The 72,089-nt window shown below is 42.2% G+C and overlaps 7 non-coding genes across 7 annotated transcripts; 4 read left to right on the top strand and 3 right to left on the bottom strand.

Annotated features, from left to right (window-relative positions):
- Window positions 1-34,782: 34,782 nt before the first annotated feature.
- Window positions 34,783-34,857, bottom strand: Trnas-cga (transfer RNA serine (anticodon CGA)). The gene has a single exon. It is a non-coding gene; the product is annotated as a tRNA-Ser (tRNA).
- Window positions 34,858-35,683: 826 nt separating this feature from the next.
- Trnas-cga (transfer RNA serine (anticodon CGA)) lies at window positions 35,684-35,758 on the bottom strand. Its single transcript has one exon. It is a non-coding gene; the product is annotated as a tRNA-Ser (tRNA).
- Window positions 35,759-36,883: 1,125 nt separating this feature from the next.
- Trnas-cga (transfer RNA serine (anticodon CGA)) lies at window positions 36,884-36,958 on the bottom strand. Its single transcript has one exon. It is a non-coding gene; the product is annotated as a tRNA-Ser (tRNA).
- A 6,862-nt stretch (window positions 36,959-43,820) lies between these two features.
- Window positions 43,821-43,895, top strand: Trnas-cga (transfer RNA serine (anticodon CGA)). The gene has a single exon. It is a non-coding gene; the product is annotated as a tRNA-Ser (tRNA).
- A 225-nt stretch (window positions 43,896-44,120) lies between these two features.
- Window positions 44,121-44,195, top strand: Trnas-uga (transfer RNA serine (anticodon UGA)). Its single transcript has one exon. It is a non-coding gene; the product is annotated as a tRNA-Ser (tRNA).
- Window positions 44,196-44,420: 225 nt separating this feature from the next.
- On the top strand, window positions 44,421-44,495 carry Trnas-cga (transfer RNA serine (anticodon CGA)). Its single transcript has one exon. It is a non-coding gene; the product is annotated as a tRNA-Ser (tRNA).
- Window positions 44,496-44,720: 225 nt separating this feature from the next.
- On the top strand, window positions 44,721-44,795 carry Trnas-cga (transfer RNA serine (anticodon CGA)). Its single transcript has one exon. It is a non-coding gene; the product is annotated as a tRNA-Ser (tRNA).
- The last annotated feature ends 27,294 nt before the right edge of the window (window positions 44,796-72,089 follow it).

The following is a 72,089-nucleotide window of genomic DNA, read 5'->3' as shown; positions in this document are numbered from 1 at the left end:
TCCAACTGTAGATAAGTGCAAGCCCCAGAAACATTGCTGACGCAGTAGTGAGTATGAACGCAGATCTTTGCTTTGTTTCTCGATGGACACAGAACCTAGGTCTGAAACTAAACCCAAAGAAATCCCAGGTCATACTTATATCTCATCCTAAGTTAATTAGCCGGTACTTTCGCGAAACAGTCCCTCAAATATTCCACAATGGTACCCAACTACCAATACCAAAAATCAGTAAAAGACCTTGGAATAATCTTGGATGAACACCTGAACTGGGAAGAATAAACAGTCGCAGCTCGCCGGAAATCGTTCTCCTCCCTACATGCAATTCAAAAATTTAGAAAAATATTTCCAACCCATGTTAACCAAAAATTAGTCCTAACACTAGTCTTGCCTAATCTTTACTACTGTGATGTAGTTCACCACGGCACAAATAGTGAAAATTGTAGATGCCTCGAACTAGTGATGAATGCTTGCGTTAGATACGTGTGCAATATTCGGTTGTATGATCATATCAGTCCTTCATACTCCCAGCTAGATTGGATACGCGCACATAAAGCATGTGATCTCCACACGATATGCTTACTTCATCGATTTCTTAGCCACTGGTGTCCCCAATACTTATCTTCTCACATTAAACACCTATCATCATTCCACAATCACAATACCAGATCGGATACGTCTAGCATCTTGGCTGTACCTTTACATAAAACAAAATCTTTCTCCGTGTCATTCTCCATCTCACCCATACGACTATGGAACGTGCTCCCCTGTGATCTGCGTCTTATCCAGAACTACTCAACATTCAAGAGGGAACTCAAAACTTACATATTAGGGACCTTATAGCCACCACTGTTGTGTCCCTCTCATCTCTTTCTTTCTCCTCCCCATCACGGCTTCGAATGTTACCATTCTATTTCTCTTCCTCTAACCTATCTACCACTTATATATCTGTTTTACCCCATTCTATCGTCTTGTGTCTCTGCTCGATGAGAACAACTCACAAGCTGCAAGAATATAACGAGAAAATTCCCAACTAACAATAGGACTGACATTCACAAAAGAAAAATATGTTTAATTTCATGTACATAGTCATTACTATTATTATTATTATTATTCTCATTATTATTCTTGATTGTTATAATTATTTTATTGTTATAGTTATCATTGTACTACTGTTATAATCTCTATTTTTTTCTTTAACATCAATACTGCATTTATATGTCCTTATTGTTCTGTAGAAACTGTAACTCGTTCAATCTGAGTATGCCTGGTTAGGTGTAAGAGAGGGCCTGAAGGCCCTAATCTTGCTAGGTAAAATAAATGCATAAATAAATAAATAATAAATAAATAAATCTCGCACTTGTCAGCTCTTGCAGTCTTCGGGACAGTGTGGAATGATATTTTTTCAAAAGTTAGATGGCATGTCGCCTGACTCATACATTGTACATACCAACATGAATAGTCGTTTTGTTGCCACTTCTACCAATGATTTTAGAGATCCTGGTGAAATGTTATCTATCGCTTCTGCCTTATTTGATCTTAAGTCCTCCAAAGCTTTTTTAAATTCGGGTTCTAGTACTGGATCACCTATCTCCTCTAAATCGACTACTGTTTCTTCTTCTATCACATGCGACAAATCTTCCACCTCATAGAGGCCTTCAGTGTACTCTTTCCACCTATCCGCTCTCTTTTCTGCCTTTAACAGTGGAACTCCCGTTGCACACTTCATGTTACCACCCTTGCTTTTAATGTCACTGAAGGCTGTTTTGATTTTCCAGTATGCTCAGTCAGTACTTCCGATAATCATTTCTTTTTCGAATTCTTCAGATTTTTCATAGAGCCCTTTCCTCTTAGCTTCACTGCAACTCCATTGTATTTCAGTCCTCATTAACCTGTATTTCTGTATTCTTGAATTTCTCTGAACATTTTGGTAGTGTCTTCTTTCGTCGATCAACTGGAGTTTTTCTTATGTTACCGTTGTTTATTTGCAGTCACCTTTTTTGTACCTACGTTTTTTCTTTCCAAATTCTGTGGTTGCCCTTTTTAGAAATTTCCATTCCTCTTCAACTTTACTGAGCTATTCCCTGTTATTGTATCTATATGCTTGAGAACTTCAAGCGCTGCGTGGGATTAGCCAAGTGGTCCCAGGCGCTGCAGTCAAGCACTGTGCAGCTGGTCTCGGCTGAGGTTCCAGTCCTCCCTCAGGCATGGGTGTGTGTGTTTGTCCTTAGGATAATTTAGGTTAATTAGTGTGTAAGCTTAGAGACTGATGACCTTAGCAGTTAAGTCCAATAAGATTTCACACACATTTGATTTATTTATTTATTTGAGAACTTCAAACGCTTCTTTTCATCCCTTAGTACTTCTGTATCCCACTTCTTTGCATATTGATTCTTCCTGATTTATCTCTCGAATTTCATCTTACTCTCCATCACTATTACATTTTGGTCTGACTGTACATCTGGTCCTGGGTACGCCCTACAATCCTATATCTGATTTCGGAATCTCTGTCTGACCATGATGTAATCTAACTGAAGCCTCCCTGTATCACGTGGTCTTTCCAAGTATACCTCCTCCTCTGGTGGTTCTTGATCAGAGTATTCCCTACTACTGGCTGAAATTTATTACATAACTCAATTAGTCTTTCTCCCCTCTTATTCCTTATCCCAAGTCGATATTCTCCTGTAACTTTTCTTCTGTTTCTTCCCATACAACTGCATTCCAGCCCCCCATGTTTATTAGATTTTGAACCTCTAAGGTGGTGAAACAGTGCCAGATTGATTCACTGATTCATCATCACCCAGCCCAAACTGCTAAAGGTAGAAACTTGAAGTATCTATGTGTCAGCTTTTGAAGAATGTGTGGATGTTATACTGAAGGAATCGATTAAGAAGCTATTATCTGAAATTCCACTCCAAACGGAGTGAAATAGAAGATGAAATGCTTTCTGAAATTATGTCACTGTTAGCGGAATTTTGAAGCCAGAACTACGAAAACTGGTATATGGAGTATCAGTCAGATAATAAAAAATATATTTCAGAATTTTTGAAAATTCAACCACTAAGGGGATAAAATAGTGGGGTAAGTAGTTTTGAAAACAAATAATTGCTAAAGAACTACTAAAGAATTTTTAAAGGCTATATCTACGATAATCGGTATCTGACTTCGTGGTTAGAAATAGGGAAGTACGCGTCTCAGCGATTCTCGAAATTCAGTAGCTAAAGAAGTGCAGTAAAGGACGAAAATTTTTAAGAAAACATTTGGTTATTGTTTTAAAAAATATTGAAGTTAACTTTATGAAAATTAATATTTCACTTCTCGGTTAGATATAAGGAAATATTTGTTGGGGTATGAAATCTACTATGGATATGTCTGCACAAGAAAGCAAAAGTCAAGAGTAACAAAAACTTTGGAATTCAGCTACCAGAATCGCTGTTTGATCAGAAGTACATTCGGAAGAGACCATGCATATATGGTCTAAATTAGCACGGAAAGCCTAGGAGGTCTTGCAGTTTGTGAATAACATCAACGCTCGATTAAATAAAAACAATAGAATTTACGCAAGAGAAGCAGAGGACTCTAAGCTAGTTACTTCATATTATTTGCTTTTTATGTTATACACGAATTATGGTCTCTCTTTATTTTATGGCTTTATCAGGAGGAATGACTTCCATTCTCACAACTATCCAATACGGCAGTGTTAAAAGCACGTCCGCATTCACCACATAGGCTGTGGTCACTATGTGAACTCTTCCGTTCGTCAATCTGCTTGGACTGAACTAGGTTTTCATCATATCAGACTCACGAAATGTACTGTTAGTTTTCAACACCATTGTGAGGATGACTTTTATCTTGTAAAGGTAATGCGGAAGGAGGAGAGCGGCAGTTGCTTGCAGTTCCAAGGAACATAATTTGATTTCATAGTTTCAGTAACTCAAATAGAACGAGTGCACTAATTTCCCCAGAAACGATTCAGCGTATGAGACTATTTCGTAGCTCCAATTACAATGTATTCGATCACGGCACTAAACTTAAGAAGAAGGTTATAACGAATGGAAAGCAGAGGATATAGAAACGAGATATCACAGATGTTGTCAGTACTAAATTGAGCGACCTCTCCCTTCTCAGAACATCGCAGCTTACAGAATGAACTTAGGACAAACGATATCTAGTTTCAAGGCGAGGACACATTTTATTCACTACAATTTCCCTAAGCACTATTAAGTACAGGTCATAAGGAATAGTCAAATTGTGCGTGAAATTCATCATGACATATTCTGAATGGCAGCAACTTCATTTTAGCAGTATCACTATCCTCCCATCAAACAATGGAAAGAACGCTCCAAACTTTATTCATTTAAGAGATACTATTCTGCTAATGTAATAAACTACAATAAGCTCCATTTGTACTACCATTAGTATTTTGTAAACATGAGATGTACTACTGCTGTAATAAATAAAATTTTTCCATATAATGTGAATCTCGCTATTTACGGACACAGTACTTAAAAACTATATTAGAAGCTCGTAACATCAGGCAATAAAATCGTTCAATAAAGCATGCACATTGAAACGTAACTGCCAAACTGACTATTGGCTTCTGTCTCAGGTTCTTCAGCCGACGCTTCTTTGATGAAATTTCTGAAGATTCTCCAACACATGTGACTGCCATTGTCAAAGCTTCACAGTGGTGGCAGTGACAGGTGAATCTTAGACAATGCCAGCCACTCGTTCTGTTGAAACATCAGAAAAATTCAAAAAAAAAAAAAAAAAAAAAACATCGGTCGAAGAATCCGAGACAGAAGACAACAAGCAATTTGTCAAGTAATGGTGATGGCTATTTTAACAGTGTTATAGAAACCTAACTACAAACAACAAATACTGTGTAGTTTTTTACCTACTAACAACGAAATACTTCCTTTGCCAACGCTCTCCTCATTGGTTCTGTAGCGCCAACTTTTTTCTCATTGTCACCGCCTACTCAAGAGTCCGCTTTAGGAAGGGCACCAGTCCAACAAGTTTTGCCAAGAGAGATCATCACTATACATCTAGGCTACAGGCAACACGTCCTGAGCATACGTAGTGTATGTGCTTCTAGCTCAGTGATCTCCGTTAACTTTTACTTCCTCATGCTACTGAACATTGCTGTTCCTTCTACCGTTAGGCAGATGTTCCACTCCAACGATAGGTGCGCTGAATGTGCATTCGGTTTTCGTACAGTTTGACTGTGCAGTTTATGGCGGGTCATGGCCCATCGAACATAGGCCGGTGTGAGGTGGAGATGACACTGTTAAGTTAAGTAGTGGCTTAGACTTTGTACACATGTACTGTTCGTGTTTTCCCTTCTAATCGCTTATAAATGTATAGCTATTATGTTCTTTTAATCATTGACAAAGGTCTTCTTAGGCACTTATGGGTTTTATTGTTCTGAAGAAGGTGTAGTTATCTACGCCGAAACCTAGGTTAACAATAGGTGCTCTTCACGCAATCTAGGCGGGTTTCTAGTTTTTTAATATGATGCAAGTAATATGGCCCTTTAGTGTGTCCTATGGTTGAATATAAAAGGTAAAGAGTGTCGTGTAACATATGTATCCCAACAGTAGAACAAAGCAGAGCAAAATTATTCAAGAGTTGAGCGGATGTTAACAGTAATTTATGATATTATGTACTTCTGCTACTGTTTATATAGCCAAAAGTTAAAGGTAGTCATCGGCCACAATGTTCTCCAATGTTTATTATGGTTGAAGGACCCATGCCGCAGATTAACAAGATGGGCTATTCGTTGGAGTGAATTTGATTGTGAGATAATACACAAATCATGAAAAAGACATGTTTATGCTGACACTTAAGTAGAAATATTTCACTGGACATGAGCTTTACCGCATACCAGAAATCTCACACTCTGCTGATGACTGTCAGCTATTCAAGTGGCAATCTCAGTTTGTGAGGCATGACTCTTCATTTTAGCTATGAACTTCGCCATTATTTTTCAATTTGGATGGGTTATTAACAACAAATTTCATATGTGAATATATATATATATATATATCCTGATTACACGCTTTCGTGCAGTGAATACTTTCTCTATTAACAACTAATTGTCGCAAAAAATGATGCCATATCAATACATGAAAGAAGCCTAGAGATACTAGAAGGTATCACATATACAATATAATGGTAAGACAGAGAGTTAGGAACAAGGTTTTAAATTGTAAGACATTTCCAGGACCAGATGTGGACTCTGACCACAATCTGTTGGTTTGGAACTGTAGATTAAAACTGAAGAAACTGAAGGTTGGAATTAAAGGAGATGGGATATGGATAAATTGACTAAACCAAAGGTTTTACAGAGTTTCAGGCAGAGCATAAGGGAACCATCAACAGGAATGGGTTAAGAAATACAGTAGAAGAAGAATGGATAGCATTTAGGGATGAAGTAGCAAAGTCAGCAGAGGATCAAGAGGCTAAAACGACGGGGGCTAGTGGAAATCCTTGGGTAACTGAAGAAATATTGAATTTAACTGATGAAAGGAGAAAATTTAAAATGCAGGAAACGAAGCAGGCAAAAAGGAACACAAACGTCTCAAAAATGAAACGATAGGAAGTGCAAAATGCCTAAGCAGGGAGGCTAGAGGACAAATGTAAGGATGTAGAGGTTTGTCTCTCAAGGAGTAGGATAGATAATGCATACAAGAAAATTAAAGAGACCATTGGATAAAAGAGTAACTCTTGTATGAATATCAAATGCTCAGAAAGGAACACAGTTCTAAGCAAAGTAGGAAAAGCAGGAAGGTGGGAGCAGTATATAAAGGGCGATGTACTTGAGGATAGTATTATGGAAATGGAAGAGGATGTAGATGAAGACGAAATGGAAGATATGATACTGCATGAAGGGTTTGACAGAGCACTGAAAGACCTGAGTCGAAACAAGGCCCGGGAGTAGACAACATTCCATTAGAATTACTGACAGCCTTGGGAGTGCCAGTCCTGAAAAAACTCAACTATGTGGTGAGCAAGATGTATGAGAAAGGCGAAATACCCTCAGTCTTCAAGACGAATATAATAATTCCAATCCCAAAGAAAGCAGTGGTTGACAGATGTGAAAATTACCGAACAATCAGTTTAATAAGTCACAGCTGCAAAATGTTAACACAAATTCTTTACAGACGAATGGAAAAACTGGTAGAAGCCGACCTCAGAGGAGATCAGTTTGGATTCCGTACAACTGTTGGAAGACGTGAGGCAATATTGACTCTACGACTTATCTTAGAAGAAAGATTAAGGAAAGGCAAACCTACATTTCTAGCATTTGTAGACTTAGAAAAAGCTTTTGGCAATGTTGACAGGAATACTCTCTTTCAAATTCTGAAGGTGGCAGGGGTGCAATACAAGGAGCAATAGGCTACTTACAATTTGTACACAAAGCAGGTGGCAGTTACAGGAGCTGAGAGACATGAAAGAGAAGCTTATCCCTGATGTTATTCAATCTGTATATTGAGCAAGCAGTAAAGGAAACAAAAGAAAAATTCGGAGTAGGTATTAAAATCGATGGAGAAGAAATAAAATCTTTGAGGTTCGCTGACGACTTTGCAAATCTGTCAGGCACAGCAAAGGACATGGAAGAGCAGTTGAACGAAATGGACAATGTCTTGAAAGGAGGAAATAAGATGAACATCAACAAAAGCAAAACGTGATAATGGAAACTAGTCGAATTAAGTTGGGTGATGCATAGTAAATTAGGTTAGGAAATGAGACACTTAAAGTAGTAAAGGAGTTTTGCTATTTGGGGAGCAAAATAACTGATGATGGTCGAAGTAGAGAGGATATAAAATGTAGACTGGCAATGGCAAGGAAAGCGTTCCTCAAGAAGAGAAATTTGTTAACATCGAGTATAGATTTAAGTGTCAGGAACTAATTTCTAAAAGTATTTGTATGGAGTGTAGCCATGTATGGAAGTGAAACATGGACGATAAATAGTTTGGACAAGAAGAGAATAGTAGCTTGGGAAATGGGGTGGTACAGAAGAATGCTGAAGGTTAAATGGGTAGATCACATAATTAATGAGAATGTATTGAATAGAATTGGGGAGAAGAGCAATGTGTGGCACAACTTGACTATAAGGATAGAGCGGTTGGTAGCAAGTGTTCTGAGGCATCAAGGGATCGCCAATATAGTATTGGATTGCAGCATGGAGGGTAAAAATCGGAGAGGGAGACCAAGAGATGAATACACTAAACAGACTCAGAATGATGTAGGTTGTGGTAGGTACTGCGAGATGAAGAAGCTTGCACAGGATAGAGTAGCATGGGGAGCTGCATCAAACCAGTCTCAGAACTGAAGACCACAATAGCAACATCAAATCAGTGAATGAAAATAGGAACAGTAGGCTAATTTACTGATTTGTTCTTCACCAAAATTTGCAATAACCCTTAAAGGCATATGTTGCTGGACCTAACCGTTTCAGCAGATCTTCGATGTGTTTCTTCCAGTTCAATTTCTCATCACTGCACACACCCAGATATTTTCAGTATTCTGCCTTAGCAACAGACTTCTGTCCATAGCCTATATTTATAAATGGTGTTATGCCATTTACTGTGCAGAAGTGTATAAACTGTGTTTTCTCAAAAGTTTGTGAGAATTCATTTCTAGAGAACCACTTAATAATTTTCTGAAAGCTAATATTTGCATATCCTTAGCTTATTCTTGCTTCTTGGGTGTAATTACAATTCTTGTGTCACTGGAAAAAGGAAGTAGCTTTTGCATCCTCATGAATATAGAGTGGGAAGTCGTTAATATGTATTAAGAACAGTATGGGACCCAAGTCTGAACCTTGTTGGACATAATTCTTGATACCTCTGCTTGTTTTTGCAGACTATCTGCACTGTTAGTTTCAACCTTCTGCATTCTTCCAGTTAAGTATGAATTACACCATTTGTGCTCTGTCCCACTCATACCACAATACTTCAACCTATATAAAGCAATTTCATGATTCACACAATGAGAATCCTTTGAGAGAACACAAAAAATACCCATGGGTGATGTTTGGTTATACAGTGCATTTAATATTTGATCAGTGAAAGCATATATAGCTTGAAATTTTTTTGTATTTCATTTTTGTGAAATATGTGATGTTACTCTCGAATATGCATAATCAGAATACAATTCCAACCATTAAGATAATTGTATAGGATTGTACAAGGGAAAGAAATTGTCAAGTCTGAAGCCTAGGAGTATGTTGAAGTGACTGCATCATTAAGTCTGCATCTTTTTTCGGTGCAGGTTCAACAACTTATAATGAGCCATCTGGCTTGCATTCAGTGTAGGATGACCTCTGAACTTCGTACTACTTGCCTCAGTCATGTGAAGAGACACAAGAGGTACTCAGTAAAAAATTCCTAACAACTGTAGTTGGTGGCAAACATAATATCAGTAACATGATGACCGTCTTCATCACTGCTCTTCATAGTAGAGGCTCTTCTGGGAATCCAAAAAAATATATTTAGTCACTTATGGTGAAGTATGAATACCAGTAGTAAATTGCTCCAGTACCATGGGCAGAGGTAGAAGACTGTATAATGGAAGGTACAAAAGAGTAACAAAGGTGACCAAGTGGAATGTGACCATTTCTATCAATGTGAACTTTGAGTAATTTGTCTGATCTGAAAAAGTTCAATATACTAATGAAAGTACACACTGTATGAAGCAACAATGCTTTTTATCAGAGTGAATAGGTAAAACTGTATGTCGACTCTGAAAAACACACAATCAAGAAGTGTAGCATCAAGCTGCCAATTATACATACAATAACCTGACATGACAGAGAAAATCAAGGTTCATAATATTATACTGTGACTCTCAGTGGTCTTGCAAATGCACTATATTGCTATAATTACATATGAGACATAACAGGACAATCAAGAATTGAATGGCTCCAGGTGGTCTTGCACATAGAATACACGCAAATTTTAATAAGTAAAACAATTGAATAGAAAAACGTCAATCAGAGGCGCCAAGGGGCCTTTCTACATACATAAACGCTTATATTAGTACCTTTAAAATGATACCAACATCATACTTATGGCTCAAAGTGGCCAAGTTTTACGAAGAGGTAATTGCTGACTTTAATAACTAAAAACTGACAAAATGTTCATTGAGGCTCACAGTGGCCTGGGTTTACATGATATAATCGCTGATCTTAATAGAAAATGTAACAGAAAACATGTTTAAGGCTCAAGGTGGCCTAGTTTTTCATAGAATAACATCAGAACGTAAAAAGTATCATAAAATATCATTTGCCCGTAACTTATAAAAGGCCAGTTCTGTATGGCCTATATGAAGACCTGCTAGATTAATAGAATCATAGAATGAAAGTATCGTATCATGCGAGTAAAGACAGAATATTTATAAGTTGTTAAGCACCTTCAGGGCATCTTAAAACTATCTATTAAATGACTTAGACCTCTAACAATGTGCATATCTACAGGGATACATATGGGAATGCTTCATAAGGGCAGTGCACTCTAAAGTAAAGAAAATGATTAACAGTCAATCGTCGTTCATCTTGACTCACTGTCTGCTACGACCAAAGCAAAGGATAAATGTGATTATATCATATGCAAGCATAAAGACAAGAGTACTCAGTGCCACATAAATTAGTTATTAGATGAATGGTACATATTAGAAGAAAAACAAGATACAAAAAATGCAAATATGTTTGTGAACTGCAGAAGTACTTTATCCTGTAAATGTGATTATTAACCTGAAAAAAATGCAGTCATGCTTGCTAACATAAGAAGTCAGTATCATTTGCATTCACATAAGGAACGGTGAAAAAAACATGTTTTTAGATGTGAACCTTCTGAGACAGTCTCCCACAAACATCTCCAATTATTTGGCACAAGTTAAGACGGATTTTCCTAGAAAGGACACAACATACATACTATCACCATACAGTATCATAATAGAAAATTCGTGAATAAGTCAATATAATCCTCATTATTGGAGTGTAGTTCAGGTCATGAACACTCATTAAAGATCAATATCCCATCATTATTCTATAAAATTTGGTGCAACACATGTCATGCACACTCAGTAAATATTCCAATAATACTCTCATACCTAAGAGAAAATATAGAGAAAATATCCTTAATTCTAAATCTTTAGAGGCAATCTGCTTAATTTACCTAGTACATCAAGAGGAAAATGTTATAAAAGCCTGCCAGGAAACATTGTGAGAAGAGTCTAGTACTCCATATAAGCTACTTATTTATACTTTGTACTTACTGCGTTCCTCGCACTTTCATGTGCTTCTATTTATGAGCATAATGTCTCGTTTGAATACAGTGAGACTTTGGTACATTGGTTCTGCAAAATATACAAAATAGATGAGCATGTGCAATGGACTTGAGTTACAGGGTACACTGATTTCTTAAATCTACATAGGTGAAAGCAAGTAAACTAGTGGCACTATCAAGTACAAAAGATATATAGGAATGTAGAGAACAGGACTGGGCATAAATGAAACATGGCAACATTATAAACTATAATGAGTGACTAACCTAGCAAAAAATGTAATAATAATTCATCAGACAATAGCATAAATGTCAGTAGTACTAATATCTTGCTAGGGTATGCAATAATAGGAAAGTGGAGCAGCAAAGCATCATAAAATGGCACATTTCTAGGTATCATTAAAGACAAAATAGCATTAGAAATCAATGAACATATATAGAGTCTATATACAAAAGCCATAAAAATTCGTATTATATAAAAAAATGTTTGAGGTATAGTTTGCAGCGGTCAGACCACCTATGGGATGTGATCCGCTGGGCACATGTCAAAATAAATAGTGCCTCTTTCTGTCGTAGTTTCCATGCACATGCGTATGAAAAGAGAAAAATATGCAAGGTCTTAGCGTACGTTATGAGAACCGACCTGCAATATTCTCCCTACCAGGCTCGGAGCACCTAATGAAACCATGAATAATCAAGGAAACGTGAAAATAAGGTAGCAATAGAATTTGTATAAGCATGGGAAATGCGTCAGGTTAAAAGATCTGTGTTGTGTGATATCATTATATACACTTATATGCAAATCAGAATATGCATATATAAAAGATGGCAATATCAACAGGCACATCTTTAAAAAATTTTGCCGTTTGCATAGATCCTGGAAAATAGCAAAATCATGTATAAAAAGCTGAACAGTGACAAAATATATTAATAATTAATAATAAATGTGTGTTTAATTTCGTTCTCAATCGCAGCCGTATACTTGGAGCTAAAAATTGCCCTGTTGATATTTCAGTAATCTCTCGTTATTGGTTTACGATGGAAACTGAAATTCAGTACGTATCATTCCGCTGTTGCATAGAGACAAAAGAGGTAATAGAAAATATACGGATTCACTGTATCAGTGTCGAAATCGTTTGTAACGTCGCAATCTGGGAAGGCAAAATCGTACACAAAGTAATTTATGTGATGGTAGAATCTGTATGTTACATTTACAAAGCGCAATACAAATGATACAACCCTGAGGCTGACTTGGCATAATATTTTTAAAATGAATGTAGATGTGCTTAGTTTTGCAAATCAATGTTTTCAAATAAATATGCTTGACAGTTTGGCGCTGGTGGTATTCTGCTCTAGTTATTTTATTGTGAACAGATTTGCTGTCTATGATTTGGCGACTAATTTCATAGGATGTGTCCACTGCTGTTAAATCAGATTGGCTTCAGGAGTAAACTGAAGTAATTTTGACGTCAGTGGGCTTGATATATGCGGAGCAGAGTTTTGTTCTGTTCGGCGTAGCGTTACACTGCTTTGAAGCAGGCTGTGGCTCACTGCTGTGCTGTCCGACTGTATTGTTGACCGCGCTGCTGCTGGTTTCAAGGACGGCATGACAGTCACCAGTTCCACACATCACACTTTGTCTGTCCATGGCCTCTATGCTTCTAATGGGCTGTACTACTGATTGATCATGACCTTAAATAATTGGATAAATTCTATTGTCCGATTCCAATCGTGGGCTTTGACCAATGACATCATATGTTAGGCAAAGATGCTGCATATCGACAACCTATGAAGGGAATAGATCATACTCTTAAATAAATATAGCATGCAATAAAATAATACTCACATTTAAAACAAGTACGATTTACTAACATAAAATATGGAGTAGCAAACACCATAAATCCTAAACTATGCACGAACTCAAGTAACAGAAATCCATTAAAAATTAATAAATATCGGAATCCGTAACTAGAATTGACCTATATAAGAGGTCAATTCCAGTTACCAACTACAGCATTGTTAACTTTACTGTAAAGATCAGAGAGCAACTGCAAGTGCAGAAATGGTATTATATTAAACGCAGAACCTGGTAAAACGATCTAATTAATGAAATAGAGATAGGTGGAATGTTTGTAGCTGTTTCGCGGTATATCAAAGAATAATTACTGGATGAAAAATCTTAATACATTAGATACACCTGCTGGATAACAAGAAAACAGTTAATGAGCCGCTGAATAGGAAAAAGGCTCTAATGAATGAACTATCGAATAGTTTGAATCGTTAACTGCAATGGACCTCATATATTGGTCTATTCCAGTTACCGATTCCAATATTACTAACTATTGCGAAATACTTGAGAGGGCAATAACGAATGCAGATATTGTTTTATATTTTCCACATGTACTGCAAAACGTATCTAAGTAACAAACTATCGAATAGTTTGAATCGGCAACTAGATGTCACTTATAGTTACCGATTGCAACATTGCTGTTTCGCGGTAGCACAAAGAACAACTGCAAGTAGAAGAATCTTACAATATTTGAGAAACCTCCTTAAAAACGACCTTGTTCGTGAACTACAGAATATGAACAGACTTTCAGAAGATAAAAATCTTTACAAACATTACTGCACACTCAAAGAAAAAGAAAAAAAGTGCAAAAATGACCAAACCTTGGAACCGATAACTGTACTAGACGAATGTTTTATCAGAGCTGCTTTCAGTTTGTATAGGATAACTGTGCGATGGCGATACATCGGAATTTTTATTTTTACTTGTGTTAAATAAACGGTCAATTGAATATAAAATATTTTCTTCTCCTTGCGTCGCCTGTTGAGAAAATAATTTGGAACTGTTTGTGGCATTGTCCTGACGGAGTGTCTCTTAGATGAAAATGATTGATCGTCGATAATAAAATCCAGTTCACACAAACTGACATCTGCATATATAATGGCCTGCTGAATATGCTTCCTATGACGTCGCTTTCGCCGCATAGGCTTTTCTGTACTGGAGCTAAAAGTATTACTCTAAGCGGTTTCACATTTTTTATCTGAAATACCAGAAATGTTGCTTGACAATGTAAAGTAACGTAATCAGGTAGTGAATATGCTGTTGGTTAGAATTAGAAGTAGGCTGTTGAAATGAATTCGAACTGTGGTGACCGTCATTCTTACGGGCTGTGACATCAGATTTGACTGGCGTATCGTCGACAGTAAAATTCAGTTTGCTGAAAATAACATCTGCATCCATTCTGGAATTCTGAGTGTGGCTTCACGAAGTTGCTGTGTTTTATTTTCTGTAGTAATGGACATCGTCTTTCCGTAGCTGTTAGTTTTGGGGTTTGACTGTAGGTCGTCATGATAATATGTAGCTGCTTTGAAAGAGATAAACGGAATGATGATATATGGCGCTGCAAAAGTACATCGAACAGAAGTGTTGTCAGAAAAATTTTGCTTCCCAGAATGGGCTGGTAAGTGTGTCAGTCGGCTGTGATGGTTATTACGTGTTTCGCATTTGCGCAGTATTGTGGCACAATTAAAAGATTCAATGTAAGCGAAATCGTCTTGCTCTTCAAAAAAACGTAGTGTTCTGACGCAGTGGCAATCTAATATTTTTGGTATTGGTCACCGAAGGGAGCAAATTTTGTTGTGTTGTGACTGAATATGGCCTCTGATGTGATTGTTCACATCATTCATCCGAGGGAAATAAAAGTTATTTGTTAAGGCTTGATTTTGCTGTATGAATCCGGTTTGCAAATCAATGCGTGGGAAACAGCATTTATCAACACAAACGTTAAACAGAAGCAGAGCGGAAAGGTGTGGTGTCAAACGAAAATTTTCATGACAAAAGGCGGCGTTGTGTGTACAATTTTTGACTTGACACAAAACTTCTTTACAGTTAGTGTCATCATCCTTAATATGGGGCTCGAAAACTACACTATTAACTGTTTCAGACTGCGTGGGTGGCTCAACATAGCGGTCATGTGACTCAATCCTGACGGTATTGTCGTCGGTATCAGTGGAATGTGATGAAATTTCTGACGTGGAAAACTTAACTTCGTTACCAGATTTGGCAGGTACAATGGGTTCATTAATGTTTTCCGAAATTATCAAACTGCTGCCGCTGACAGTAGCGCCGGGGGCAAAACTGACAATGTTATGCCGCTTAAGAGAGGTCATAGTTAATTTCTCAGTGAAAATTTAATAGGTTTCACTACACTGATGTGTGTATAGTATTAATTTCTCAAAGGTTTGATACTGTCTTCGCTTTGCTTGGCTATCGCCTCAGTTTTATAACAAAGCCGGTTTTCACTGGCCTTAACGTCTGAACCTATGTGTTTGAAACGGTTATCAGTCGTTTCTGTGCATGATTTAAGATCGCCACGTAAGGTGGAAAATTGTTCATTGAACTGGGTGGTAGCGTCAACTGGTAGTTTCCGTATGATGGAACATTGTTCTTCATTTTCATTAAATCTTTCATTGAACTGAGTATTTTGTTTAATCAACATTCCATCAGTCTTGTTAAATCGTTCACTGAACATGTGTATAAGATTTTGAAACACCGCTGCAATATTACTTCGATTTTCTTACGTCGGATGTCACCATTGTTTTGCTTTGTGATGTTGAAACATCATCTACAACGACGGACGTTTCGTTTGTTGCATTGTCTGCACAACTGCCGTTAATAAAATCCGATGCTTTTCCAAGATCAGACTGACCACTTTGCACTAGTTTTTCGTTTGACATATTATTGGCGATTAGACCACTTGTGTGAAAAGTAGGCAAGTCACCGACCCAACTCAGTAAACAATCAAGTTTTTAATCGTGCACATCAGCCATGTGCAGATCAGCGGCGTACTAAATACCGGAACCTACCCTCTGAGTACCAGTCAAGATAGTGGGTGAAATGATAGTGGTTGGAACCTATACATTACTTTTGGAAACGAACTCACGTTTTCTCTGTTGGTTTGCAACTATTGCGTCGCAGAGTGGTCTCTATCATTATTAACATTGTTGTCAATAATAGAGAAGTCGTCTATTTCGGTATCTCTAATTATCAGATTTCCGCGCTGAAACCTTGAGACTTTTGCGCGATATAGTAAATCAAATACAGAGTACAAATCCAAATACAAGATTTCAACACTCAATTGAACGAAAAAAAAGAAAAACAAGGCAAAGTATCAGAATGCCAATGAACAGTGGAAAAAGTTCATACAGGCTAGTGAACTGCGTTGCTGCAAGAAATCTAACCACTATTATCGCTACAGAGTGGTTGAGAAAACGAAATATATTTATCTGACTATTTTAATATCAAAGAATTCACACAGCGAACGACTAGCAGAGCAGTCACCGAGTGCAACGTTCTTTAATGACAAGAAGTAATAATCTTTACAATTACGCTAAATGAAGTCTGATTTGTGGAATGGATACTGAACTCGAAGTGTCGTGTTATGTGTCGTAAGTGCAGGTGCTGGCTCTGTCTTAATGTTAGCAAAACTTCACGAATCGATTGGGCAACGCAACTACGAATACCAATAAAGCAATATAGTCACTGCAAAATATTTTCAGCACCTTAAGTACTAAATCTTAAGGCCCTGTTCACATAAAAAATAAATTAAATACTCTTACCTCTAAAGCAGCAACACAGTAACGCGATATATTCTGGTCTCCCACAAAAAAAGGAATATGCTACCTACAGGCTCAGTAGTGTGCAACGCTGGCTATAATACTTGAAATGCACATAGAATTCAGTTGGCTGATAAACCAGAACATTTTAAAAAAATCAACTTCTTTAAAAATTATATGACCTGTGCTGGGAGGCGGTACTGTTTATGGGGAATTATTAATACAGACTTTTTTTTAGCAAAATTACATTGCAAGATAAGTTTGGCTTTTCAAGAGCATCTGATAATCGAAGCTACATTACTCGCAATTGATTCAAAACAATGAGATTTAAACAGCAAGTATTATAACTTGATTAATCTAACATAAATGCAAATCAACAAATTACGCCTAGCTCTGTTAACAAATCTGAAAAGTATTACAAAAATCAAATATCTAACTAGCCTGTATCTCAGAACAATTTACGTACCTTCTGCGGTTACTCAAGAATTAAAAATTATCATCCAATTCAACTTTACTTACGCTCTGTCAGAAACAAAAATCATAATTATTTTAATCTTTATCTTACTTGCCTGAGACGTCTGCTTCCATGTTCTGATATACCTACATCAAACTAACACTTAGTGGCTTCCCATAGCACACCACAAAAACTGCCTACTCCGTCGCTGTCCATCACAGACAGCTAGCTACAGTTGAGGGCCAGCACTGTCTTACTCCAACAAAGCATTACGCTACCTTTGGCTATGCGATCGCACGCAGTCAGCGATCCACATTATGGAGCACACCAGAGACATTAATCTTTTATGATATACTCGTTTCATTTTAATTTATTAATATTCTTATCTTATTCTGCTGCCACGTATAAGTGTGCCTCAGTGTACTCCATTTAATGTCCACCCCTAAACACAGTTTTTTTTTCTCTCAGCACTGCAGCATCTACCAGCAGGACAATGCAACGTGGTACATACCTTGCAGTGTACGTCCGTGGTTCGAAGAGCACCAGCATGACTTTATCATACTATCCTTGCTACCAATATCCACGGACTTACGCCCGATCGACATCTGTGCCACCATCTCGATTGAGCTGTTCATGGGTCTCAAATCGTGAAAGCTAGGGCAGCCGGCCATGGAAATGGAGTCAGTATGGCTCCACATCCCTGCTGCAAGCTTACAGAACCTCACTGATTCAGTTATAGCAGATCTCGCAGCAGTCTGTTCTTAAAAAGTCGGTTTTCCAGTCTTTTCAGTGATGGTCACGTTAATGTGACTGAAACGACTGATATACGATACTTCTTTATGAATATTTACAGCATTGAGGTATGTACCTGTAGTTGAAAGCCATAAAAGTTTATTTTCTTCCATGTAAATCGCGAAGATGCAGTTTCGAAATTGTTGCAGAAGCAACTGTGCTTTATTTAGGTGTCTCGATTGATTGTCTCCCTAGACACACTTGCAAATACATCAACCACTAAATTTTGCGACGGTCGTAATCTTCCCTTCACTATTTACTATAATCTGAATGAATATTCATATTGACGACAGTAGAATCAATGACGTGGGAGTAGTTCGAAATGAAAACAAAACGTTTTACAAATAATAAAAATATTTATTTCTCGTAAGATAATGTAAGTATCTTAACGACCTACCTGTGAAACGATCAAAAGCAGAATGTGGACTGTAAAATGCCGTTTATGGTTAAATCTTTATTCACGTAATGTAACGAGTGAAAGAGAAGGTTTAAAGGGATTTTAGATTTCGCTCTCATAGCGCCTCTGAATCCAAACTCGACCGCGATCGGAGGTCACTAACATTGCAAATCGGGCTGCCTGTATACGATGTATTACATTTCGTAGCTCTCTGTTAACTTGCAAACCAGAGGAGGAGACAACTAAATTAATATCTCCGTATGACGGACCACTCCTGATCAAGACAGTGCGTCGTCCACTATTTTAGTGTGATGTATGAACAGTAAAGAACACGGCTTATACAGCTGTCAAGACACAATAGAATTGTATGTGGGGTTCGTGTCCACAGTCTCACGACACACACCTCAGAGGGAGTGGTTGCGAGTTGTTTCGTATGATTTGAGCATATCATCGAGAATAAAAAAGTATATCCTAAGTTTATAATAAAATACTATGTAGTAACTCAATGAAGAATCTCGGTCTGAGATTACACAAAGTCACATGTACATATGGAGGTATAGTAAAAGGAGACGGCGCTACAGACTCACCGTCTACGCTGCTTTGACACCTTTTCCCCATTTTAGATGACCCAAAGCAATAGTAGACTGTTGTTTACGGATTCTTCTTCATCTTAATTCATGTCGTGTGCAGGTGACACTTGTTTTAAATGGAAAATGACACAGTGCTTTCGTGACAAACACAGCATGGATAAAAAATTTACACACGTTTGTCTTGTCGTAAAAGCATATTTAATCCAGCGATAAGAAGCATTTTACTTCCTTCATGTAAATTTCGTCTTGTTAAACGTTTTGAATAACCAAGAGTACGTGATATGAAATGGCGGCTTTCGTAATCCTACATTTTCCTTAATACAAATAGACGATACTGATGTTCCGTCTATGTTCTCTGCCCGAAAATACTGAGAACGTAATGAGCTGTTTTCGGACGGTTTCCAAACTTTTCTTCTCACTCCGTTCACCTAAAGCTCTTTTCTTGTTCGACCTACGGGAAATTTAAAGTTAAATTACACAGATAAAACCATTAGATCAAAAGCAGTCAGCGCACTTAAAATTCGTGTACTTAATAGGAACGTTCTCTTGAATGAATCCACTTACAAACGACATGTGATATATTTACACTTTAGGCTCTAATCATAATGATTTGTACCGCCGATAGTAACGCCAGCTGGTATTCAGATCAAATTAAACTGATCAAAATAATCTGATTTCTTGGAAATTGGTTAACATTGGTATAACTAATTATGAAAATCTTCTTCAGTTTGGCAGAAAGTAAGAACAGATAACTTACTTTAAGGACATTGCAATGATAAACAGCCATTTCTCCAATTGTAAGACAGGAAGTTCAGTAATGATGTTGCGTACGACTACTTACTAGTTGTTAGGATAATCTCACGTACACCCTAGAGCCAAGGTTGAATCGGTCAACAGAATACCTTGAAAATCACATTTAAGTACATGGCTTAGGGTTCATCGAACTACCTTCACAATAGTTCTCTATTATTATATCGCAGCGATCGCGAGGAAAACAAACACTTGTTTCTGTACTTACGAGCTCTAGTTTCACTTATTTTATTATTGTCATGGTTTCTTCCTATGTAGATAGCCGTCGACAAAATTTTTTCGCATTTGGAGGAGGAAGTTGATGATTGAAAGATAGTCAGAAGATTCCACCACAACGAAAAAGGCCTTTGTTTTAATGATATCCACACCAAATCCTGTATCATCTCAGTGACACTGTCTGCCCTATTTAGCAATAATACAAAACTTGTTGCCCTTCTTTGAGCTTTATCGATGTACTCCGTCAAACCTATCTGGTAGGGATCCCATCCCTCGCAGTGGTATTCTAAAATAGGACGAACAAGCCTACTGTAGGCAATCGCTTTACTAAATCTGTTACTTTCTCTAAATATCCTGCCAATAGAACGCAGTCTTTGGTTAGCCTTCCTCACAATATTTTCTTTGAGTTCCTCCGAAATTTTCGTGATTGTAATTCCTAGGTATTTAACTGTATTGCCATTAGATGAGACTGATTTATCATGTAACCAGTTTGACGGAAACTGCCATTTTTTGCACCATGCAGATATGTTTTCTAAATCTGTTTGGAGTTTTCTTTGATTTTCTGATGGCTTTACCAGTCGATAAACGACAGCATCATCTGCAAACAAGCTATGACGGCTGCTCGTATTGTCTCCTAAATCGTGTATATGGATAAGGAGCATCAAAAGACACTACCTCGGAGAAAGCCAGAATCACTTCTGTGTTACTCGACGACTTTCCGTCAATTACTACGAATTGTGACCACTCTGACAGGAAGTCACGAATACAGTCACATAACTGAGACGATATTCCACAAGCACACAATTTCACGACAAGCCGCTTGTGTGGTACATTGTCAATAGCTTTGTGGAAATCTACAAATACGGAGTCAATTTGAAATCTCTTGTCAATAGCACTCAACACTTGGTGTGAGTTAAGAGCTAGTTGTGTCTCACAAGAACGATGTTTTCTAAATCCTTGTTGATTGTTTGTCAATAGCTCGTTTCCTTCAAGGTAATTCATAATGTTCGAACACAATATACACTCCTGGAAATTGAAATAAGAACACCGTGAATTCATTGTCCCAGGAAGGGGAAACTTTATTGACACATTCCTGGGGTCAGATACATCACATGATCACTCTGACAGAACCACAGGCACATAGACACAGGCAACAGAGCATGCACAATGTCGGCACTAGTACAGTGTATATCCACCTTTCGCAGCAATGCAGGCTGCTATTCTCCCATGGAGACGATCGTAGAGATGCTGGATGTAGTCCTGTGGAACGGCTTGCCATGCCATTTCCACCTGGCGCCTCAGTTGGACCAGCGTTCGTGCTGGACGTGCAGACCGCGTGAGACGACGCTTCATCCAGTCCCAAACATGCTCAATGGGGGACAGATCCGTAGATCTTGCTGGCCAGGGTAGTTGACTTACACCTTCTACAGCACGTTGGGTGGCACGGGATACATGCGGACGTGCATTGTCCTGTTGGAACAGCAAGTTCCCTTGCCGGTCTAGGAATGGTAGAACGATGGGTTCGATGACGGTTTGGATGTACCGTGCACTATTCAGTGTTCCCTCGACGATCACCAGAGGTGTACGGCCAGTGTAGGAGATCGCTCCCCACAACATGATGCGGTGTTGGCCCTGTGTGCCTCGGTCGTATGCAATCCTGATTGTAGCGCTCACCTGCACGGCGCCAAACACGCATACGACCATCATTGGCACCAAGGCAGAAGCGACTCTCATCGCTGAAGACGACACGTCTCCATTTGTCCCTCCATTCACGCCTGTCGCGACACTACTGGAGGCGGGCTGCACGATGTTGGGGCGTGAGCGGAAGACGGCCTAACGGTGTGCGGGACCGTAGCCCAGCTTCATGGAGACGGTTGCGAATGGTTCTCGCCGATACCCCAGGAGCAACAGTGTCTCTAATTTGCTGGGAAGTGGCGGTGCGGTCCCATACGGCACTGTGTAGGATCCTACGGTCTTGGCGTGCATCCGTGCGTCCTTGCGGTCCGGTCCTAGGTCGACGGGCACGTGCACCTTCCGCCGACCACTGGCGACAACATCGATGTACTGTGGAGACCTCACGCCCCACGTGTTGAGCAATTCGGCGGTACGTCCACCCGGCCTCCCGCATGCCCACTATACGCCCTCGCTCAAAGTCCGTCAACTGCACATACGGTTCATGTCCACGCTGTCACGGCATGCTACCAGTGTTAAAGACTGCGATGGAGCTCCGTATGCCACGGCAAACTGGCTGACACTGACGGCGGCGGTGCACAAATGCTGCGCAGGTAGCGCCATTCGACGGCCAACACCGCGGTTCCTGGTGTGTCCGCTGTGCCGCGCGTGTGATCATTGCTTGTACAGCCCTCTCGCAGTGTCCGGAGCAAGTATGGTGGGTCTGACACACCGGTGTCAATGAGTTCTTTTTTCCATTTCCAGGAGTGTATGTTTCTAAATCTTCCTGCACATTGACGTTAAAGTAATGGGCCTGTAATTTGGTGGTTTGATCCTAATTTTTTCTTTGTTTGAACCATCAGTCTTCTGACTGGTCTGATGCGGCTGGCCACGAATTTCTCTGCTGCCAATCACTTCATCTCAGAGTATCCCTTAGAACCTACATCCTTAATTATCTGCTGGATGTATTCCAATCTCTGCCTTGCTCTACCCTTTTTGCCCTCAGCAGCTCTCTCTAGTATGATGGAAGTCATTCCCTCATGTCTTAACTGATGTCCTATCACCCTATCCCTTCCCCTTGTCAGTGTTTTCCACATATTCCTTTCCTCTCTGAATCTACGCATAACCTCGTCATACCTTACCTTATCAGTCCAGCTAATTTTTAGTGTGTACCACCACATCTCAAATGCTTCGATTCTCTTCTGTTCCGGTTTTCCTACAGTCCATGTTTCACTACCATACTATACTGTGCTCCAAACGTATATTCTCAGAAATTTCTTTCTGCTACGTTTGTTGAATATTGGTGTGACCTGTGGGCCTTTCCAGCCTTTGGGTACGAATCTTTCATCCAGCGAACGGTTTTAAATGATTGTTAGGTATTGAACTATAGTGTCATCATACTCTGAAATAAATGTAAATGGTATTTGGTCTCGACAAGAAGACCTGCTTTTAATAAGTGATTTAAGTAGCTTCATTTCTCCGAGGATATATAATTCTACGTTACTCATGTTGGCAGCTGTTCTTGATTCTAATTCTGGAGCATTTGCTCCGTCTTCGTTGGTGAAGGAATTTCTGAAGGCTGTCTTCAGTAGCTCATCTTTGGTAGCACTGTCGTCGATCGTGTTTCCATCGCTATCACGCAGAGAAGGCATTTATTGTGTCTTGCCGCTAGCACACTTCATATACGATCAGAATCTCTTAGGATTTTCTGCTAGGTTTCGAGACAAAGTTTCATTGCGGAAACTACTGCAAGTATTTTGCACTGAAGTCGGCCCTAAATTTCGAGCTTCTGTAGTAAAACGCCTATTTTTAAATTTGCCATGTTTCTTTCGTTGTTTCTGCAACAGTGTTCTGAGCAGTAAGGAGGATAAGTTCCGTCGTTAGTTAATTTATTTGGTATAAATATTTCAAATGCTGTCGATACTGTTTCTCTGAATTCAGGCCACATCGTGTTTACACTTACATTGTTAATTTCGAAGGAGTGACGATTGTCTTTCGGTAAGGCGTCAAGTGAGTTTTCATCTGCTTTTTTGAATGGGTATATTTTTCCTCTATTGTTGGAAGATTTGTGCTGTTGCAATATTCAATCTTGCTACGACAACCCTGTGTTCACTAATCCCTGCATCCGTTTTGACGCTTGTTATTAGTTCAGTATTATTTCTTGCTAGTGTTTTCACAACCGTTCTATATTCGCTTGGGCTCATGAACCTATTGATCGAAATAACTTCTAGAGAATGCATTTAGCACAATTTCGGTTGATGATCGATGAGTACCTCAGGATTTAAACATGTATTTTCGCTAACATACCGAGGGTAAATTAAACTCACTACCAACTATAATTCTATGAGACGGCTATGTGTTTCAAAATAAACTCAAGTTTTCTTTGAACCTTTGAGCAATTGTATAATCTGAATTTGGAGGTCGTTAGAAGGATCGAATTATTATTTTATTCCAGTTGCCAAGAATGACCTCTTCCCATGCTAATTCATTTTGAGTGTCTACTTCAATTTTGCGACAAGATAAATTACTTCTAACAGCAAAAAACACTTATCTGCGAACTGTGTTTAGCATATTCTGTCCGAACACCGCTAAGTCATTCGCAAAAATTTCGGCTGAACTTATCTCCGGCTTTAGCCAGCCTTCAGTGCCTATAAGGATATGATCATCAGTGCTTTCTATTAGCGTTTGGAGCTCTGGTACATCCCAACACAGTTGCGATAATTTATAATTATTAAGCCGATGGTTCCTGTGCGTACGTTCTTCCTGTGTTCGGCCTGCTCTCTTCAAGACTGAAATCCTTTTTCTAATTTCCCGAGACTTTTTACACTATAAAAACCACCCATTCCACGCCACACAGCCCCTGCTACTCATGTAACCGCACCCCGTGTGTAGTGTACTCCTAACTAATTCAGCGGAACTCAAACCCAACCACCCCATTGGTACAAGTCGAGAAATCTGCAGCCTACACTGCCACAAAACCACCTGAGCCTCTGACTCAGAACCTCCTCTCGGCTATGTACCAGAGGTCCGCAATCGGTACTGTCGACCATGCTGCAAATGGTGAGCTCTGCTTTCATCTCACAAGCAAGACTGGAAGCCTTCACCACTTCTGTTAACAGTTCAGAATGTCTTCCGATCCTCAGCGACAGACATCATTGGTACCAATGTGAGCCACCACCTGCAATTGGCTGCACCCTGAGCTTTTCATCGCTTCTGGGAGGACCTGTTCCTCATCTGGAATAACTTCACCCAGTATGCACACGTAGTGAACACTGGCTTTCTTCCCCTTCTTTGCAGCCATGTCCGTAAGGGACCTCATAATGTGCCTAACATTGGAGCTCCCAACTACAGATAATCCCATCATAAGTGATTGCTCAGATCTTGCAGGCTGAGAGGTTTCCTCAGAAACAAGATAGGTGATTGCATGTGGCTGAGCAACAGTTTGTTGGACTAACCAGGGAGGCCTTATTTGCGTCCCTCTGGGTAGTCTTTTGCCCCCTGCCAAGCCCATAGGCGACTCCCACTTGGCCACCAGTAAGGAGTCAACCTCAGTGCTAGCAGAAATTGGACTCGGCACCAGTCAGGACTGATTGGAGGACTTGGATGTACTGTATGTCCGATGGATCCCCATGGCTGGCCCACACCAGAGGTGCCCATGCACTGCAGCTTCAACTTGTGTAACCGAAGCCATCACAGCCTGCAGCTAAGAGGGAAGTGTCGCCAACTGGGCTCACATCCACAAGCAACAATCACCGTTCCTATCCATATTGAAGACCGTGGGAAGCTATAGAACTCATACAAATGGACTATCGACATGTGGCGGAACTCTACTGCAGATGCTGAGAAATGTGCAGGAACTGTGTCTAATAAATTGTATTAATACGTAGAGATGCAATAAACCGAACTAACGAAGCAGTTAATGGAGACTAATTCATTCGCCCCTGATTAGGAGATTGTAATGTGTCGCAAAATTGTTTTACTTTCTGACGAAAACGAAAACTGGAGAACTGTGTCTATTGGATAGCAAATTGACACACAGGAACTCAAGAGACTAGTCTATAACAACACACAGATGAAATGATACAGTTCGCTCCTCGTTAGGAACTTATAAAAGTCACAAAATCGACTATTTCTCTGTTGCTGCTTCTGTCTCGACCGGTTGCTGCTGCCTGAGTCTTAGGTTCGTTTACAACATCCCTCGTCTATATTTGCTTGCTCTTGAGTCACTTTGCTTTAACGGTGATCGGACACGATAATGCACTTGTAACTGAGAGAAACACTTCGTACTAAACCTAATAGCGTTGGTTAAATGCAAACGATTTTCAAAGTACTCAGATCTACAGCTTAAACTGAAAGGCAATCTTCATCATTCATATCATTTATTTCGTTTATTGAATTCGCACATAACGTACTTCCTAACAACAGCTAAAGACACCTATGTTCATATGATCTTTGATTCAATTCCACATTCAAAGTAATGTTTAACATGCTCTACTGTTTTTCGAAATTGAGCTATCACTTTATTTAAGGTCACTGTTGCCTAGTAAATAGTTCAAATAATGATATAGGTCGCCAACGAAAATTGCAGACTAAGAATGACAACAGTTATTTATCCACTGATTACATGTACTCTATGTGAATTGACCGACTGATGATTCACTGTTACCCTACCACTGGAAAGCAAATTTCATAACTTGTATTCGTATATTGTGGTGTTTCTCGAATGCATACTATTGTTACAGGCAAAATTTAAACAATGACTGCCCTCACGTCGAATAAATGCAGGAGAACAGTAGCAGTAGCACTTGGTTAATGTTGATCTAAAAAACAGAAGAAGCCAGAAAATGTGCACCCAGTTGTGACAAGTTCCAAAGAAGTAAGAGGTATGACTACTTCATACCACTGTCAATACTGTGAATAGCAGTACCCCTTACAGGCTGCCTTCAGAATAGTTGCACCCATCAGTGAAGCTAAGTCACTTTCTTTACAGGTTGTTCTGTTACAAATGAGCTGAAAACTCTTTTAATTACTTATGTTGGACCTAACATAGAATGCGGCATTGTAACCATGTTCTGAGACTCCACAAAGTATCCAAACATGAAAGTTACAACGGAGTAGTTAATGGATCACCGATTTGTTATATGGGAGAAATAATAGGTGTGATACGAAGTAGCGAAGTAGAGCAGTAGGAGCTCTTTCAGATCTAATCCTTGTAGTCATATGCCTTGAGATAAGGTATTCTTTCTAACAGACATGGGTGCGTCAAAACACAATTTGAATAGCTTTGGAAGACTTAATAACAAATAAGGCGGAAAGGAAAGATAATGGTTTAAATGGCTCTGAGCACTGTGGGACTCAACATATGAGGTCATCAGTCCCATAGAACTTAGAACAACTTAAACCTAACTCACCTAAAGACATCACACACATTCATGTCCGAGGCAGAATTCGAACCTGCGACTGTAGCAGTCTCGCGGTCCTCGCTGAAGTGCCTAGAACCGCTCGACCACTGTGGCTGGCGGGAAGATAATATTACATCGGAATTCTTAAACTCACTGGAGGAAATGGCGACAAAATAACTATTCAAGCTGGTGTGTAGGATGTATGAGACAGGCATTATACCAGCAGACTTTCGAAGAAACGTCAGCCACACAACTCCGAAGGTATCAAGAGTCGACAGGTGCAAGAGCTATAGCTTATCACAAAGATAAGCAGCTCGTGCATCCAAATTGCTGGTAAGAATAATGTACAGAAGAATGGAAAGGAAAACTGAAGATTTGGTACTTGACGATCGGCTTAGCTTTAGGAAAGGTAAAGACGCCAAACAGGCATTTCTGACGTTGAAGTTGATAATGGAAGCAAGACTGAAAAAAGAAATAACTTTCATAGAATTTGTCGACCTGGAAATAGCGTTCGAGAATATAAAATGATGTAAGATGTTCGAAATAGAGAAAACCTACTGATATACAACATGTAAAAGAACCAACAGGGAACGATAGGAGTTGAAGATGAAGAACGAAACACTCAGAATAAAAATGAGTGTAAGACGACGAAGTAGCCTTTTTCTATCTACATAAATGATCTTTTGGATATGGTGGATAGCAATGTGCGGCTCTATACTGATGAGGCTGAGCTGTACGGGAAGGTGTCGTCGTTGAGTGACTGTAGGAGGATACAAGATGACTTGGACAGATGAATAGGAAAAAGAATCCTGTAATGTTTGAATACCCCATTAGTAGTGTAGCGCATGACACAGTGCGGTCGGTTAAATATTTGAGCGTAACATTGCAGAGCGATATGAAGTGGGACAAGCATGTAATGACAGTTGTGGGGGAGGCAGATAGTCGTCTTGGGTTCATTGGTAGAATTTTGGGAAGATGTGGTTCACCTGTAAAGGAGACCGCTTATAAAACACTAATAAGACCTATTCTTGAGTACTACTCGAGCGTTTGGGAGGACATAGAAGCAATTCAGAGGCGGGTTGCTAGATTTATTACTGGTACGTTTGATCATCACGCGAGTGTTACGGAAATGCTTCAGGAGCTTGGGTGGGAGTCTCTAGAGGAAAGGAGGCGTTCTTTTCGTGAATGGCAATTGAGGGAATTTAGAGAACCAGCATTTGAGGCTGACTAGAGGACAATTTTACTGCCGCCAACTTACATTTCACGCAAAGATCACGAAGATAAGATAAGAGAGATTAGGGCTCGTACAGAGGCATATAGGCAGTAATTTTTCCCTTCTTTTGTTTGGGAGTGGAACAGAGAGGTACCCTCCGCCACGCACCGTATGTTGGATTGAAGACTATGTATGTAGATGTCGATGTCTCTAATGTTCAATCTATATATCGAAAAAGCAATGACGACAGTAAATGAAAGTTTTGGAATGGGATTCAGATTCACAGTGGAAGACTATCTGTGATAATGTTCACTTTTGATATATTCATTAGTGATGAAGTATAGGGTCTGTTGAATAGAATGTATTTCTAATGAGTACAAAATATGGATTTAGAGTAAATCGAAGAATGAAAAATAGCATAAATGAGAACAGTAAGAGACATAGAATTGGTGATCACGAAATAGGTGAAGTTTAGGAAGCCTGCTATCTAGGACAGCAAAATAATCCATGATGGACGAAATAAGGAGAACATAATAAACAGGCTATCTCTTACAAAAACGTCATTTCTGACGAACAGAAATCTGCTAGTGTCAAACATAGGACTTAAATTTAGGAAAAAATTTCTGAAAACGTACGTTTGGAGCACAGCATTGTATAGTACCGAAACGTGGACTGTGGGAAAGCAAGAAGAGAAGAGAATAGAAGCACTTGAGACATGGTGCTACAGAGGAATACTGAAAATTACGAGGAGTGATAAGGTTAGGAATAGGGAGCTTCTCCCCAGTATTGACGAGGAAGAAGAAATGCAGGATTATAGGACATCAGGTATTAACTTCCATGGTACTAGAGGGATATGTAGATAGTAAAAATGGTAGAGGGAAACAGAAATCGCAATACATACAACAAATAATTGAGGCCGTGCCACTCTGAGTGGAATTGGTGGCGAACCGCATCAGACCAGTCGAAAGACATGTGACTCAAATAGAGTACCAATTAAATTTAACAATGGATCATGCTGCTTCACAAAATCAGTAATGTAGGGAGCTCATTTTTAATTTCTTTCAGCCTTCCTTTCATGGTCATCGGGATTACTATCGGCATTACAGGCACTGTCAGCATGAACGATTCCTTGTTGACCAACTACCAGACGAAATTTTCAATCACAGGCTGTAAACGTGGTATACGAAAATATTTTCAACGATGATAAATATTCCAGAAGGAAGGGCTTCCTTCTTGAATGTTTATCGTCGCTGAAAATATCATTAACCATCCAAACATACTGTCGTGCAACTTCACTTTCCTGTATTCTCCAAAATGAAGAATTTTCTTTTGGCTGGAATTCTTGCAAAAAGTAATCGTTCTTGTAGACATCACGAAGTAATTTGATGGGATGATAGGTCGACAGTAAAAAGTCCAGTTTCCAGTTTCATACAGGTTATATAAGAACCACAGCAACAGACATCTCGTAGAGCAAGCGACAGCTGAAAAATCTTTGGCAAGGTTCTGATAGGAAAGAAGTTTGCGTTATGTGTAACAGAGAAGTCCGTTATCGTTTCTTAGCTGTAGATCAGCTAGACACTGCAATGGTGTAGGATTCCTCAAATTTTTAACGATTCTCAAGACGTGCTTCAGGGAGAGAATTTAATGTAGGTTTCAAAGCTTAAGCCACGTTAAATGAAACGTTAAAGAGGGATCTCCCGGTAATGTACTAACGATCCAACTTGCTCAAGCTGCATCGCTACTCTAGTTCATTTCGAAAAATACTCTGCAGGACACTTCCTCTCCGATATCAAAACTGTGAAAGTAGTAGTAACAACACCGATGACAACTGCTGAACCTGAAAAGAACCAAGAATACGGAATACCATGTCAGAGCAATGAGCTAATGCCCATTGTTTTTCCACTGAGAACGATACGGTAAGCGAAGTTGAGGGTTTGAACCCCAAAGGTACAGATTATTTTGAAGCAGAAAACAGCGACGTATTGCTTTTATTTTTCGTCACTGCTCGATTGCTTCCTTTTATTTTCCTATATTTTTAAGAATTTATTTGATGTTTATTTTTGCAATATTGTTGGACATTGGCAAAATTTTGCACGAGCGGGCACTAGAAAAGGCTGGCAACAGTATACTTTTAGCGGCTGCAGTGACCACAATCAGATGTGCAAAGGAACTATTGCTCTTACTGTGTCAGGAAATCTCAGTAAAGTGCAAAGCTGTCCTTTTTTTCTGGCGTTTATAACGGATCTTTCAGGTTGGGATAAATTAATTTTCTGTTAGATGTTCTCGTTAAACAGCTAAATAAATTGTAATTAGGAGGAATTTAATTAAGCAGAGTAGAGAAGACAACGTCAGAGAGATGTTCATTGGGTGGACAATGTCTTTATGTAACGTCATTGCGTTGATCGGTTGTTAAAACAAGTCGTTTGAGCTCCGTTCTGCCGTTCGGACGTGCGCGTATCTGAAAGAAATTAATTCGAGGCTAGAATAAACTTTCACAAAATAGTTACGATTCGATGTACCGACAAAAGGGGTTAACGTCAGTGTTAATTTGAACTGTGGGCGACAGGGTTAGTTATGACAGATACGTGAAAACAGACGTAACGAAAGTTGTTCGCGTATCATCCCTGAACGTGACTTTTTATTTAATTAACGATTGCAGGCTCATTAAAAGTTATTATCTCATGAATAGGATCAATCCTTCTTTCCTCAGATAGTGATTTTTCATTAACCTTTACGACATAAAACAAAGGATTATTAATAAAGTAATGTTAAATGACAATTACGTGTTATTCCATAAGTGTGGAACCGACGTAATATCTCTGAAATGAGATTGATATATAATTTGTGTTAAATACTGACCTGAGATAGGAACTAAATTGAAATTAGTCAACACATGATACTGAGACTATAGAAACAGAGGCGCTTAAGCTTTCTCTTCTCTAAAATGGCACAATATGTACCATCTTTAACTCAATAGTCGACATTATATAATGCAAAGACACTAGCGTTTTATACTTATTTTGACGACGCGCTGTTAAATAAATTAACGTTGAGTCTGTACGAGTAATAAAATTAAATCTAAAAACATAATTAATAACGGCGAACTCCGCTTTAACAAACTGTATTGCGTGTCGTCATCGGGCAATAACTGCTTTAGCCTGGAGACTTGTGTGGTGAAATTAGAAGTCGGGCATATAAAAAAAACTTAAAAATCCATTCGAGCTACAGAGGAGTTGGCACAACACGACGTGGACAGTTATATGTTACTTAATCAAATTTGTCATTCTTCGTAGGGAGGCGGGCTCAGTAACAGTCTTAATAGTTTGTAATGCGCAAATCATTAAATGTTGTGGGGGGGGGGGAGATCATAAAATAATATCTGTTTTATTACGTCTGTATATTTAAGGAGATGGAACCTGGATAAACTGAAATAACCTCGGATTGTAGAGACATTCAGAGAAAGTATTATAAACGTTGATAAGAACGGTGGAAAGAAATACAGTAGAAGAAGAATGAGTAACTTTGAGAGATGAAGTAGTGAAGGCAGCAGAGAATCGAGTAGGCAAAAAGACGAGAGCTAGTAGAAATCCTTGGGCAACAGAAGAGATATTAAATTTAATTGATGAAAGGAGAAAACATAAAAATGCAGAAAATGAAGCAGGCAGGAAGGAATACAAAAATGAGTTCAACAGGAAGTGCAAAATCACTAAGCAGAGATTGCTAGAGGACAATTGTAAGGATGTATCACTAGGGGTAAGATAGAAAATGCTACAGAAAAATTAAAAAGACTATGGAGAAAAGAGAACCACCTTTATGAATACCAAAAGCTCAGGTTACGCAACGAAGAAAATGCAGAAAGGTAGAAGAGGTATATAGAGGGTCTATACAAGGGCGATTTACCGTACTTGGTGGTAATGTTATGGAAATGGAAGAGGACGTAGATGAAATAGGAGATATGATACTGCGTGAGGAGTTTCACTGAACACAGAACTATGTCGAAACAAGGCCCCGGGAGTAGACGACATCCCATCAGAACTACTGATAGCCTTGGGAGAGCGAGCCCTGACAAAACTGTACCACCTAGTGAGAAAGATGTATGAGACGGTGAATGTATGAGATGGTGAAATACCAACAGACCTCAAGATGAATATAATAATTTCAGTCCCGAAGAAAGCAGCTGTCGACAGGTGCGAAAATTACCGAACTATCAGTTTAATAAGTCACGGCTGCAAAATACTAACAGGAACATTTTACATACGAATGGAAAAAATGGTGGAAGTCGGCCTCGGGGAAGATTCGTTTAGATTCCGTAGAAATGTTGGAACACGTGAGGCAATACTGACCCTAAGACTTACCTTCGAAGATAGATTAAGGAAAGGCAAACCTACGTTTCTAGCATTTGTAGACTTAAAGGAAGCTTTTGAAAATGTTGACTGGAATACACCGTTTTAAAATCTGAAGATCAAATACTGGGAGCGAAAGACTGTTTACAATTTGTACAGAAACCAGATGGAATTTATAAGAGTCGAGGAGTATGAAAGGGAAGCCGTGGTTTGGAAGGGATTGAGACACGGTTGAGGCCTGCCCGTAATGGTCTTTAATCTGTATATTGAGCCAGCAGTAAAGGAAACAAAAGAAAAATTCGGAGTAGGTATTAAAAACCATGGAGAAGAAATAAAAATTTTCAGATTTTCCGATGACATTGTAATTCAGTCAGAGACAGTAATGGACCTGGAAGAGCAGTTGAACTGAAGGGAGGATGTAAGATGAACATCAACAAAATCAAATCGATGATAATGGAATGTAGTCAAATGAAATCAGTAGCTGCTGGTGGAATTAGATTAGGAAATGAGCCACTTAAAGTAGTAGATGAGTTTTGCTACATGTGGGGCAAAATAACTGATGATAGTCTTAATAGCGATGATATAAAATGTAGACTGGCAATGACAAGGAAAGCGTTTCCGAGGAAGAGAAAACTGTTGACACTGAGTATGGATTTAAGTGTCAGGAAGTCTTTTCTGAAAGTATTTGTGTGGAGTGTAGCCATGTACGTAAGTGAAACATGGACGACAAATAGTTTAGACAAGAACAGTAAAGGCTTTTTGGAAACGTGGTGCTACAGATGAATGCTGATGATAAGATTGGTAGATCATATAACTAATGAGGAGGTACTGAACAGAATTGGGGAGAAGAGGAATTTGTGGCAGAACTTGACTAGAAGAAGGTATTGGTTGCTAGGGCATGTTATGAGGCATTGAGGGATCACAAATTTAGTGCTTGAATGCAGCGTGGAGGGTAAAAATCGGAGACCAAGAGATGAATACATTAAACAGATTCAGAAGGATGTAGGTTGCATCAAACCAGTCTCTGGACTGAAGACAACAACAACAACAACATGATATGAAACTTCCTGGCAGATTAAAACTGTGTGCCCGACCGAGAGTCGAACTCGGGACCTTTGCCTTTCGCGGGCAAGTGCTCTACCAACTGAGCTACCGAAGCACGACTCACGTCCGGTACTCACAGCTTTACTTCTGCCAGTATCCGTCTCCTACCTTCCAAACTTTACAGAAGCTCTTCTACGAAACTTGCAGAACTAGCACTCCTGAAAGAAAGGATATTGCGGAGACATGGCTTAGCCACAGCCTGGGGGATGTTTCCAGAATGAGATTTTCACTCTGCAGCGGAGTGTGCGCTGATATGAAACTTCCTGGCAGATTAAAACTGTGTACCCGACCGAGACTCGAACTCGGGACCTTTGCCTTTCGCGGGCAAGTGCTCTACCAACTGAGCTACCAAAGCACGACTCACGTCTGGTACTCACAGCTTTACTTCTGCCAGTATCCGTCTCCTACCTTCCAAACTTTACAGAAGCTCTTCTACGAAACTTGCAGAACTAGCACTCCTGTAAGAAAGGATATTGCGGAGACATGGCTTAGCCACAGCCTGGGGGATGTTTCCAGAATGAGATTTTCACTCTGCAGCGGAGTGTGCGCTGAAATGAAACTTCCTGGCAGATTAAAACTGTGTGCCCGACCGAGACTCGAACTCGGGACCTTTGCTTTTCGCGGGCAAGTGCTCTACCAACTGAGCTACCGAAGCACGACTCACGTCCGGTACTCCCAGCTTTACTTCTGCCAGTATCCGTCTCCTACCTTCCAAACTTTACAGAGGCCCTTCTACGAAACTTGCAGAACTAGCACTCCTGAAAGAAAGGATATTGCGGAGACATGGCTTAGCCACAGCCTGGGGGATGTTTCCAGAATGAGATTTTCACTCTGCAGCGGAGTGTGCGCTGATATGAAACTTCCTGGCAGATTAAAACCGCGCGCCCGACCGAGACTCGAACTCGGGACCTTTGCCTTTCGCGGGCAAGTGCTCTACCAACTGAGCTACCGAAGCACGACTCACGTCCGGTACTCACAGCTTTACTTCTGCCAGTATCCGTCTCCTACCTTCCAAACTTTACAGAAGCTCTTCTACGAAACTTGCAGAACTAGCACTCCTGAAAGAAAGGATATTGCGGAGACATGGCTTAGCCACAGCCTGGGGGATGTTTCCAGAATGAGATTTTCACTCTGCAGCGGAGTGTGCGCTGATATGAAACTTCCTGGCAGATTAAAACTATGTGCCCGACCGAGACTCGAGCTCGGGACCTTTGCTTTTCGCGGGCAAGTGCTCTACCAACTGAGCTACCGAAGCAAGACTCACGTCCGGTACTCACAGCTTTACTTCTGCCAGTATCCGTCTCCTACCTTCCAAACTTTACAGAAGCTCTTCTACGAAACTTACAGAACTAGCACACCTGAAAGAAAGGATATTGCGGAGACATGGCTTAGCCACAGCCAGGGGGATGTTTCCAGAATGAGATTTTCACTCTGCAGCGGAGTGTGCGCTGATATGAAACTTCCTGGCAGATTAAAACTGTGTGCCCGACCGAGACTCGAACTCGGGACCTTTGCCTTTCGCGTGCAAGTGCTCTACCAACTGAGCTACCGAAGCACGACTCACGTCCGGTACTCACAGCTTTACTTCTGCCAGTATCCGTCTCCTAACTTCCAAACTTTACAGAAGCTCTTCTACGAAACTTGCAGAACTAGCACTCCTGAAAGAAAGGATATTGCGGAAACATGGCTTAGCCACAGCCTGGGGGATGTTTCCAGAATGAGATTTTCACTCTGCAGCGGAGTGTGCGCTGATATGAAACTTCCTGGCAGATTAAAACTGTGTGCCCGACCGAGACTCGAACTCGGGACCTTTGCCTTTCGCGGGCAAGTGCTCTACCAACTGAGCTACCGAAGCACGACTCACGTCCGGTACTCACAGCTTTACTTCTGCCAGTATCCGTCTCCTACCTTCCAAACTTTACAGAAGCTCTTCTACGAAACTTGCAGAACTAGCACTCCTGAAAGAAAGGATATTGCGGAGACATGGCTTAGCCACAGCCTGGGGGATGTTTCCAGAATGAGATTTTCACTCTGCAGCGGAGTGTGCGCTGATATGAAACTTCCTGGCAGATTAAAACTATGTGCCCGACCGAGACTCGAGCTCGGGACCTTTGCTTTTCGCGGGCAAGCGCTCTACCAACTGAGCTACCGAAGCACGACTCACGTCCGGTACTCACAGCTTTACTTCTGCCAGTATCCGTCTCCTACCTTCCAAACTTTACAGAAGCTCTTCTACGAAACTTACAGAACTAGCACACCTGAAAGAAAGGATATTGCGGAGACATGGCTTAGCCACAGCCAGGGGGATGTTTCCAGAATGAGATTTTCACTCTGCAGCGGAGTGTGCGCTGATATGAAATTTCCTGGCAGATTAAAACTATGTGCCCGACCGAGACTCGAGCTCGGGACCTTTGCTTTTCGCGGGCAAGTGCTCTACCAACTGAGCTACCGAAGCACGACTCACGTCCGGTACTCACAGCTTTACTTCTGCCAGTATCCGTCTCCTACCTTCCAAACTTTACAGAAGCTCTTCTACGAAACTTACAGAACTAGCACACCTGAAAGAAAGGATATTGCGGAGACATGGCTTAGCCACAGCCAGGGGGATGTTTCCAGAATGAGATTTTCACTCTGCAGCGGAGTGTGCGCTGATATGAAACTTCCTGGCAGATTAAAACTGTGTGCCCGACCGAGACTCGAACTCGGGACCTTTGCCTTTCGCGTGCAAGTGCTCTACCAACTGAGCTACCGAAGCACGACTCATGTCCGGTACTCACAGCTTTACTTCTGCCAGTATCCGTCTCCTAACTTCCAAACTTTACAGAAGCTCTTCTACGAAACTTGCAGAACTAGCACTCCTGAAAGAAAGGATATTGCGGAAACATGGCTTAGCCACAGCCTGGGGGATGTTTCCAGAATGAGATTTTCACTCTGCAGCGGAGTGTGCGCTGATATGAAACTTCCTGGCAGATTAAAACTGTGTGCCCGACCGAGACTCGAACTCGGGACCTTTGCCTTTCGCGGGCAAGTGCTCTACCAACTGAGCTACCGAAGCACGACTCACGTCCGGTACTCACAGCTTTACTTCTGCCAGTATCCGTCTCCTACCTTCCAAACTTTACAGAAGCTCTTCTACGAAACTTGCAGAACTAGCACTCCTGAAAGAAAGGATATTGCGGAGACATGGCTTAGCCACAGCCTGGGGGATGTTTCCAGAATGAGATTTTCACTCTGCAGCGGAGTGTGCGCTGATATGAAACTTCCTGGCAGATTAAAACTGTGTGCCCGACCGAGACTCGAACTCGGGACCTTTGCCTTTCGCGTGCAAGTGCTCTACCAACTGAGCTACCGAAGCACGACTCACGTCTGGTACTCACAGCTTTACTTCTGCCAGTATCCGTCTCCTACGTTCCAAACTTTACAGAAGCTCTTCTACAAAACTTGCAGAACTAGCACTCCTGAAAGAAAGGATATTGCGGAAACATGGCTTAGCCACAGCCTGGGGGATGTTTCCAGAATGAGATTTTCACTCTGCAGCGGAGTGTGCGCTGATATGAAACTTCCTGGCAAAGGTCCCGAGTTCGAGTCTCGGTCGGGCACACAGTTTTAATCTGCCAGGAAGTTTCATATCAGCGCACACTCCGCTACAGAGTGAAAATCTCATTCTGGAAACATCCCCCAGGCTGTGACTAAGCCATGTCTCCGCAATATCCTTTCTTTCAGGAGTGCTAGTTCTGCAAGTTTCGTAGAAGAGCTTCTGTAAAGTTTGGAAGGTAGGAGACGGATACTGGCAGAAGTAAAGCTGTGAGTACCGGACGTGAGTCGTGCTTCGGTAGCTCAGTTGGTAGAGCACTTGCCCGCGAAAGGCAAAGGTCCCGAGTTCGACTCTCGGTCGGGCACACAGTTTTAATCTGCCAGGAAGTTTCATATCAGCGCACACTCCGCTGCAGAGTGAAAATCTCATTCTGGAAACATCCCCCAGGCTGTGGCTAAGCCATGTCTCCGCAATATCCTTTCTTTCAGGAGTGCTAGTTCTGTAAGTTTCGTAGATGAGCTTCTGTGGAGTTTGGAAGGTAGGAGACGGATACTGGCAGAAGTAAAGCTGTGAGTACCGGACGTGAGTCGTGCTTCGGTAGCTCATTTGGTTGGTCGGCCATTGGCTGTGGAGCGGTGCGGTACGTCCCGGCCGCTCCGTGTCGCGTTTCCGGGTGTGTTGTTGTTTACCGCGCCGGCGCGCTAGTGTTACGTATTGCCGTCACGTTCCTGACACACGATGGCTCTTTCGTATCGGAAAGCCACGATCAAGCTGCAGTTCGACACTACGTACTCTAGACCCAAGGCCCACGAAGTAGAGCGTTTTTTACGCGATGTGGTACATGTTGATCCTAACGAGCTGATCGGTATCCACTTATCTATTGTCTCCAGCGTCGTATATCTTAAGTTCACTGACGACGAAGCATGTGACAAACTTCTCAGACGCTCGACGGCAGGTTATCGGTTCTGCCACTCAGACGGAAACGTGGGTGTGGTGACGCTTGAACGTGCTGGATTGGGAATCCAAAATGTGCGCGTGTTTGAGCTCCCTTTTGAAGTTCCAGCGGATTTGGTCACCCTTGCTCTTCGACCCTATGGAACAGTTCTCGGCCACACGGCCGAAAAATGGAAGACCTTCGACACCTACCCTGTCCTTAACGGGGTGCGACAAGTCCGTATTGACCTGCGTCGCCATATTCCTTCGTATCTCACGATCGCTGGTTGCAGGGCAATAATTATTTACGACGGTCAGCCGAGAACCTGCTCCGGTTGTGGCCAGACGGGACACATGCGTACCGAATGCCTGCAACGCCGTCTCGCGCAGACACCCTCGACCGACCAGATTCGTCCGTCGACACCGACCTCTCTGCCGATTACGTATGTTGCGGCGGCGAGACGGGAGACGCCAGCTGTATATGACGACCCCACTGTATTGGTGCGAGCTTTGGAGGACCCTGCAGTAGCTTCCACGGAGCCCCAAGCGTCTTTCAGTGCTGATGCTACTGATGTCCTTTCGTCGGACCCCGGCGCACCGTCACAACGGCTCGTCGACGGTGCGATGGAAGTTGAAGCACAGGATGCAGCGTCCTCCCCTTGCCCTACGTCGGAAACAGAGGCACGGCAGCGTAAGCAGAAATCACCCAAGCGTCATAAGAAGCGGCGCAAGACAACCGACGACGTAGAACAGCCCGAGGCGACACCGCTGGATGACGAGGTGCCTCAACCGCTCCACCGCGCCGACACAGGCGACCCTACCGTCTCACACGGTTCGACGTCTTCTCCCACTACCGCTGGGTCTGGACCACATGGGGATGCGGGAGATCACCGCAGCTCCGACACCGGGGATGCACCCTTGCCTCCGTCTGCCTCTCGAGATCCAGTGGTGTCAACGTCCCTGGGCGACTGGGCGCAGGAGATGGAGTTGCAGGATGCGTTTCAGAACCAAGACGATGCACCGATGCCGATGGCAGCGTCTACGCGGCCGGCGACAGACGCCTAGGACGGCATGAGCACCTCTCGTCGCCGCCTAGCACTTCGCAAGACCGGCGCTCCACGTCACGACTATTGCCCTCCTGTCATACCATGGTCACCTCCCGAGACTTGATGGACCAGGCATACCGCCTCGCCACGATCAACGTCAATGGCATTACATCTGATGTCAAGACCCGTATGCTGAAGGATACGTTACGCGCTGCGGATCTGGACGTTGTTTTCCTTCAAGAAGTCCGATCAGGACTCTGTCTCGATGCCTACGGATATGACGCCTACACTATGCCTGCAGATGTGGGCGGCGGAGGTACGGCGATTCTACTGCGGGAAGGGATAATGGCCACTGATGTCTCCTATTTACCGTCGGCCCGGGGGGTCGCACTCACGATTGGTACAGTACGTCTGGTGAACTTATATGCTCCTTCAGGCACCGGCAAAAGGAGAGAACGGCGCACCTTTTTTGCCGAAGATATAGCCCCGCTCTTCCAGGGCAATACCGACCACTTGGTAGTAGGCGGCGATTTTAATTGTGTGCTCCGCCCATCCGACCAGGAGCCACACTATACCACCTGCCCGGCACTCCAGGCACTTGTCCAGGACTTGGCCTTGTTGGACACCTGGATCATCCAACACGGCGACCGTCGAGCACACACCTACTTTACTAGTCACTCCGCGAGCCGTTTGGATCGAGTCTACGTCACCCGCGGCCTACGATCGGCCGTTGTCGACGCTGAGATGTGGCCGGCAGCGTTCACGGATCACCTCGCATATGTGTGTACTCTCACCCTTCCCCGCCAGCGCGTCCGCCGAAGTAGGGGTCCGTGGCGCCTCAATGTGGCCCTTCTTGATGAGATAAATTGCAGACGCGCAGTCGAGTCCACATGGAGCACTTGCCACCGGCGTTTACCCGCCTACCGTTCTGTACTTCAATGGTGGTTACGGTGTGCAAAACCCGCACTGAGCCGAACATTAGTCAGCTATGGACGCGACCGAGCGCGCTGGTATACTGCGACTACTGATTTTTACTATACTGCGCTCCGCGAACTGACTGTACAACCGCCGTCGCCAGAGCGACAATCAGCAGTACAACGCGTCAAGGCACAATTGCTTCGTATCAACGCCGTACGTCTTGCGGGTGTGCGGGTGCGAGCGAGGACGACTGATGATGTTCGTGGTGAACGACCTTCCCTCCACCATATCATTCAAGAACGCCGAAGACGCAAGAGGCAGCTCATTACCGAGGTTGAGACGGAGGACGGGCGACGCGTTGACGCACAAATGGATATCGTCCGAGCGTTCACACAGTCATATAAACTTCTTTACGAGAGGGAGTCCCACATGAATGTAGGGGTCAGGGAAGTCCTATCTGACCTACCAGTCTCTCGGAACCTACAAGATGATGCTACGCTCTTGTCGGCGGTGACTTTAGAAGAACTGCGAGAGGCTCTGTTGCGTGGCTCTCCCAACAAAACGCCTGGCCCTGACGGCCCCCCTCTTGAATTTTACAAGCGGTTCTTTGATCTCATGGGCCCAATGTGGGTCAGGATGTACAGTGAACTCCTGGACGCCGATTTTCAGGTACCATCTGACTTTACTGAGGGTCTCTTGATCCCTGTGCCCAAACCCTGCGGAGGCCGTCGCCCTCTTGATTTTCGCCCGTTGACAATGCTAAACACTGACTATAAGCTGTTGACACGCATGCTCCGTGAGAGGCTCAAACCTACGGTAATGGCGGCCATTCACACTGATCAAACCTGCCTCGGGGGCGACACTAATGTGTTCACGACTTTAAGCACCTATAGAGACGTGGTGGCGCTCATGCAAACTTGCCGCCTCCAAGGCGCTCTTGTTGCGCTGGACTTCGACCATGCTTTCGACCGCGTTAACCATGGTTTCCTGCGTGCTGTTATGGAACACATCGGTGTCCCGCGTCTGACGACGTCTGTTGTGCTTCGATTGATCCATGGGGCTGTCACGAGGATTATGATCAACGGCTGTCGGTCCGCCCCCGTCCGTGTCAACAGGTCCGTCCGGCAGGGTTTTCCTCTTTCTGCCATGCTCTTCGCCGTTGCCCTCGAACCAGCTCTTCACGGACTACGGCGACGCTTAGAAGGACTTACCCTCCGTTCCGTAACCTTTCGATGTGGTGCATATGCCGACGATGTGATGTTCTTAGCACGGTCTGGTGACGAAATACACACGGCGTTTTCCTGGCTCCACCAGTATGGGGCGGTGGCAGGCATTGTGCTCAACCTTCGGAAATCACGCTACATGGAGGTAGGACGAGGAATGCCTTCAGGTCTGGCCGTACCTCTGACAAAGGTCCCGATGCTCAAGTGTTTAGGGATATCACTCCATCGACAAATACAACGCACGGCGGCCTTTACGTATCGTATGGTCTTACGACGACTCCGTTTAGAGGCTCGTCTCAATAAATTCAGATCATTGAACATTTTGCAACGCGCCCAATACGTTAATGTGTACATGGCTTCTCACCTTAACCATTACGCCCATGTACTGCCGATAACAGACACGATGGCTTCCAGGATACAGGCAGTGTTTGGACACGTGGTGAACGATGGTGCTGTTTTCAAGATCCGTTTTGATTACGCTTACTTTACCCTTCGACAAAGGCGGTGTTGGACTCACTCACGTCAAGCACAGAGCACTGGCACTGTATCTCCGTTCCATGAGGCGACTCTGGCTTTCACCAACAGCCAGTCTCCCAGGCCTACTGATTGAAGAAGTGGCCCCACGTACGCTGTACCCACCGGTACCAGTTGGACATTTATCGCCCTCGCTGTCACACATTAGAACGTTTTTCGTAGAGCATAGCTATGTGTTGCGGGTTATATCGGAGACACGGAATCCGACAGCGAAGACTTATTATAGTGCTCTCCAGCACTGGACTCCGGATAACGACATTGTACGGCGCCACCCTACGGTCGACTGGCCACGAGTATGGCGAGCCATCCACGCGCCGTTCCTGTCTACTTTCGTGCGGTCGACGTGGTATGTGGTCGTTAACGAGAAACTTCCAACCCGACAACGGCTGCATGCCATTCACCTAATTGACGACCCTGTGTGCCCCCGTTGCACGACGTTAGACACGGACGAACATAGACTGAACTGTGGCCCCGCGCGTGAGTGCTGGAAACTGATCCGCCAGATCCTGGCTTTCCTGCTCCGCCGCCCCTACGTTTCGATTTTACCCCAAGAACTCTTTCATCCCGACGCTGTCTATTTCCCTATGACCCGGATGAATGCGGTTAATTGGGTACGAGGAATGGCGATACACTACATATACCGCGATGGAGACAAAGACGTCCTCCATTTATGGTACTATATGATCGACGAGTTTCTGGTCTTAACGAACAGACAGGATTACCGGAACCTTTTTGCGAACTATTTGGGTTCGTCATTCATGGACCCACCACCCAGCTGGGGTGTGCCGGGTGTGAGAAGACATTAACTTGTAGATGTGATCTTTCCACGATTCCCCTATGGTAACAGAAACAGTCTCTGACTGTGTGCAGCGGCCCCGGGCGCTCCAACGATTGGTGGCTGGTGATGTCCAATGCAATGACGACCGCCCGTTCCTGGCCGCCCGCCTAGCAATGTGACCGCGGCGAGCAAGATGGCCCTTTTTAGTTCACTTTATTGGCAACTTTTTGCGCATGGCTGCCTTTTTTTTTTTTTTTTTGCGTTCTCAAAAAAAAATTTAGTTAGTAGTTTGTGAAATAAGCATTGTAGGCTGTGATTATATTTTTGTTGAGCTTAATAATTAGTGTGTGTAGAAACACCATTTTCTTTAAGTATTTATTGACATATTTCTGTACATGTTATTTGCATAAGTGCCTTAGTACAACTTCAGTTTTGTGGCTTTGTCATCGCATTTCCATGAAAGTAACCAAAAAGATGGGAGGTTATTTTATGCACAGACTGATTTTTTCTTTTCTTTTTTTGTAATATTTTTATTTTCCATTTGAAGTATAAAAAAAAAAGTTGGTAGAGCATTTGCCTGCGAAAGGCAAAGGTCCCGAGTTCGAGTCTCGGTCGGGTAAAATTACAAAAAAAAAAAAAAAAAAAAATAAAAAAAATAAAAAAAAAGTTGGTAGAGCACTTGCCCGCGAAAGGCAAAGGTCCCGAGTTCGAGTCTCGGTCGGGCACACAGTTTTAATCTGCCAGGAAGTTTCATATCAGCGCACACTCCGCTGCAGAGTGAAAATCTCATTCTGGAAACATCCCCCAGGCTGTGGCTAAGCCATGTCTCCGCAATATCCTTTCTTTCAGGAGTGCTAGTTCTGCAAGTTTCGTAGAAGAGCTTCTGTAAAGTTTGGAAGGTAGGAGACGGATACTGGCAGAAGTAAAGCTGTGAGTACCGGACGTGAGTCGTGCTTCGGTAGCTCAGTTGGTAGAGCACTTGCCCGCGAAAGGCAAAGGTCCCGAGTTCGAGTCTCGGTCGGGCACACAGTTTTAATCTGCCAGGAAGTTTCATATCAGCACACACTCCGCTGCAGAGTGAAAATCTCATTCTGGAAACATCCCCCAGGCTGTGGCTAAGCCATGTCTCCGCAATATCCTTTCTTTCAGGAGTGCTAGTTCTGCAAGTTTCGTAGAAGAGCTTCTGTAAAGTTTGGAAGGTAGGAGACGGATACTGGCAGAAGTAAAGCTGTGAGTACCGGATGTGAGTCGTGCTTCGGTAGCTCAGTTGGTAGAGCACTTGCCCGTGAAAGGCAAAGGTCCCGAGTTCGAGTCTCGGTCGGGCACACAGTTTTAATCTGCCAGGAAGTTTCATATCAGCGCACACTCCGCTGCAGAGTGAAAATCTCATTCTGGAAACATCCCCCAGGCTGTGGCTAAGCCATGTCTCCGCAATATCCTTTCTTTCAGGAGTGCTAGTTCTGCAAGTTTCGTAGAAGAGCTTCTGTAAAGTTTGGAAGGTAGGAGACGGATACTGGCAGAAGTAAAGCTGTGAGTACCGGACGTGAGTCGTGCTTCGGTAGCTCAGTTGGTAGAGCACTTGCCCGCGAAAGGCAAAGGTCCCGAGTTCGAGTCTCGGTCGGGCACACAGTTTTAATCTGCCAGGAAGTTTCATATCAGCGCACACTCCGCTGCAGAGTGAAAATCTCATTCTGGAAACATCCCCCAGGCTGTGGCTAAGCCATGTCTCCGCAATATCCTTTCTTTCAGGAGTGCTAGTTCTGCAAGTTTCGTAGAAGATCTTCTGTAAAGTTTGGAAGGTAGGAGACGGATACTGGCAGAAGTAAAGCTGTGAGTACCAGACGTGAGTCGTGCTTCGGTAGCTCAGTTGGTAGAGCACTTGCCCGCGAAAGGCAAAGGTCCCGAGTTCGAGTCTCGGTCGGGCACACAGTTTTAATCTGCCAGGAAGTTTCATATCAGCGCACACTCCGCTGCAGAGTGAAAATCTCATTTTGGAAACAACATGATACTTTTTTATTACTGATGGAATTTTTACCACCCTATTACCGTACCCTAACACTTTTACGAGGTACCACCGCTGTAGGGTTCTGTCCACATACTGATCTTCGAACGATCAGTGTCCAGTAACGCCGGCCGCGGTGGGCGTGCGGTTCTGGCGCTGCAGTCCGGAACCGAGGGGCTGCTACGGTCGCAGGTTCAAATCCTGCCTCGGGCATGGGTGTGTGTGATGTCCTAAGGTTAGTTAGGTTTAAATAGTTCTACGTTCTAGGGGACTTATGACTTAAGATGTTGAGTCCCATAGTGTGCAGAGCCATTTTTTTGTCCAGTAACGGATTAGTGGCGTACCGCAATATGACTTACCCTGCTAAGAGTTTTTTCAGGTTTTACGACTTTCTTCTTTTCTTAAGTATGAACGATGTATTTCATTGAATTTTCCATTCAGTGTCTCAAGTGTTAATTTATTGCAAATGAAACAAAACCCTCTATCGAAGGCGTTTCGGAAAGAGCAAGCAAAAATTTAACAGGACATAGAGGATGCTCCGCTGAACGAATTGAGATAGGGATCCTGGGGTCAGAGAAGCCAGCTTCAAGAGATAACAGCAATAAAATTAAATCAATGTGTAATTTTTATTTACATTATTTACAGTTTAACGCAAATACCGTCACTGGCACGATGAACGTAACACTCTTACAAAATGTGTTGAAACTGCCTTCAGTCAACCTCACTGCAAGCAAGACATAGATAAACAAGGTTCTGACGCACCTTGCCAAGTGCCCCTGGTATGTTTCGAATCACGTCACAGGCAGCTACAGTTCTGACAACTAATTCTATCTCCGTATCCATCGGGATCTCATACACAAGTGACTTTAGATATCCACATAGGAAATAATTAAGGGGATTTAGGTCAGGTGACCTTGCAGGCCATGGAGTAGTATCTTCTCTTCCAATCCAGTGGTCAGAAAATACAGCACTGGCGTGGTTGCGGAAATCTACACTGAAGCCAGGGGATGCACCGTCACGTTGTATTCACATTCTCTCACGAACGTCGTTGGCCACGTTCTCCAACCACTCGGATAGAACTCTTTGCACGAACCTCAAGTACATGTGGCAGTCCGAGCGGTCTAAGGCGCTACAGTCAGGGAGGTTCAAGGCCTCCCTCGTGTTTGTTCTTAGGATAATTTAGGTTAAGTAATGTGTAAGCTTAGGGACTGGTGACCTTCGCAGTTAAGTCCCATAAGATTTCACACATGTTTTGTACATTTTTTCGTACATGTGACAATTCAGACGGCCAGGTACAAGATATAGCCCAATGAGATTGTCATCTGCAATGCCGGCCCAGATATCACAACGAAACGTACTTCATGGTGTGGCTCCCCCACAGTGTGAGCGTTTGCCTCACCCAACACATGACTATTCCCGCTGTTCAAAATACCTTGACAATGAAATGAGGCATCGGCGGTGAACAGCACAATATGGAGGAAATGTGGTCGATCAATCCATTGCTGGAGCAACCAATGACACAGTGCCAACCTTGGTGCAATGTCTATCACAAGTATTGCATGGACTCGTTGTGGTTGATATGGGTGTAATCGTTCTTCGTGGAGTACTCACCACACCTTAGTATGTGCAGCGCCCATTTCACGTGCAATGAAACGAAGTACTTGTAGTTGGGTCCGCTGCAACCCATTCCAAGAATTCCTCTTCAAAATCGGGTGTGCGAGTTTTGTTGTCAGGCACCTCGTTTCTTCTTCCCCATGAACAAGTCTCCCTCATTCGTTGATCGAGTGAAATAAACAGTCGTGACGGATGGTGCCTGTTAGGAAATCGTTCCCTGTACAGCCTTTCAGCAGCGAGAGCATTGCTACGTACTTCCCCAAACACACTGTGCATGTCAGTGAGTTCTGTACCGGTACTGCTCGATAGCTTTGTGGTATACGTCTCTGAGTAATGAATAGGTGTAAGTTGATTCACAGCATGTTCTGTCATGGGAAAATGTAAATAAAGTGTAACAGAGCCACCTTAGAAAGATGTAAAGTAAACAAAACCTGCGTTATGACTTCTTAGTAACCTGGTTCGTCCTCTTTGTTTCGTTGCAGGAAATAATGAGTGTACACGTAAATAAATAACACAGTAGGGGTAAACTTATACGCGTGTTAGTTGTAAATCAGCTGGAAAACGGAAGGCTAGACAAAGCGTTAGACAAGTTTACTTCCATATTTCCTTTGGCTGGCTTCTCCAATCACAGGTTCCATACCTGAAATTGTTCAGTGGAGCATTCTCTAGGTCCTATTACGTTTTTGCACGCTCTTACGGAAACATCCTGTGTACAAAAGGACTGATAGACTCATCATCGTGTAGCCCACAACACTAAGGACATAAATTTGAAATTTGGAGATGTTGGCCTTATACTGCTGGCCCCGTTTAACAACGGATCATCCGACAATCGATTGTATGGAGTGAAATAGGTGATGAAAATTATTTCTAAAAATAGGTACCACGTGTAAAAGCGACTGCACGCGCAAGAATATCCGTCTGAGAAGAGACAATTCGGTACACAGCTTATGACTGGGACTAATAACTATAGAACTGGGACTAATAACTATAGAATAACTTTTCGATTTGCCACTTTCTTTCTTTTTTTAACTCGCTGTATGAAATTAAATTAAATCGTTGAATGACAATTATGCAAACACAGGCAGCGATGCAAAAGGCCTCTAACTCCTTTTTGGTGCGAAGATTTACTCATGAGCAATGTACGTAATAACATCAAATTCGATAAACGGAAAACAGAAAACAAAATATCTGTGCACACCATATAGTCTACACGAGTGAGGCAAATGAAAAGATAAAACATTACAAACTTCTATAGAAAATAATTAAAGATGCTTAAGTGATAATATGGTACAGGTATGAATGTAGACGCTGTGTGAGATGCTATTACTGTCAATGAGTACGTAATTAGCTGCATGAAATATGAGTCATAAATTAAAGATTCTTTGTGATATGAGTGTTAAAATTTCTATCTGTGTACTACATATTTTTTACAAAATTCAACTGAGTGAAATGCATTTTGTGTCGCATTGTAATCGTCATTAAACAGAACTTTGTCCAGTACCGTGTACCATCGTAGCAGAAGAATGTGTTTACGTCGCGGGACAGCGTCCACTGCTCTAGTGGCCCCCATTTGTAAACCCTTCACGTTCAGAACGACTCTGGCTGAGGCTTGCGAGTATCCAATCTCACGGCCCACTAACTCCTATCGCTCCCTAAATGGAGCACAGCTTTAAGTGAATTCATCCAACTGAATTTTACAGATTCTCTGAGCGAAAGAAGACGCTAGCAAACTTACAAAGAGACAAAGTATTCCACTGGACGGAAAAGACCAACAATATTTTCAGTCTATCTTCCGATTACCCACGTATCGTTACCAGTATTTCTCCGAGAATTAATGCAGAGAGCAGTGAAGCAGGAAAGAATGTAAACGGTTGAAAATGTTGTTAAGCTGTAATAACGACTATACGACACGTATAAATGTACATATAAGTACATCCATACTATTCCATTCACTATGACGTGACGTAGGTTAATTTTCCGACACCATTTATTAAAGATTCATCCAGGAACTTTTACGGAGGTAACTGCGTGAGGTATCACTTGCATAATTTTATCTCTGCTGTCTATAGTTCAGTATTCAGCGGACCTAAATTTGTTTTCAGTGTCATTGTAGATACTGGTTTCTTCAGTTTTATGATCTGGTTTTTGTGTGCTGTTAGCAGTTATCCGTCAGTCGTCTAACAGTTCAGAACCGCTCTGTCAACAACATGAATTTATTATTAATGCATGATGGAATTTTACTGTGTTCGTCACTTATTTGTCTCTTACACCAGCATTGGTAAATTAGGACTTGGAGGAAGATTATACTGCTGGAGAAAAAATTATAAACTGTTCCTCACTGCATAAGCAATTGGTGGATCCGATGCAATTATGTAGGATATCGGTAATAAATATTTCGAATAATTTCATAAAAAATTTACAATGTAGACACAACATGCTAACAGTAAAACTATAAGTATGTAGGGTCTGTCTTCTGTGGAACAAACGGTTTTAGAGCATGGGTTCAGAAATAAATAAATGACACAATTTCAGTTCGTGTCTCATTAATGCAAGAAAACCAACGACTTTGCGTAAAGCGTGAATGTCGTACAACAGATGGCAGAGCTGTGAATAAATACTATTACTTTGTGTAAACTGCAACCAATGCAACAAATATTCGTGGCACACAAGCACGCACGCACACACACACACACAAACACACACACACACACACACGCACACAGGCGGGCGCGCGCGCGCGTTACTCATTCTCACTCCGTTTTTTATATCACGTTCGACTAAGCACATTACCACCTATATCCATAGTTGCATGACGTGAAAGTTCAGTGAAAATGATTGATTCGAATTGTAAAAATGTATTTGCAATTAAAGCAATGAAGTTTTTACCAATAATCTTATGTTATGGTCAATTTCTCACAGTTACTTTCATGCGAAGATAAGTTTTATGCTTCTGTTATTCTACTGCTGCTTCGTTTTGTGTGCAGAAAAGTGATAAACGCAGCTTTACCGTTGTGTACGCGCAATGCAGACTATGGTGAGAGACATCATTTCTCTATCGAACGGAAGCTAGATGTTTAAGAACGAAATGTTTACTTCATAAATCACAGACTTTGATATCTTTAAGGTCAGTGAAAAACGACAGAGAAAAGGAGACGTTTAATATTAAGGACATACGCCATTGTTTGATCCCTATGTTCATGGATAAGGAGCGAATGCTCGGGTTGGACACAGAGCAACGGGAAAAGTTGGTAAAGCAATAGGTTCGCATTCGGGAGGTAACGTTAAGAAAGGTATCTTAGCTCAAGAAACCAAATTTAGGTTACCCTGCTATTCTGTATCGAAATAATTTTTTCTTAATTAGTGTTAGTATGTAAATAAATTTTCTAAATACAGTTCCATATACTGCGTAGTGACTCTTTTTTAACTGAAAGAGCGCACCCAAATTTCACAGACAAAAATGTCCTCATGGTAGAAAGACTCCTTTTATAGTTACATTTCACACTCAAATTACTAATGACAAATTAAAACGCGAGCTCACATTCTCGAGGAACGGATGTGGAAGGAAAGTAAGAGTCGATGCAACTTCCAAGTACCTCCCTTCACTGTAAGAATTGATTTGTTGTTTCTGTGTTCAGGTTGTAAGACAAACAGTGTGCACTAAATTTTGTAGTGCTTTCATTTCGCTGGTTCCACATCGGAAAACATTTGTGAGGTAACTCTCCTGTACCGTCAGTCAGCTTAATTATTTATGGGACAGAATCCACTGAAAGCAAGCCAACAGTGAACACATGTAAGGAGTTAGAAAGAGACCATACTCTAAGACGAATAAAAGACGTCGCACCACGACAGAATTACCCGGGACGGGTATTGGTAGATACGACGTGCATGTAGAGACAAACAAATTATTCCAAAGTGATGTTTTCACTCTGCAGCGGAGTGTTCGCTGATATGAAACTTCCTGGTAGATTGAAACTGTGTGCCGGGCCGTGACTCGAACTCGGGACGTTTGCCTTTCGCGAACAAGTGCTCTACCAAACACGACTCACACCCCGTCCTCACAGCTGACAGAAGTGAAGCTTCGAGAACGGAGCGTGAGTCGTGTTTGGTAGAGAACTTTCCCGCGAAAGGCAAACGTCCCGAGTTCGAGTCACGGTCCGGCACACAGTTTTAATCTGCCAATAAGTTTCAAATAAATTATTACATTTTCAGAAAAAAACTGGATGATTTATTCGGGAGAAACAGCTTCACAACAGCGCAAGTCAGTAACGCGTTGGTCCATCTCAGGCACGTACACAAACAATAACTCGGCTTGCCTTTGGTAGACTTGTTTCATGTCCTCCTGAGCGATATCATGCCGAATTCTGACTAATTGACGCGTTATACCTTCAAAATCAAAAGCTCGTTCTTTGGGCTCTGCTCTTAATGCTCCAATGATTGTCAGCTGGGGAGAATTCCGGCAAACTCTCTGGCCAAGATAGTGTTCTACACGCACGAAGACAAGCAGTAGAAACACTCGCCGTGTGCGGGCGGGCATTATCTTGCTGAAATGTAAGCCCAGGATGACTTGTCATAAAGGGTAGCAAAACGGGCCGTCGGATATCGTCGACATACCCCTTTGCTGTAAGAGTTCCACGGATGACAACCAAAGGTGTGTTGCGAAATAAATGGGACCCGAGAGCATCATTCCTGGTTATCGGGCCGCATGTCGGACGACAGTGAAACTGATATCCCGCCACGGTCTCCACTGGTCATCGGGCCTCATTTCAAAGCTGGACACATCACTGAAGACAATTCTCCTCCAGTCAATGATATTTCAGGCCGATGGCGTGTATGGAGACTCGCTAGACGATGGTGGGATACCAATGTGGCTGTCACCCGACATATTGCCCAATACCTAAGTGTGATAGTCTTGGGTGTCATTTCTTTTCATAGCACGACCGCTTTGGTTTTTCACCAGCGGCTCCCTTACAGTGTAGCTGCACGACGACGATATTCTACGCTCTGTTATGTTGCCCTTCATGGCAAGCCATCCTGAGATTACATTTCAGCAAGACAAGGGCTGCCAAAACACAGCGAGAGTTTCTACTGTTTGTCTTCTTGCTTTTTAGATCCTAGCTTGGCAAGCAAATTTGCCAGACTTGTTCCTAGTTGAGAAAGTTTGGAGCATTATGGACAGGATCCTATCCAACCACATTGGGATTCTGGCGATCTAACGTGCCAGTTGGACAGAATTCGGCATGATATTCCTCAGGAGGACATCTAACAAGTTTTTAAATCAGTGCTGACTGTGATAAAAAACTGTTAGTCTGAGGTATTATTATCGCGAGTGGTAGGGAGCGAACAGGTGTTAGAAGGAGTCGGACGCAACCTGATGTGGAAAGAAGCCGCATCTCAGGAGAGTTCGTAGCCTGTCCTGACAATGGTAGTAGCGCCTGAGGAGACTTTGCTATTAATCGAGGGCTTTTGGTAATTCGCCTTTTTCCTGCGTGTAGTTGTTGCTTACTTGCGCACTGGAGGAATTTTGTTTGATTTGTGTATGCATACATTGTGAGTTGTGTTTATATCTTTGTAGTGACCAGATACGTGATTATTGATAACACAAACTGAGGCATAATTAAAGGTTTCAAACTTCTCAAGAAAAAGAAAGGTCCAAGTGAAGTTTGTCAATGTATGAATGTTCATTTTCAAACTATACTAAATTAAAATTTGCAATTTGTGCGTTTCATGTTTTACAAACACCTCCTCATCATTCAATCACTATATTACAAAAAAAAGAAAAAAAGAAACATGTAGCAGTAGCTGCAGCCATGCATTGCACCGTGCATCATTCGCAGCAGTATTTCTTTTGAATTATTTCAGCATGTCGCTGGTTTCGCAGTTGCAGTGGAAAGAAGAGGTAATTTGTCTGTTGTGTAGAGGAGGGTTGCGGTATAATTGTCAGGAGACGTTATAGAATATTTTAAAATTTCGCAGTCAGATGTTATAAAATTGGTTGTTCATAATTTTAGAAAGAGCAATTAATTTCTTTTTTCGTTCTCTATCAGAATACTGACATGTTCGATAGTAGGAGTTTCCAGAAAATGTCTGAGTACTGACAATTCGCGATAAGCCTTTTTCATAATACAAACTGTACGGCTACATATCACATTTTTTGGTTACCATAATGAAGTTTCACGAGCTTGCCAATAATTTTACAGAAAAAGTATGGGTAACGATAATATTGTCAGACTTCCGTACGCCTTTCAGCAGGCTCATAATTTTTATTACAATATTTCGTAATTGAAACAAAGAACTTACAATGTCAAGCAGAATAAATGTTAGCATAAGTACCAGACGTGGAGCGACCGTTCAGAACTTGCTCATGTTGCGAATCTCTTTCTCTTGGATATGTCATCAGTTTGTTCTGAAATTTAAATCATTTACTTCCCCGTGCATATGCATCGCATTTACCAATTGCCGTTCCATTCGGATAGTTCCTTCGTGGTACGTCCTTCTTTTGTGTGTGTGTGTGTGTGTGTGTGTGTGTGTGTGTGTGTGTGTGTTGTTGTTGTTGTTGTTGTTGTTTGTGTGTGTGTCTGTGTATTAAGATAAATTGGGTCGTGAGAACTACATGAATTTAAAGCAACAAAATCTTTACTAATTCAAGTTACTTTGAGCCTAGATACTAAACAATAGTTTGATATCTCAGAGTAAGACATTGTAATTGGGCATGGAAGAGCTGGATTAGACGCAGCGGTAGCCCCGTGCCAGGCAAGAGTCAGACCGAGATCAGAACACAGCTGACGACAGAGGCCGTCCCTCGCGATACTTTCGTCAGCTCACCTTTTTCACCGGAAGGTTTTGATATATTTGTCATGAAGGCGATGCTTCCTTCCGACAGTGTTCGTGCTGTGCCTGCACACTTGTCATCGCCAGAACTCTACTAATGAATGGTCGTCAATGTATGATAGTGCACAGTGTGTCCATGGCTGAGGATCCAGTTTCAAATCACTACAGAAAGAGAGCCACTGCCCAGGATGACGTCAAATCTTAACAGCATATTGTTGACGCAAGGGGAAACGTATGGAACAAATAAATTTAATGATAATTTTACCAACAGACGCCACTGTTAGCTTCTTAACATAAAAGATGTCCACTACGAATGACAGATGGAACGCCATACGACAGTTATGGTGGGAACTGCACATTATAACTTCCATACTGTTCAATATGTATTACTGCAGAAATTCGACAGACAAAAAGTTGTGGCACTGTTCGGAAAGCCCTACTCTCACCGCAACATCGTACCGCATCGGATGCGAAGCATCAGTTTTTAAGTGTCCTGAAACCAAAATCTGCATGTAAAGCAAAATGAAATCGGCTTTTAATTGTCTTGAAGCCAAAAATCGCATAAATATCAATAACGACATCGTTTTTCTTTTTCTGTTTACCTGCCGCGAAACTGGTTAAAGACATGTTCAATATGTTATCCACCGTTTTCTGCCACAAGTTTAAATCGTGAAACAGCAAATTCCAAAACTGATCGGTGTGTCTCGGTATCACAATCAGAATATATTATAAAGTGGTTGCCATCAGTTTAGCTACGTTTGTAACTGAAACCCAGAACACATCTTTCACGTAACCCAACAGCCAAAAGTCAACGAATTAAGATCAGGTGATCTGCAGAGCCACGCTGCAAGGAAACGGTGGCTGAAAATTCTAGCATTTCCGTGATAAACTCTGCACCAGCCCCTTCATTAGCTGCGCAATGTGAGCAGGAGCGCCATCTTGCTTAAAAATCACGATACCCACACAACCAAGCCGTTGAAGTGTTGGAATGGCGTAGGTGAGCAAAAGAAAAAAAAAAATGGTTCCAATGGTTCTGAGCACTATGGGACTTAACTTCTGTGGTCATCAGTCCCCTAGGACTTAGAACTACTTAAACCTAACTAACCTACAGACACCACATACATCCATGCCCGAGGCAGGATTCGAACTTGCGACCGTAGCGGTCGCGCGGTTCCAGACTGAAGCGCCTAGCACCACTCGGTTACTCCGGCCGGCTGAACAAACGACACTCATAGCATTTGCCAATGACGATACAGGTAACAGGACCATCTGGAGACATTTCCTTGAAAAAATACGGCCCAGCGATAAGTAATGCTGCCAAACAATATCACAGTCATCTTCGCGGAATGAAGCGGTACTGGTTCAAGAGCGTGCGGCTTCTCCGTTGCCTATAGTCTGCAATAAGCGCATTGACACCTTGGAGATGAAAATGGGTTTCGTCTGCCCACAGAATATTCCATGGTCATTCATTGCCCACTTCTATGCGACCAAGGAAATCCGTAGCGAACGTTTGTCTTGCTGTGAGGTCGGCAGGAAGCAACTCTAGAACATGAGTAATTTTGTATCAATAACAATTCAGAATGTTTGGTAGGATTTTATGCATCATACTCGTAGGCGTGTCGTGGTTCGGGCAACCTCCATGCACTGCACGTTTACACACCACCGACAGACTCCTCCTGCAGTGCTGTGGCCACATCTTCAACAGACATCGTATCAACTGTTTCCTCCCTCTGACACACTGCATTTCATACAAAACCTATCGTTTCGAATTTTGTATTTCACTCGAATTTCACTTCATCGCAGTTTCTGATGATTTCGCTCTAAGATGGTTCGTAATAGTGTTTCCTACGCTCATCATCTCAATGCGTCATCGCTAACCTCTAGTGTGCCCTGATTTATAGCTGGCTTCTCTACAACTATCTTTCCTGCACATGTGAGTGCATCTTCTATCATAATTCTGTTGTACGTTATTCCATTTCACACTTATTTTATAGAAACATTTTAACGCTTTTATGTACGGCAGTGATGACAACCGTGGAAAATTTAAATGTAATGTCATTACTTTTGAATATGAAAGTTCCCCTCCTTCGTAAATTCACTATTATCTAAAAGATGTGACGTTAGCTCAGTCTTAGGAGAGCGCGGAAGAGCGTATTCGTTTGTATCAACAATGTAAAAAGTAACTGTTGCAGTGTTAACAATTCTGGAGTATAAGGGAGTTAACTGGCGCTCCTCGTCAAAGTTACTTCCGCTCGAGCTGACTTGTGTGTGTTTTTCTGGACTCTTGACACGCTATCTTTCTTTTTATGTTATACTCTCTCTCTAGGGCGTCCTCTGGGAGTGTTTCGTAGACAACGTATCTTACTCTTAAGCAGTTAGCACATAGTATGAAAGTGTATAATGAAAAAGGTACCAATACAAGTGACAGATCTAGCTGTAGCAATGTATTTCTCTCATTAATTAACCAGTGTGTCGCCAGAATTCTAGTGACGGATTTTACAAATAATCTAGCTGTGAACGTGATCCATGTATTTGGGTGGACAGTCGGGTATTAGGTGTACTATGGTAAGATCTCAACACACGTCAGCTTCTGCGTGTGCTTTGGGATCGAGTGTTGTTATATTTTTCCGTAACTACGGTCCTGATTGAAGTTACCAATGCTTCCCTATGCAATATAAAGCGTTGCTTTGGCTCTGCTCACGAGATTGTCACAGCAATTTATGTAATGTACAAACCCACATTCTTGTTGATAACAGCGCTCTTCTTTGTCTAACGGAACTAATGCTGTTTTCTTTAATCCTGTTAACATCGAAATCTTTTGTTCTTTTTTCAATTCAAAATGCCTCAGAATGCATTTGAAATTCTTCAGTAAGCATATAGAGAGGGCCGCTGTTTAAATAGCAAGTAATTATCGTTTTCAGCCATTTGATATTCTCTGCTGCATAATATTCACTTTTACAGACTTCATTAGCCTTGTAGGGTACCAGATCAGTGTTTATCCCAAATCCGCGGAAGCTCTTTACTCAAAACTCTCTCTAGCTTAACAAAAGCCCTTCATGTCAATTTTACTCTTTTGTTTATTTACTCTTCATACATACTTTGTCTTAATATGGCATAAAATAATATTTATCAAAAGATTGATTTAGTTGCTCTGCTATGTTTTCAGATTAAATGTCAAGGTTTATCTGCACCAGACGTAACCTTTCAGTGGAAAGTAGAAATCTGGTACAGAAAACATATTCGTTTTGCTTCAGCAACGATCTGAAAACATCTACTGCTGCCTATAATAGATTTTGTGATACTGGATCTTCCAGCTAGAGAGCGCTTCGAGTTCCAGATTTCCCGCTAGCCAGGTGAAGTGTAGTTCTAGCTGTAGCATTTACTGATATATTCTTCAGTGTTCTAACAAATATCGTATAAATGACTCGATTTTTCAAAATGTATGAATCTCATGCAGAAGGTAACTTACAAACATTTTTCAGTATATAACGTCAATTTCGACTTGCTAATGATTCAGTGTGCTTCGTTCGCGGTTTAAACTTTTTAGTTCTTTTCTCTGAGGAAAATCTTCTTTTTTCCAATGGGATTAAGAATTATTTTATTGAATATTTATACTTCATGAAAGGTGGAAAGTGACAAGTTAAGTAACATGAAAATCAATGGACTTATATGTCAAGATCTGACGACAGGTAAAATAAATGTCTGTGTGTAAAGGACTGAACATTGGTACAGATTGTATAGCAACAGTGATGGGGCAGTAGGTTATAATAAATCCACCAAAGCATGGAAAAATGAGAGATAATAGTTAGTGTAAGTACATTATTAAAAATTACTGCTCAAGAGTGGAACTGACATTACTCTACGTTAGTGCAGCAAAATGGGTTGGACTGCAAAGGGGAAGAATAAGATCTTTGAAGAAAACAGTAGTAAATGTGAAGTATGGAAGAAGTGTAGTGATAAGATATCTAAAGCAACATTTCGAGAAATAGAAGTGAGAGAATATCTACCTATGGAATGAACTTCGTAATGTCTGTCCTCGCTATATAAAATAGGGCAGGCAGAAATTCTGAAATAGGCGCTATCCCATCAACAGCTAGGATTCTTCCAGAATTCAACGTAAGAAAAAAGTGAAGGATACGCTAGCTTTATGTGAACAGCGAAGTAGTTCCAGTGAAGGACGATCATGTAAGGATAACATTCGATGTGTCAGACTGTTATTGATTAAATGCAGAAATAAAACTAAAAGAGTATACATGGTCGTTGTGGATACGCAGAGAGCGTATGGCAATATCTCTAGAATAAAATGATGGAAAGCAATAACAAAGGTTAATAAGAGATTTACGTCGTTAAAAGTTTTACAAGGATATAAAAGTAATTATTAAAATGTAAACAAAATTATCCGATGGATATTCATTGGTAATGAATGACCTAAAACAAAGGTAATGGAATATCAGCTATTCTGTGGAACATTTATTCGGAACAGGCACTAATTGCTAGTACAGGAACTGCGCAGGTGTTGGAATCAAGACTGGAGACGATACCTTCCACTCTCTTTTATTTGCGGACGGCCAGGTAATATTCTGTCGAGATGAAGACGATGTGGAGTACTTAATGGGAAAACTTGATGAGAAGTGCAGCAAAAGTGCCCTGGGAGTATAAGAGTATCTCGACAACTCGCAGTGTATATGTATGGGACAGAATTTGGTGACAGTTGACGCAGAGGAAGAGGAAATAATATCCTGCAGAAGCAACAAACATTTGCGAACTACGATAAATATCTACGGAAAATGTGAAAAGGATATCAGTTCCTGAATGACAATATAGAATAATAATATTCGGCACAACATTGTGCGATGGAACACATGGCTCTCAATGCAGCAAGATGTGGCCTCAAACAAGGGGTGTTGGTGAAAAATTATAAATGGGAATGGACTATATGAGAACACGGCAGCAGTCAACGAGGCAAGGAAGCATACGAAATAAGGAGGTATGAAGGTGAATGGAGGTAACACGCTTCATAACAAAAACTTAGAAGAATAGAGTGCTTAAGCTACACCGGCATAATAGGTGGCCAGTTAAGCTAGTAAACGAAGAGCCTGCCAGAAATTGAGGAAAATGAGGAGGGCCAGCAGTAAGATGGGGAAAATAGACACAATAATCAACGGAAGACAGAAATCGATGATCGCATGACATGAGCGAAAGGGGCCTGTGGAGGTCAGAAACAGCTGACTACTAGGGGGAACCGCCGAAGAAGAAGAAGAAGAACAAAAAGAAAAATAAAGTTGGCATGACGACAGTTTTTCATGCATGTTTCCTTCCTGTAAACTAGAATAAACACAGAACTGTTGCAAATAAGTAACTTAACCTTTCTGGCGACTGTAAGTAGTATTATTGATCTTTTGTTCATTTCCTTCTCTAGGGAATTTCCTGTATTCGTCTCTCTAACGGCGTTATTTAGTTCACCAGGTTTCATTCACCAGGATTCCCTTCCGGATTATCATTTATTTCATTATTACATATCTAAATATCTATTCAACATTTGATTTCATAGCACACTTAGTGTTGGGTCAGCGTCTTTGACTAGAAATCAAAACGAACTCGGTCTTCGGTTCGAATCTCACCACCGTTTGAATAAAACTCATCTGCAATGGCGGCCGAAAGCTTCCGGCATAAGAAGTCAACTCGCATTTCGCCGACTGCCTTGACGAAGAGGGCGGAGGAGCTGACAGAGCTTAAGTGCCTCTCTTGCCCTTGGGCTTCGAAATTGGCCCTCAAGGCGGTAGAATCAGCAATGATCAGCGGAATGAGAATGCAGAAATGCAAAAAGCATTGGAATCCACGGCGTTAAAGACAGTGAAAAATAGTCATCATGATCTCCCCCTTGGCAGAAGATTACGGACTAGTCCATGAGAGAAAGATTACCCTACGAAAGGATAACTTTCTACGAGTCGGGGCGTGGAATGTCAGGATTTAGGCCGTGGTGGGGAAACTAGGTAATCTGGAAAGAGAAATGCCAAGGCTCAGACTAGACGTAGTGGGGGTCAGTGAAGTGAAATGGGAAGAAGACAAGGATTTCGGGTCATATGACAATACGTTAACATCAACAGCTGCAGAGAATGGTATAACGGGAGGAGGATTTGTTATGAATGGATGGTAGGGCAGACAGTTAGTAACTGTGAACAGTTCAGTCGAAGGGTTATTTTCATCAGAATCGACAGGATTATTGATCTTTTGTTCATTTCCCTCTCTAGGGAATTTCCTATATTCGTCTCTCTAACGGAGTTATTTAGTTCACCAGGTTTCATTCACCAGGATTCCCTTCCGGATTATCATTTATTTCATTATTACTTGTCTAAATATCTATTCAACATTTGATTTCATAGCACCCGAAACCAAAGAGATAGAGAAAATAGATGAGGATACCGCAGGGGTAATTTAGGACGTGAAGGGAGATAATAATCTAAAATTTATGAGGAGCTGGAATGTAATAGTACGGGAAGGCGTAAAAGAAAGTGTTGTGGAGGACTATGGGCTAGGTACTAGGAATAAGAGGGCAGAGAGACAAATTGAGTTCTGCAGCTAGTTCTTCAGAATACTCTTTTCGAGAACCACAAGAGAAAGGATACTAGGAAAACGCCGGGAGGTAAGTGAAGATTTCAGTTGGATCACAGTGTGGTCAAGCAGAAATTCCGCAATGAGATAGTGTAAGGTGTACCCATGAGCAAGATATAAACTCAGACAACAATTTAGTAGTGATGCCGATGAAGCTGCACTTCAAGAAACTAGTCAGGATGAATCAACGAGCAACGAAGTGGGATACGCAAGTACTAAGGACTGAAGAAATATGCTTGAAGTTCTCTGAAGCTATACATACTGCGGTAATGAATAGCTGATATGGGGGTACAATTGAATAGGAATGGTTATGTCTAAAGAGGACAATGCCAGAAACTCTAAAGAAAACCTGAGGTAAAAGGAAGGCAACTAGAATGAAACTATGGATAAGAGTTTAATACCTCAGTAAATTGCCGAAGGAAGGAAGAACAAAAATCTTCAAGAAAATTCAGGAATATGAGATAAATGTCACTTGTGAACGAAATTAACAGGAAGTGTAGGGAAGCTAAGGCAATGTGGCTGCCTGAAAAATATGGATAAATCGAAAAAGAAATGATTGTCAGAAGGACGGATTCAAATACTGAATAGTCAAAACAGTCTTCGGTGAAACTGAAAGTAATGGCGTCAACCTTAAGAATGAAGTGGGAATTCCACTGTAAAATGCAAAGGAGAGAGCGGATATGTGGAAAGAGTACATTAAAGACCTCTATGATGGAGCAGACTTGTCTGATGACGTGATAGAAGAAGAAACAGGAGTCGCTATAGAAGAGATAGGAATCCTGTATTAGAATCGGGATATACACTGGCTAGCCAGAACATCACAACCACCAACCAAATAGCTGGTATGTCCACCTTTGGCACGAATAGCAGCGACGACGCTTCATGCCATGGCAGGAATGTGGGCTTGGCAGGTCCCTGGAGGTGTTAGAGCCACATCTGCACATACGTCCCATAATTCACGTAAATTCCGGGACGGGTGGAGAGGGGGGGGGGGGGGACAATGAGCTCTGACGCCACATTCAATAATATCCCACATGTGTTAGATTGGCGTCAGATCTGGAGAACTGGGAGCCAGCACATCAACTTGAGTGCGCCACTGTGTTCCTCGAACCACTCCATCACATTCCAGGACTTGTGACATCTCGCATTATCTTGCTGAAAAATGCCACTGCCGTCGGGAAACATGATCGTCATCAAGTGGTGTCCGTGGTTTGCAACCTGTGCACGATAGTCCTTGGCCATCATGGTGCAGTGCACGAGCTCCACTGGATCCTTGAATGCACACGTGAACGTTCCCCGGAGCTTAATGGACCCTCCGCCAGCTTATGTCCGTCCCGCGACACCGATGTTGACGAGATATTTCCCTGGAAGACGACGGATTCGCGCCCTCCCTTCTGCGTGATGAAGAACGAATCGAAATTCGTCACACTGGGCAACGCTCTGCCACTTTACCAACGTCCAGTGCCGATGTTTGCTGGCCTATTTCGTGGTTTCAGACATCGCGGTGTTAACACTGGCGCACTCATGGGGCGCCGGCTGCGTATTTCCATCGTTAGGAGTATTCGGTGTGCTGTGTGTGTGACACATTTGGTCTCTATGCAGTATTAAAGTCTGATATTAGTTCTGCTACATTTCGCCGAAATGAGAACAGCAAGGAACTGTTAAGAATATTTGCTATCTAGGCAGCAAAATAACCCATGACGGAGGAAGGAAGGAGGGCATAAAGACCAGGCTAGCGCTGGAAAAGTGGTAATTCCTGGCCAAGAGACACCTACTAGTTTTAAACATAGATTCTTCTCTGAGACTGTAAGTTTGGAGCACAGAATTGTATGACAATGACACATGGACTAAGGAAAAACTGAAACAGAAGAGAACATAAGCTTTTGATATGTGATGCTACAGGCGATTATTGAAAATTGGGTGAAATGAAAACATACGTAATGAAGAGGTGCTCCGGAGAATTGGTGAAAGAAAGTAATATATGGAAAACATTGACAAGGAGAAGGGACAGGATGATAGGGCATTGTGAAGACATCAAGAAATAACTTCCAATATACCAGAGAAAGCTTAAGGCAAAAAAAAAAGTTATAGAGGAAAGCATAGGTTGGAATACATCTAGCAAACAACTATTGCTTAATTTTCCTCCACTTTTGGCACTCGAGGGAAAAAGAGATACCAGCCCTTTCACAGGTGCTCATTTGGCAGTGAAGGAGAAGACTACTAGAAATTTGGAGTACGGGACCATATGCCTGGGGAGACAAAGCAAGAGGCGTCGTACAGAACCAAGAGGCAGCCTGGAAGACGAATGGCCAAGGCTGTTGGGGGCTTCTCGTCAACATGGAGCTTCGTTTTGCCCAGAGCAATAGACGGTGCTTGGCGTCGTTGATCAGATAGAACAAAGATAGAAAACTTAGGGGAGAATGTGTTTCATATGACCAATGCTAAGATGTAATGCATGTACAGGGCTCGCCTACCTAATTCGCCTATTACTTACGTCTATGAAATACAATGAGGCCTCTAGTTGGGTTAGAGTAGGCTAAGATTACTACCAATATGTCATCTAATGAATATGTATAATAAACTCCAGGCATTTTGTAGTAAATACTGGATTATCAGTGTAATATAAAGGTAACATTTTGCACTTCTCTATGGTAGACACAGAAGCTACAAACATTCACAGTTATTGAAATATTCAAAAAATAATAAGATATCTCACCCACTAAATCAAGTTGACTGGTTTCCTTCATAGGGTCAGGCACTTTCCATGAATGACCTACAGTGTAACAACTGTTAAGTACTATTCACATCTAAGTAAGTGTCAGTATATTTGGCATTTTTGTAGGTGTTTTTGTTGTCATCTGAAACCGAATAATGTGCATTAAGAATACAAGAATCTAAAAGTAGAAATTTCGGCTTTCAAAAAAATAAAAAAAAAATAAAAAAAGCTGTTGGAATTGATATAGTGAAAACCATTACGTAAATTACACTTACAGTGACCTATATAGACCTAATTTCAGAAGTCGCTCATTCAAGGCGGCTCGTACGGCTTCACTTAACAACATCTCGTCTCGGTGCCAAGGGAATAACTTTGTATTGTGAAGTACAAAACGACGATAATTCCTTTCACTTTCCAATGATGACTGCGGAAATTTAATCACTGTTACCGTATTACTCCGACGTTTCAGTTACTTACTTTCACTGTTGTTTATACCTTCGCTATGATGTTCCTATTGCCAGTATGCACAGAGAAGCTGAGCTGCCCCATTCATGGAGTCGGCCCATAGACAGTACTTGAAATAGTTCTATTTTTTCTATGTACGTCTAGAACTGCCATTGGATTTCATAGTTTTTCTGTTCTTAACTTCTGCGTGCAGCAGAGTGAACCCATGGTTGATTTTACAGTGGAATTTTTGCTCTTATATTGCGATATAATGTTAACTAAGGTGTCAGCTTTGGATGGGTATATTTTAGGATTTGATGTGGGTTAAGATGGTATGTTGGGTATTCTCGAATTCCTTTTTTACTGTGTGTTGGTCTTTGTGTATATGAATTCATGCCACTATTATTGTAAGGCTGAGTTCATTAGGATTGATTTATTGATTCTCTGTTCTATTGTGGTAGGTGTTAGTGTGTTGTTATTTCAATGTACGAAGTACGTTCAATCAGTAATGTAACACGTGTTTTTCTTGGCCAATTTTGGTTGGAAAAACGTGAAAGTTGTTGTGAGACGTTGTGAATTGTTGTCGCTTCAGAAACTGTAGTATCATGAAATTTCGCTACCAGGTGGAGCATTACATAGCCTTCAAATTGGCGCCTGTAATGTAGGTTCTCCAAGCTGAGAGGCGTATATCACGGCGATCTACACCGGTAGAGAGATAACGGGCAACAGATTTTGGGTGCCCCTGTAGGCCAGTGGCAGCGTTCTTCCGGGAAAGGCCACTTCCCGAACCAAAAGTGCTGCTCTCTGTTTACAGACAGGCATAGTGTGCGGAGCCAAAGGGCCGCCTCCCATGTGGTGTGCCAAGGCAGCACTACTCGACGCACTGCTTACGTCACTGCCCAGGGCTATAGGGATTGCAAGCCGTAGCAATGCTAGGTGACAGCTCACCAGTGGAAGCCACCACATCTTCATCGGCCTATGTCAGGGTCAGCGAGAAGGGCTGCTGGCCGATGTGACCGAGTGGTTCTAGGCGCTTCAGTCCGAAACCGCGCTGCTTCAACGATCGCAGGTTCGAATCTTGCCTCGAGCATGGATGTGTGTGATGTCCTTAGGTTAGTTAGGATTAAGTAGTTCTAATTCTAGGTGACTGATGACCTCAGAAGTTAGGTCCAATAGTGCTTTGAGCCATTTGAACCATTTGTGAGAAGGGCTGTGTCTTCTCTATTATGCCACGTGCGATGATAAGTAAAGCTCTTTATAATGGTTAACGGGTTTAATCTGGACGCCATGGCCTGTCACCATCACTGACTCAACCCCAAAAGCTGTATCTACATTCTGAGTTCAGAATAAGGTCGAAAGATTCAGTTTCGACTTTCCATGAAGGGCTGTGAGGGCAGGTGATTTCAGTTAGGGCTGGAGACACTTCATATATATATATATATATATATATATATATATATATATATATATATATATATATATATATACGAATTATGGGCTTAAACACAGTTTGAGGGAATGATTAGGACAATATGTATGAACAGGTTGAGAAAAGCGGGATGAGCATTGCGCCTGTTGTATACAAAGACACAGGCTGCACTGCACTCCATAAAGAGAATGAACCCAGTAGACGAAGTACGTATCGTGTTGATTAACAGCTCCTAATCTCCCAAGAAATAGGACGGCCGTTCAAATTGTAACAGAAAATATCTTTTTTATCGCCCAATTTCGGTTGACAGAATGCGGAATTTGTTGAGAGACATTGTGGAATATTATCGTATGAGCGCTTATAGTTTCACGAAGTTAGGATATCCGGCAGCACTATACTTCCACTCCAAAATGCCGTCTGTATAGGAGGTGAGCTCGAAGAAGAGAGATGTCACTGACTTCCCTCTGACGAAAAACCAGATCATCGCGCATATTCATACACGCTTGCAGAATGTCTGTGGCGAACTACCAATGAACAAAGGCACGGTGAGTCGTTGGGCGAGGCACTTGTTATCATCGCAACGAGGTCGAACAAAACTGTCCAGTCTCCGGCGTGTAGGCCGACCGCTCACAGCTGTGACTCCTGCAGTGTTGAAGCGTACGGGCACTCTTACTCTATGATCAATTAATCATAATCAAACTCCGAAACTCGCCCAACAGTTGGGATACCGTAAGGTGTGTGCCGGCTGGGTTCCTCGCTTCCCAACAGAAGACCTTCAAGAACAATGAGGGACCGGACATGCTTGCACGTTACGGGAGTGATCATTACAATATTTTGTCGAAAATCGTCCCAAGCGATCAAATATGTGTTCATTAGTTAGAACCGGAAACGAAAGGGTAATCCTTTCAGAGGCACTACACCACCTCTCCTCGAACAAAAGGTTCACTGCGCAGCCTCAGCCAGCAGTCATGGCGACGGACTTCTGGAACTCAACAAATGGTTCAAATGGCTCTAAGCACTATGGGACTTAACATATGAGGTCCTCATTCCCCTATAACTTAGAACTACTTAAAGCTAACCAACCAAAGGACATCACACACATCCTTTCCTGAGGCAGGATTCGAACCTGCGACCGTAGTAGCAGCGCGGTTCCGGACAGAAGCGCCTAGAACCGCTCGGCCACAGCGGCCGGCTTCTGGAAGACTGAAGGGGTATACTGTTTGGTGTGTTCCCTCGTGGTGTACTGATAAGCACTGATGTATTGTGCTGCCCTCAGGAATTTGAAGAAATGACTTCAGCGTGTTAGTCCCCACAAAAATGCAAACGACTTTCTCCTTCTCCACGACAAAGCAAGGCCTCACACGTTTGCGCACCTGAGAGGATGTCATACAATTTCATTAGACTGTTCTTCCTCACTCACTCTACCGCCCGGAGCTGCAGCTTCCCACATCCAACTGTTTGGCTCAATGAAGGATGCACTCCACGATGATGAGGAAGTTATTGCGGTAGCAAGATGTCAACCAGTACGGTGGTACAGTACGAGCGTACAGGGCATCCCAGTAAGATAGAGTAAAGCCGTCCCACTGAATGGAGATTGTATTGAAAAATAGCCAAAATATTGTGGAATAATAAAGTGTGCTGGAATCCTGAATAATACCAACTTGCTTAAAAAATGAAAAATAAAAATAAAGGTGTCCCTTTACTGACTGAATGCTTCTTGTAGAAGAACTAGTGTGCAGAAAAGATTTATCAAGGTCAGGGGATGAGCGGTGGCAGAAATTCAGGAAGTTAGTGAGAGTAGAGGAAGCAGATGGCAGCGTGTGGTGGCGAGGTGATGTGGTTATTTATGCTGTCGCAATCCACGGAATTGTAAGCGAGAGTATCCGCCGAAAAACGGAGATATTATTTGAAGGTTTCACAATAGCGAGGGGTGTATTGCACGTTCGGTCACTGCTCAGAGACGCAACACGATAACGACGAATATGTTGTCTAAACATCAATCGATTACACAATGAGGTAGCAAAAAGTCTAGATATACGTCCTAATATCGTGTCGGATCTCTTTCTCCGCAGTACAGGGTAGCAGCTCTATGTGGCATGCACTCAAGAAGTTGGATGTCCCCTGCACAGATACCGTGGAAGTGTCACGGTGCAGGATTTTGTGCACGAACTGACATCTCGACTAAGATGCATTAATGTCTATGGGAGTCATGTAGCGCGACTTGAGAAGCCATCATTCGCTCGAGTTATCCAGAATGTTCTTCAGACCAATCGCGGACAACTGTACGTTGTCATTAATAAAAATTTCATGGTTGATTGGGAACATGAACACCATGAAGTGTTGCAAATGTTCTCCCAAGTACCCGAACACAATCATTTCCAGGCAATTATGGGTTCAGTTGGACCAGAGGACACAGGACATTCCGTGTAAACACAGCCCACACCATCATGGAGCCACCACCAGCTTGCACGGTGCCTTGTTCACAACATGGTCCATGGGTGCGTGAAGTCTGCGCCACAGTCGAAACTTACCATCAACTCTCGCCAGCTGAATTTGGGCTTCATTTGACCAGGCACGGTCTTTCAGTCGTCTAGGGTGCAGCCAATACGGAGTCCAGATTAAGTACTGCAGTCAATGCCGTGCTGTTAGCACCCGACACTTGCGTCGGTCGTCTGCTGCCATTGCCCGCTAGCGCCATATTTCGCCGCACTGTCCGAACGAATACATCCGGCGGCTCCACATAGATTTTTTTCCCATTATTTCACGCCGTCTTGCTTGTCTATTAGCTGTGGCAGCTGTACGCAAACGCCACTGTTCTCGGTGGTTAAGTGAAGACCGTCGGCCACTGCGTTGTCCGAGATGAGAGGCAATGTCCGAAATGTTGTATTCTCGTTACACTCTTCAGCTGTTGATCTCGGCATGCTAACTTTGCTAACGATTTCCGAAGTGAAATTTCCCATGTTTCTAACACTAACTACCTTTCCGCGTTCAAATTCAGTTCATTACCGTCGTTCGGCGCCATAATCACGTCGGGAAGATGAGTGCAAATCCAAGCGAGACCGAGTCAGGCAAGAAAGTCGAAGGTGTCACCATGCCACTTACGGCCACGCCTTTAGGACACAAAAATTACTAAAGCATGTTCTAAATGCCAAAAATATCTTCTGTGCACAAAAATATCTTCTGTGCATTTTCTAAATGTCAAAAATATCTTCTGTGCAAATGCATTTTTTTGGCACAAAGTTATTTCTTGACGCTGATGAACAAAAATAATGATCCGTTCATCTACCTACTATAATTTATTTTATTGATGACAATTCTTCATTTTATTCTTTGTGGTTTATTTAATTGATCATTGTTTGATCTCAAAACATATTTCTGAACATTGTTGAAATAGAATTGCTTACTTTTTTATGTTAATTCAAGAAACTCTGTGAAGATGCCAGTCTTATTATAAGGCCTTAATTGTTGCTGAGATCACGCGTCCTCTAAAAAAATATTCACATAAACAGAAAGCTTTCATTCATTCTTTCACAATAGTTAAAGAAAAATAAAAATAAATAAGCTTTAGATGGTGAAGTATTTTTTTTTTTTTTTGGGGGGGGGGGGGGGGTTGAGAATCACCCAACGAAGTTGCTTAAGTGACTCCAAATAGTGAGTGTAGTTACGGGTTAAGCGATATGTGGTTAACATGAGCGCTCACGTATCAGCTTTCCTTCCAAGACGTTCAGTGAAAGGCAGTGATACGATTTCAGTTGGCTAGAGAACTGCACATTGGAAATAGGTAAATTCCGACGATTGAATTACGGTGTCAGCTACCGCAGCACTGCAGGTTATCCAGCAAGAGTCCCCCAAATGCGTTCCGATAATGACAGCAGCGAACGAAAGTCGAAAAGACCACAGGAATGCGGCTTTTGCCGTAGGGGCGTCGTTCTGATGCTAATCGATGCAAATTTCATCGTAAGCGCTATTGGCTTTATCGGCTAAAAAACGGTCCTGTTTCCTTTTTTATCGACGGCGATTTAAAAACCTCCCCCTTAATGCTCGGAACACGCTTTCAGAGCGATGTGCTTTAATACCGACCATATCTCGTTAAAAGGGGATCTGGCAACGTGGCGTCAACTTCTGTCATTAATATTATCCTCTATAATACCTCCGATATTTCTTAATGTGGCGTTCAAGGCTTCCTCCATTCGTTATTTCCATGCACCATTTTCAAAGGATGCCCATTGTAGCGAGTTACTGAACTGTCATAAAAATAACACTCCACTAGTGAACACTCCTGTTCAACATAAAGGTCACTCCGACATCAAAAGTAGGCTTTATTCCTAACAAAAAGCTCTTTCATCTTTCAAATACGCTAATACTCAACAAGATTAATAAATGGCGTTTATCAATAGTTTCACTTTGTGAATACACAAGGTGATTCAGCTACGCCTAACACTGAGTTTTATGCAACCTCCAGTGCCTTCAAATACATCACATAGTATTTTCATATTCTATCGCTAAGTGCAAACTACACTACTGCGCATTAAAATTGCTACACCACCAAGATGGCGTGCTATAGGCGCTAAATTTAACAGACAGGAAGAAGATGCTGTGATATGCAAATGATTTCGGATGAATCCAGGTTCTGTTTACAGCATCATGATGGTCGCATCAGGTGTTTGGCGACATCACAGTGAGAGCACATTGAAAGCGTGTATTCGTCACCGCCATACTGACGTATCACCCGGCGTGATGGTATGGCGTGCCATTGGTTACACGTCTCGGTCACCTCTTGTTTCTCGTTGAAGGTAATTTGAACAGTGGACGTTACATTTCAGTTGTGCTACGACCCGTGGCTCTACCCTTCATTCGATCACTGCGAGACCCTACATTTCAGCAGGATAATGCACGACCGCATGTTGCAGGTCCTGTACGGGCCTTTCTGAATACATAAAATGTACGACTGCTGCCCTAGCCAACACATTCTCCAGATCTCTCACCAACCGGAAGCGTCTGGTCAATGGTGGCCAAGCAACTGGCTCGTCACAATACGCCAGTCACTACTCTTGATGAACTGTGGTATCGTGTTGAAGCTCCATGGGCAGCTGTACCTGTACACGCCATCCAAGCTCTGTTTGACACAATGCCCAGGCGTAGCACCGTCGATATTACGTCCAGAGTTGGTTGTTCTGGGTACTGATTTATCAGGATCTATGTAATCAAATTGCGTGAAAATGTAATCACATGTCAGTTCTAGTATAATATATTTGTTCAATGAATGTCCGTTTATCATCTGCATTTCTTTTGGTGCCGAAATTTTAATGGCCAATAGTCTATAAAGTTATGTAGATGGTTAGAATTACAATATAGCAACTGAAATTGCGTAAGAGTAACAAAATCAGTTTTTTATGTTTGGAAAGACTGCGCTACAGTTCTTTCATTCAGAATTTGGATCTGAATGACGTTTCTATGTGAGATGACTGTGTTACGCCTTGCGTGGGAGGAGAAACGTCGTGCAGCATTCCAAGAATTTGACAGCGTCAGGCTCATGACCTTTTGAGACTGCAGTTAATTGTTCAACAATATTGGAGATCACGTTGATTACGACCGTCTGACTCATAAGTGAATGTGGAATCGATGGCTACTTGATGGGTATAATACCAAGGGAAGGGGTGTAAAACTTTTTCCTCGACCACCCATAGGAAAAACGCGGGATTTCGGTAATCCGTGTCGCGGTTCTGACACGCCAATACTCAACGGTCCCGTGTGACTTGTGCCTCATAGAATAGGCGTATTGTTCACTCAGCACAGAGAATCGTACAGCAACGTCACGTTCTACGAGCCAGAAAATGAAGTGGTTTGCAGTAAGAAAGGTATCCGTACAGCGGAACGTACTTTGTAGCTTCGCTGTTCTGCGGCCATAGTTGCTCGTGCTATGCTTCCCAACTCGATGCGGAGTGCAGCACAGAGGTGTATGACAGTGATATTGTGATGCGTCCTACGTTAACACTGGGCACCGAAGTGACACCACTTCGTCTCGTCGGGTTTTGCGTACAGCATCACGACTGTCGTTTCCACATGCAGAGTCTCCAGTGAGAAAGAACATTAGCTGAATGCACTGTTAATCGTCATATGGGGCCCAGAATCTGAAGCAATAGTATGTAGTGTGCAGTTTGTAATGGACACTCCTTTCACCTCAAACCGGCACACGTGATTAACACTAACAGTGAGAGTACTCGAAAGGTATATACACTCTGAGAACCCGATACAGTCAAGAAACAAACCTACCCACCACACAGAAATACTCCAGCACTCATACATATTTTTGTTTGCGTTGTTATGATTGAACAAATTGAATCACTCAGGACTAGATCGTGGTAAGCTACACTGCGCAGATGAACTAGAAGGTCGCTGTTTCTAAACCGAGTAATTGCCTCCCACTGTGACGCGTTAATTTTAAATTTGTCTAAATTGTGCCCAAATTATTCCTTTATAATGGTGCAAAAGTGTGGCGCGCTGCATTGTTACCCTCGGGCTCAGCGACGCCTCAAACTACGTTAGGTTAGGTTAGGTTAGGTTTAATTGGGTTTTTGTCGAACCAAGCGGAAAAAAGCAAGTGGCTCAAAAGTACATGTGAGCTCGAAGATGGGTTTCTGTTTTCACATTGTCAGGTTTCAACACAATCCTGCCTGACGTGTCACACTACGAGAAGGTCGTCAGAGCTCGTCTCACCTACATTTCACGCCTTCTTCTGACGACGCTGCGATGGAGGTCAGAACCGCGACACGCAGTACTGAAACGGTGAGTTTTCCTTACGGGTGGTCGAAGAATGCATTTCACACCCCTTCCCTTTGGGCACTGCATCCCACACAATCAAATATTTTACGAAATGTGGACGTGATACAAAGCAACAAAGCGTACTTATCTATTTAAAAACGGGTTCTTTCCACCATCTTGTGTCGCCATCGCGCGTGATAGCAATATTATCATATGCGTCAACAGAGTGGCCCGCTGCCGCCTTTCCTGAGCAGGGTACAAATTCATCTGCCGGCGCCTGAAAGTAGGCTAGCCGCAGCAAAGGGGCGTCAAACGAGTTGTCTAACCCTAATGTGCTGGAGTAGCCACCAGACTAATTTGGAACGAAATTAGTAATGTGTGCCCCGACTGGGACCTAAACTCGGGATCTCCTACTTACGTGGCAGACGCTCTATCCACCTGACCCAACGAGGGCACAGAGGATAGTGCGACTGCAGGGACTATCTTGCACACGCCTCCCACGAGACTCACATTCTCACCTTGTATATCCAGACACTAAATTCGTAGTGTTCCTACACGACACACTCATTCCTCGTAGAAGGCATTCTTACCAAGTCCTGTAAAAGTTCCGATATTGCCGGAACTATGTTGTTATTTGGATATGGTGTCTGTTTTTTCGGACATGTCCGAAAGAACAGACACCATATCAATATAAGTATATAAGAGTGATTTGGTGTCGAAATTTATGAAGGAAAAGTCTAATGTGCTCAACAAAGGTGCGTGCATGGCACTGAGAGTGTAGCCGAAAGAGGTTCCTTAGAGGGACCTTTTGCC

The sequence above is a fragment of the Schistocerca gregaria genome, chromosome 4, assembly GCF_023897955.1.
Source record: "Schistocerca gregaria isolate iqSchGreg1 chromosome 4, iqSchGreg1.2, whole genome shotgun sequence".
Taxonomy (NCBI): domain Eukaryota; kingdom Metazoa; phylum Arthropoda; class Insecta; order Orthoptera; family Acrididae; genus Schistocerca; species Schistocerca gregaria.
This window is presented reverse-complemented; position numbering and strand designations above follow the sequence as displayed.